Genomic DNA, 72,089 nt, shown 5'->3' with positions numbered 1-72,089 from the left:
AATGCGCCCAACCACCATACATGCTTTTCTGATTAGACACTGAAGTACTTTGAGCTAGACCTTGTGATCCATTGATCAAGTGCTCGATTCATCAAAGTGATAGAAACTCTCTCTATCTATTTTTCCTTGATGATTTCACACTCATCAAGCTTCACAAAAACTTCAAAACTCCTTTACATTCTTCAAATGTGATACTATAGAACTCAACCATAGTCTCTGCAATTGTTCAAGATCTACAAAAACATTATTCCAAGCATTATATGTAGTGCTTCCCTTTTCACTTTCATATACACTTTCGATATGAAAGTACTGTCCAATAAACTTATCAATTTCTTGGTTGAGATGACCTCGTTCCTTCCACACTTGTGCTGGTGTTGGTAACAACACACATTTTATCTGTTGATCTTTTAATGTTGATGACACAACTCTAAATATTGAAGCATATCCCTTTCTGCTCACTTTGCTCACATCAAGAGCCTCTTGAATTTTCATGACATCAGCTTTACTTTCCAATACAAAGTCTTCAAGCACTTCACGTTTTACCTTCTTAAACTTCTTTTCCTCCATCATGTTCTTTGCAACAATAGTGGAGACTAAACCCTTCATTTGTTTGATGGGAATTAAATTAGGATCAATGTTTTATTTCTCAGGTCCTAAAATTTTCCTGCAACAAGTAAAATTTGCAATATTATAGATTTTCTTGCAAGACAGACACACATATACAAATACAATGGCTAAACAAGATGTACTCTTACCTTGCTTTTCGTACTCTGTGCTTACATCCTCCAGTGCCAACTTTCAACTGTGCAATGTTTCAAATTATCTTGCTTCGTTGTCTCTCTCCAAGAATGATTCTCTTCATTCTTGCTCTCCTTAGCTCATTCTTTGTCTTTGAATGCTCTTCGATTTCCCTTTGGAGCTACTCTTTCAAGTCTAAATTTATCGACATTTCTTCGTCCTTCTCTGTTCTTTCTCGAACATACAATGTCTTGTACATTTTTGTAGTTGAATGTTGAGTCAAAATGCATCCATACATTCCATTGTTCCTATCACCCACAAACCTCAATAGCGTTGTTGGATTAGAAAATAGAGGGCTCGAATTTCTCAATGGACATTTTGGGTAAATCTGTCTGTCGCACCATAAGTGGATATGTTGGGAGCTTGCTCTTCTCATGTTTTCCTTTTGCTCAACATTCACAAGCGGAACGTTTCCTCTTTTCTGTAGCGGCGCATATTTTTCTTATAAATCAATATGTAAATTGTGTAGTTGCTTCTTTTGATGTTCTTCTTCAATAGCATGGTTGCACATAGCCATTTCGTGAGGGTTGGTTCTTCATCTTGTCTGCTTTTTATAAAACTCATCTTATCTTTCGCAGTAACCATTTAAATATTTGAAAAAAAAAAATAGTGATGGCATGATGGGTTCTTTATGAGAGGCCGCCGTCAAAAGAGATGCGGTATCTCTTTCGAGAGAGAATCTATATGGAGAGTTTAATGCAGCGTCTTCTCAATTATTTGAAAGAGATTTGAAAGGACTTTTTTTCCTCCCTGGACTGACACACCTGTGGTCCTAAACTGACAGATATCCATATTTTATTGCTTTTTTCACATTTCAAAAGAGAGATACAAGAGAAAATAGCGAATTTCTTACATGGCCCCAAAATGAGCTTCCTTTTTTCCTAATGCCTCAACCTTGAAGGGGAGGAAGAAAAACTGGTTTTCATTGGGGAACACCTTCGACAGGAAGATGAAACCAAACTCAAAGCACTCCTAATGGAATACCATGACTGCCTAGCATGGTCATACAAAGAGATGAAAGGAATTTCACCAGACATGGCAGTACACATGATACCTATAAGGGAGGGTGCCCACCCTAAGGTATGTGGACCTTATCACACAAATCCTAAGCATGGCACCATGGATTATGAGACGAGCTAGAAAAACTCCTAGATGCCAGATTCATCTATGAGATAGAGCACACTCATTGGGTTTCACCCATCGTCATTGTGCCTAAACCCAACAAGAAGCTCAGAATATGCATAAACTTAAAGAATGTGAATGCTGCCACAATTAGGGATCACTATCCCCTACCCTTAACAAAAACAGTGTTGGAAAAGGTGGCAGGTTCCAAAATATATAGCTTCTTGGATGGCTTTAGTGGCTATAACCAAGTGCAAATTGCTCCTAAAGACCAATCAAAATCATCATTTGCTACAGAATGGGGTATTTTTACATATAGAGTCATGCTATTCGGCCTTTGTAAATGATGCCCCAGCCACATTCTAGCGAGTCATGTTCATAGCTTTCAAGTCATTTTTGAATAAGTTTTTACAAGTGTACTTGGATGATTTGTGCATCCACTCGAACAAAAAAGACCACTTCAAATGTCTTGAAGTAGTACTAATCAAATGCAGAGAGTATGGCATCTCCCTAAATCCAACAAAATGTCAATTCATGGTCACCCGGAGTTGTTTTGGGACACATCGTTTCTCAACATGGGATTACAAAATTGACATGGACAAAAGCAAAATCACCATGGAATTGCCTCCTCCTACAAATTCCAAAGGTGTACAGGTCTTTATTGGACACGCTAACTATTAAAGAAGATTTATATTGCAGTATGCCATGATAGCTAGACCACTTTACAAATTATTAGTGGAATTCTTATGGACAGAAGAGTGTGACCAAGCCTTTGAGCTTTTAAAGTGGCACCTAATCACAGCACCCGTCCTTATATCTCCCAATTGGGATATTGATTTTCATGTTCATACTGATGGATCCAAGTATGCAATTGGGAGTGTGCTTTGTTAACCTAGTGAACATAAGAAATACTACCCATTCTACTTCGCCAGTCGACAACTCAATGATGTGGAGATCAACTATACAACCATAGAAAGGGAAGCCCTAGCAATGGTGTGTAGTGTTAAGAAATTTCGGCACTATCTACTAGCAAATGATTTTGTCTTCTACACTGACCACCATCAAGCATTGCTTTATCTTGTGAATTGTCTGTGTACAACAAGAAAAATAACCAAATGGCTCCTCTTGCTTCAATAATTCAACTTCAAAATAGTGGTTCGCAAAGGTGCCCAACACTACATTGCCGATCACATGTCTCATGTCAAGTCGGGAGAAGAAGCCATTGGAGTAGAAGACGACTTGCCATATGCCACACTATTTCAAATAGATGCTGTTCCAGAGTGGTGTGGAGATATCATTGGGTAGTTAATGGCAGGAAGACCACCCCCTGAAATGAAAGCAGTGGATGCCAGAAAACTAATTTTAAAAGATGAATCCTATCAACTCATTGTAGGACAATTGTACAAGATGGGCAAGGACCAGGTATTAAGAAGATGTGTAATGCCTCATGAGATCATGCCAATCCTGAGTAAAGTCCATGAAGGCATTGCATGAGGACACTTCCAAGGGGAATCCACAGCAAGAAAAGTCCTCCTCACAGGCTATTGGTGGCCAACACTTTGGGCAAATGCCTATGAATATGTAAAAGACTGTGATGTATGCCAATGGACTACTAAACAAGTAATAAAAACCTTAGAGTCCATTATGGTGGAGAAGTGTGACGGTGCGGATTGTGATGGCATGGACCAAAGAGTACGGGAGTAGTGCTGTCACAAAGCCAGCATAGACCGGTAGACTGAGCAGAGGAGAACGTAAAAGGGAGGTTGTAGAGTCATGGGAGCGCGGACAGTGAGGCAGGGTATTGCGAACGTAATTGGGAGGTTGCAAACGGGTATTACAGGGGCACGGATAGTGAGGGGGACTTTAGGGAGCAGGCAAGAGAGTAAGGTGTAGAGGCTCTGGGTTTGGAAGTGAGGCAAGGCACAACGAACATGGGCAGTGGGATCTAAGAGTAGTGGGTAGGTAGTGAGTGGAAGGAGAGGGTTTAATTTATAGGCAGAGCTAGGCTAGTTGGGGTAGGGGAAGTCGGGGAGGTGAGGAGCCCAAGGAAGCTGAAGAGAGAAGGATGGCAGGAGGCGCACGTGAGCACACAGGTAGTGAGTAGTATTAGGGGTTGCTTATGTGGGTAGAAAGGTTGTAGGTAGTCCTAGCGTAGGGGACATTAAGGACTTTAGCTAGCCTTGGGACTAATAGGGGAGAATTAGTTTAATAGTGAAATTGGGGGAGAAATTGGTGAAAAATCAATAAGGGGAAAAAGGAGACAGAGAGAATCATAGTACAAATTAGAGTAGGGTAAAGTAGTGAAAACTAGAGTAGGGTAATTGGTGAAAAAATCGAGAAGCAAAGTAAAATAAAAGAAGAAAAGAGAAAAAAATGTAAAACATAGTTAAGAAATAGGAGAAATTAGAGGGAGAAAGGGGAGAGGAGGGAGAAAATCAGGGGAAAATAGGGGGAATAGGGGATACTTAGCGAAGGTGCTTTTAGGCGAAAATTGGGGGGAATTAGGGAGAGTAGAGTAAAATAGGAAAAATTAGGGAGAGAAAAAAAGGGGAAAGAGGGGGGCAGAAATTAACATAAAGTCATGTGAAATAACAAAAGGGGGGTTTTTTTTCCCAAAACAGGATTATAGGGAGAATAGAAAATAGAGAATTAGAAGAAAAAAGGGGGGGAGGAAGGAAAAAATAACGTAAATGTAAAAGGGGGAATGAATATGTAGGGGAGAAAAAGGGAGTTTGAGGGAAAAGAAATTAGGGAAGTTAAGGGGGGTTGTCGAGGGGAGCTCTAATGAGCAAGTGGTGAAACCAAAGTAGGAAGGGATAGTAAGTGTGTGTGTGTGTGTGTGTGTGTGTGTGTGTGTGAGAGAGAGAGAGAGAGATAACCTTCCAAGTTCTGCCTCGACTTTCACATGCCCACGCATTCTATCATGGTCAACAACTCTTAGCACTATGCTACTACGCTGATTTTTAAGGTAGCACATATAAGGACAGCTTGAAACAGAGAATGAAGGTACACATGTCACTTACCTTATTGCTTGGCATGCTTTCACTCCACTTCACCCTTGTGCACGCACTTTTTTTCGCCACTTTTGAAGTGTCAGTGGTATTTATAGAGGTGCATCCCACATAAAATGAAGGGTCACTATATGGAACATGAAGAGTCCATTGGTCTTTTCGTTCCATCTTATTTTATGGAATTGAAGGGAGAGATGCTAATTCAACGTCATATGATAATATTTACGCTCACCATATATGGTTATTTACCAATTCTTTATGCAATAACCACGTGAGTACAAAATTCCCTTTTTTTTGCTTTTTTTTTGAAGCTAGGGGTTAATGTTAAGTAATTACCCCATTTTTTCCACTTAATAATATAGGTCCATAACTATTAAGGTTAATTTCATGCCATCACCAAGTTATGGACAACTAGCTCCCCTTTAGAGTAGTTAGACCTTTGAATAGCTATATATAGATCATGTGTCATTCGACCTATTGTACTAAATAAAAATCCTTTTATTACATGGGGAACAAACCCATCCCTTCCAAACCATGATTGTCAGGAGTATGTGTGTGTGTGTGTAAAATAAAAAACCTTTTAACATGGCACACAAAGCTCAGATAAGGGTGGATAAAAAATTATCTATTACATGGTTGTTCATAAAACCAGAAGTTGGTACAAAAGTGTAAAAAATAGTAACACCGGTGCAGTCTTAACAAGCATCTTATTTACTGAAGAGGAGAATATGCATACGTGCCACCATCTAACAAGAAAACATGATAAGAACCAAGCTAACTTAAGTTGGGAAGACAGGTGTCATAAACACCCCTCCCTTGTTATCGGGGTCACAATAAATTAGAAACTTAGCCATAAAATTAACCAGCACTAAGCATAAAAGTTACCAAATGTAAAAAAGATGGGTATAATCGAGTGTGGACTTGGTAGTGTATACAGTAAAAGGTTAGGTTGTGTGGTTAGGTAGAAGGTTAGGGGAGGAAATGTATAGGAAATATTTTGGTTGAAAGGAAAACAAAGGTTGTATGAACAAATACGTGGGGAGTTTTGTAAAGAAATGGGGATATACACACGGAAGAGCGAGGGAAGAATTAGGAGGGTACTTTACTTATGGTGTTAGAAAGAAGGGGCGGGGGAAGAGACTGGAAAAAATAGCTATAAGTAGTAGAGAAAAAACAAATGAGAGAAAGAAAGAGACCCTTATGGATAGAAGTATATGAATATTAGAACTGAAAGAATACAAAGTAACTAAAGGGTGATTATAAAGGGAAGTCATAATGAGAAAAATATAGGGAAAATTTGAAGTAATTTTTAAAGAGAGAAGGGGGAAACAACTCGGCGAGGAATTTAGAAGAAATTATGTTTTTAGTGCAGGGAGCAGGGGGAAAGAAAATGAGAAAATAGAGGGGGAGGGAAGATAAATATATTGAGAAGGGGGTAAAAGGTATATATATAGAGAAGGGGAAAGATATACGTATAGAGAAGGGATATATAAAAAAAAAGGGGAAGGGGGGCGGGGGGAAAACATTGAGAGGGGAAAGAGGGGAAATATAGAGAGACATAATATACATAGAGGGGGTTGTTATAAATACATAGATAAGGGACGAATTGTAGATAGAAAAGGGGAGGAAAATATAACTATAAGTACATAGGGAGGGACGAGAAGTAAATAGAGGAGAGTATAACATTCATAGAGAGGGGGGAACAAAAGGAAATTATAAAGAGGAGAGGGGGAAAACTTAGAAAACAAGGAAAGAGGAGAGGGGGGAATCTCTAAGTCCATTGTGCAAGACAACATGGAGCTTTAAAGATGCGAGGCAGGAGCGTCAAACTTGACTTGGAAGCATAAACTGTAGAAGCTTAGTCAGGGTTCAGAGGGCACCCGGAGAGCAGGTTGAGCACGAAGAACCACACAAGAGTTGAGTATGTCAAGCGATGTGATGGCTTGGGTAATGGGAAGCAAAAAAATGGGGACTAAAGGATGGGATACTATAGTCAACCAGAGGTGCATAGCAATAGGGGGATTGCAAGGTAGATACTAGATAGTAGATAGCACAGGAGGCGAGGTGAAAAGGGCCAGACAGTCGCCAGGGGAAATACAGAGGACATAGCATAGAGTAGGATATCTTTTATAGGCCAAGGGCCGGGGAGGGTTGGGAAAATAGAGGGTTGGGGGAATAGACAGCTAGGTTTTTTGGGTTAGTTAGCGGGAAATTTTGGTAGTAAATAGGTTTAGGGAGTTTAATTAAAGGGGGTTAGGAATAAAAAAAGGATTTAGGAGTAGTTTTAATCAAAGGGGGTTAGGAGTAGATTAAATAAAGGGGGTTAGGACTTAACCCAAAAAAATGGTTAAAATAGGGGAATAATTAGGAAAAGTTTTAGAAAAAATTAGGAAAATTTTAGGAAATAAAGAAATAAATAGGGAAAATTAGGGGGGGAAATAGAAATAATTATGAAATAATTAAGAGGAAAAAAGGAAATTTAAAGAAAATTCAAAGAAAAATTAAAGAGAAACTAAGGAAAAATTAATAAAAAACGAGAGAGAGAGAGAGAGAGAGAGAGAGAGAGAGAAGGGGGCAGGGTCTAACCAAAAGAGAGGAAATTCTAAGAAGAGTGTGCGTGCATGTGTGTGTGTGTGTGTGTGTGTGTGAGAGAGAGAGAGAGAGAGAGAGAGAGAGAGCTAGAAGGGGGCTAGAGTCTATACATAAAAGAGAGGAAGGTGTGTGTGTGTGTGTGTGTGTGTGAGAGAGAGAGAGAGAGAGAGAGAGAAGGGGGCAGGGTCTAACCAAAAGAGAGGAAATTCTAAGAAGAGTGTGCGTGCATGTGTGTGTGTGTGTGTGTGTGTGTGTGTGAGAGAGAGAGAGAGAGAGAGAGAGAGAGAGAGAGCTAGAAGGGGGCTAGAGTCTATATATAAAAGAGAGGAAGGTGTGTGTGTGTGTGTGTGTGTGTGTGTGAGAGAGAGAGAGAGAGAGAGTTCAAGACAATGAGAAATACTGGAGACAGCGAGAGGGATTGCAAAAAGAGAGAGCGCTCCTGGAGGAAAAGTGCGACATCAAGAATCCTCATTGTGTAAGAAAACATTTGATCAAAGATCATAGAATCCTTGATGTGTGGGGAGGATTTTGAATTTTATGCAATACTACTATATTATTTAGTCCTAAATGTCTTCTTAGAACTCCGCCTTTTTTTGCCAAAGGAAGTACATTTTACATGCACCGTAGCATGCTTAGACCCACATTAACTATCATTATTAATCCACCTTTGAATGGAGATATAGGTTTGCATATAATGAGCTTTGGATCCGAGAGACTCTTCCAAAGTAATCATTGATCCTCTAGTACTATGCTCTTGGGGTGATTTCCCTCATATACAATGCCTTTCAAAGTCGTATAACTTGTTGTCTACGATCCAAAATTTGGGTACCTACTTCACTTAGACATCCTTCATGAGATCTTTGTTCAACTTCCATCCATTTGAAAGATGTATGATGAGTTCCCATGAAAATCAAGGTTTGGATCAGCTCCATTCAAGCAATGGGAGAAAATGCCTCTTCATAATCGAAACGTACAATCTCTACAAACCTTTGTCCATCAGACATGCCTTTTACTTGTCACGTGTCCCATGAGACTTGTACTTGACCTTTTATATGAACTTCATCCCTATGACCTTGCAATATGCTGGTCTCAAAACCAAATCACAAGTTTGGTTCTTCTCAATGGTTTTCAGATTTCCAGTGTGGACATTTTCAATGTCCATTATGGACATTTCAATTTTGATTGCAAATTTCCAATCCAAATTTCCCTTCACTTCTTTGAAAAAGGAACTCCATTCTTTGATCATTTTGATTTGACGGACAAACTGTAGTTCAGTATTAGCAAATTTCAAAATCGCCTTGAGCTTTGTACCCCCTCAAAACTAATCTTTGGGATATTGGCATTCCCAAAGTCTTCCAATATTTTCTTACACCAAAGCAATCTGATCATGGGTGCTTCTCTTTTGCCAGGGTCTTGAGATGTGAATTTGGATCTAGGTCTAGTACTATAATTCAATTTGGTTATTTATTGAAGGTTGATCTCAAAGATACTGTACTTTCCTACAAATAGGTCTCTTGAAAGGCCATATCAATTGAAAGACCACATCTTGTGGGATGACCATGATCTTTCATGTTGTCAGATCATACAACCTCTAGGCCTTTCATCATACCATGATCTTTCATGTTATTAGATCATACAACTTTTAGGCCTTGCATCATACCACAAGCTTTCATGTTATCGGATCATGTTAGTGGATCTCTATGTACAATTATGATCTTTATTGTAGGTGATAAAGATGTACTTGGAATAGAAGCTCTTGACTAGAGAGAGGCATCAAGAGCTTGATTACCATAGCATTTCGGTTGTGTGCTTCCTCAGAGGGCTTTAATAGGATATTGTGTGCTCACTCACCTTCATAACTCCTAGAGTTACACCAACTCTATTGTGCATGCATTAAATCTAGCTTAATACCTTCGACTATGGACCTTACTTGTGGTTATGTTATGCCATGAAGCTTTGTCTTGCTTCTGGCATCTTGTAGCTACATTACAATGTTATAAATTATTCTTTTCTCAGTGACAAATTTGTGGCAACATTACAACACAAAGCTTCGTTTCCTACCAACAACTCCTAGAAACACCAAGGATTATGTTTCTCCAAGCAACATTGTCCATCAATGGCTTCTACAATAGCCTCACCATGCACCAGCATTCATTGTGCACTAGTCAATGGACTTTTATAGAGTCAATCTATCTTCATCATTGCCATCTCGCAAATGGTGGTGGTGTCAATCCATGACTAACGCCCCAAATCTTGGACAAAAATCACAAAGAGATTCCTCCTAATTTCTAGCCATTGGAGTCGACCCTCGAATCAGTGCAATGACATCTTGGTTTTGAGCAAGGTTACCTGTCTCCTGGGTCCAATGTGTGACTCTTGTATTTTGAATGCTAGTTGTTGAGATATCAGCACTCTCAGCAACGTATTTGTTAGCAGGTTCTTCACACGGCTTCTCATAAACCGGTGGGTCACTTCTTTAAGACTCTTGGCTGAAGGCAAGAGGTTTTGGAGCTCAAAAACAAGTGTAGAATAGTCCCTACATCTCTCTATCTATCCCGTGATGAAGATACGGGTGTCTACATATCCTTTCATCAATTTTTTTCCTCCAAATTTACTTCAAAGTTCAAGGATGGCTCTAGTGCTGAAATGTGGCATTTCAAATTTTTGCTCATAGCCCTCCCCAAAGGTTCCTTTCAGCAAGTCAACCTTGCAATTGACTAAACCTTTCTTTCACCTTTTTCAAGGCATTTGAGGAGCTATTTTTCGACGTACATATTGGTTGCTCTTGCCTTCATTTTTTGCACATATTTATCAAGTATTTGTTTATGTACAAAGGTTTGTAACCTTATGTGATTTAAGGCACAAAGCAAATCGACATCACTACGGATGAGGAGGATATTGAAGAGCAAGCATTGGCCATCATTGCACTTAACCTTCATCCAAAACTCATTCACTTGGTGGCGGGAGTCGTGTCATCGAAGACAGCTTGGAATGAGTTGGATTGACTTTATGAAGCAGGTGGCAAGCACTCTCGCATTGCACTCAAGGTCAAATTATTTGGTTTACTCTTTTCTGAAAATGGAAATTTGAGTGACTTTATAAGTGAGCTCCATAGTATCACAACGCAATTGGCCACTTTTGATGCTAAGGTGGAAGAGGAGGACATGATTGTTATGCTCTTGAAGAGCATGCCCGAGCCATATGAGCATCTTATCACAACTTTAAGGCATCTCCCTGACCCTAATTTGGAAAGCATTATTAGTGATTTACTTGATGAAGAGTGCAACATCAAGACAAAGAAAGGAGAGGGCGTATCCACATCAACTCAAGGGCAGGCCCTCTCCATGGGTCATGGCAAGAAGAAAAAGTTTTTCAATGGGTTCAAATGTAATTTTTGTAAGAAAAAGGGTCATGATGAGGCTTTTTTTTTTTAAAGACCCTTCACAAAGAAAGTGTCATCATTGTGGTGAAATTGGTCATCTTGTAAAAGATTGCAAGAAGCCACGTGAAGTGGGCAACTTTGTAAGCTCATTAAATGACACCTCTGATGGAATCCTCTAAGTGAACGAGGAACATGCATCTTATACATTGGCATTTTCCTACTGCATGCTATGTAATCTTATATACAATGCTCAACATGTAAGTTTCACATGTTGGCATTGAGAGGGGATGTTAAAATCTCTTCCTAGTAGAAGCAAGAGAGTGGGGTGAGTGGGTGATTAGCAAGCCAATGGGATGTAGGATTGGGGATTGGGGATGAGGACCCTAATCCTAATCTTTGTATAAGTACACACACAAGTTGAAGTGTGTGGTGTGGTGTGGAATGAAAATCTAAATGTAGGAGTTGGATAGCTCTTGTGTCTTGCTCTCTCTCTTCTACCATCTTTGTTTCATTGAGCACTCTTTCTCCTCTTGAGCATTTCGATCAATGTTTTCTAACAGAACCAGCTCTTGTCTCTTGCTCTCTCTCTTCCACCATCTTTGTTTCATTGAGCACTCCTTCTCCTCTTGAGCATTTTGATCCATGTTTTCTAACAAAACCATCACTTGCCTCTTCGCCATCCTCATTTGGAGGGTTAGATGTGAGGAAGTGGTCTCTAATAGCAACTACTCGTCCCCATAGCATCAACAACCTCCACCATAGAGCTCATCTATATATACAACAATAGGGGGCTTCTCCCACCCTTCCCACTTTCTAGACGGTAGTTGACAATGCCCACTAACGTTCACCAGAGTCACCCATGAATCTTCTTTTATTTTCATATAAAATAAGGTTTTTTTTCCTTTCTTCATTGCATTGTGGTGCAATAATCTTTATATAAGCAAACACTCTTGTCCCTCTTCCTAATTGCATTGTACTGCTAGATCAAGTATTTTTATGACAATTTCAACTATCAACATTTAAAATCAATGTGTGCATCTCCCTTAACATCATCACATCATGTAGCCTCGATTAAATTGCAGTGATCTTTTAGTAACTCCATTCCATTCTAATAGATTGCATTGAGACTCCCCTATCTATTGATATCGATTAAATTGCACGGATCTTTTAGTAACTCCATTCCATCCTAGCAGATTGCATTGAGACTCCCCTGTCTATTGATATTGGCTTTTATTGCATATCATTGATTTCATTCCTTGATGGCACCAAACCTCACCAGATCCAGAGCCATTGTTGGCTAAGATCATCTCATCTATCCTAGGCCGACCAGTGGAGTTGGTTCCATAAGTAGCATACACAAGTCCCACCACTCAAATGGTTAGCTAGTCAAGTAGTCTCCCCGTTATCATTTGCATTTGGGTACTTTCTTACAGAAGCAACAAAAGCGCAATACATGTCTCAGAGCCCCACCCTTAGCTTTCATTGTATATGGTTTTTCTAGTCTTTTAGACCCTTTGTCTTTCGAATATTTTAATAATCTCTCTCTCTCTCTCTCTCTCTCTCTCTCTCTATGTGAGTGTGTGTGTGTTTGTCTCTCTCTTTGAGTCCCCTTCCCCTTGTGTCCCAAACATTGCCCCCCCCCCCCCCCTCTCTCTCTCTCTCTCTCTCTCTCTCTCTCTCTCTCTCTAAGTTTCTCTCCTCCCCCCCCTCTCTCTATCTCTTTTGTGCTTTGGTTGCTCTTCACTGTTTTTTTAACTATTTCAACTCTTTCAGCTTTCCATCTGCCACGAAATTTTAGGACTCAGCCAACCTAATACAGGACTTTAGAGAGAGAGGTTTGACCTAAATTTGGTTTATTCCAACCCACCATGGGGCTTGCCATTTGCATGCCTGGTGATTTTGAGCCAGGCACGCCCGGTTTGGCGGTGCATGGGAACGTGGCTCTAATGTGAGATCGAATATGTCGCCCTATTGAACTTTTGTGTGAGATCCAATTCCATGGGGCGCAAGTCCGTGCACCCCTGTGCTGGAAGCGCCTCCCCTTCAGGTCACACATAGAATTTTGAATCGATGGTGGTAGCACTCAGGTGGCACAAACGACCGGTGGATCATTTCCAGCACCACCCAGGTGCTTCAGCTTGGCGAGCACGTCAAAAAAGACAAGAGGGAGTTCGAGACAACGCTGCTCTGTCCTTTGCAACTATCCAAGTTTCTGCATGGCAGTGCGCAGTGCGTGTGGACTGAATGCATCTGTCCAGATCCTTCAACATGCATCTGTCCAGATCCTTCAACAGTTGCGCAAACCGGCATGGAACGGAGCGTGGTGGGAACAGGCGCTATGCAAGAGGGGATCATCCAAGAAGGCGAGTTGTGTATAGATGATTGATCTGGACACTTGTCAAGGTGGATAATGAACGCGTGGCAAATTGATTAGCGTTTAAGACGTTCTCGCTAAACAAGATTATACGAGTCTTTGGCATTCCTTTCGAAACTCAAGACAAGACGCTGGCTATGGCGGATCTCGTGAACAATGCTTGACTATGGAGCAGCTTCATTCTCGTGAATCGTTGCCGCTTTCCACCTTCCATTTGCCTTTGATTGCCCTTTCATCCTTGTATGATCGCCCTTCTCTCGCGTAACGCGGTGGCATTTTCCTTGCAGCTCGGTTTGGCAAGGCCAATTTGGTTCCTGCTCATGCGGTTGAAGCTTGTGACTGAGAATGCGTCAGAGAATCCGTCTTTTTGTGGGAGATCGGGAAGAGAATTGGATGAAGAAAGCGTTGGCTGATTGAAATCGAAAAGGCGAGAGAGAGGGTGAGAGAGAGAGAGATCGATTACTACTACAGAGGAAGGGAGGGGGGAACAGGACAGAGGTACAGAGGAAGGGAGGGAGGGCGGAGTATATTTGATCGAATAGATCGACTCTCAGTCATCTCAGTTTCACGTAATTAGCAACAATCAACCAAAACGTTCGTCGCTGCACTCTAGCAGAATGAATTCTCAATTCTCCAGCTCTCGCCAACACCTCCGATCAAGCTTCATACATCCACAGGGGCTTTGCATCACTCTTTCGCCTGCACATTTACGCATTCTTCAGTCGGGTTCCTGGCCTCTCTCCTCGCCAGAGAAGCTCTGCTATAAACAAAAAGGTGCAGCTCCCAATTATTCTCACTTCTCCTCTGGAATCGGATGCCAGCATGCTAATTCAAAGCAGGCCTACACGAACAATGGCCGGCCAGAACTGCCGGGTGATTCTGCCAACCGCAAATTTTTGCTCGTGGAGGAAGAAAGATACATCAATTCACAGTTCTCGGAAACGAGGCATTCAAGTCGAAAACATCCGATTGAAAAGGAAGCCTGGCAACTCTTGCGAGATGCCATAGTTAACTATTGCGGTAATCCTGTGGGCACAATTGCCGCTAATGATCCGACGGAGTCCAACACCCTTAATTATGATCAAGTTTTCATTCGAGACTTTATTCCCTCTGCCATGGCCTTCCTTCTTGGCGGGGAGCATGACATAGTGCGGAATTTTCTACTTCACACCCTCCAATTGCAGGTATCCAATACATTGTATCAACGTTAGGGCCTTAGTATAAAATTCTGAAATGGAATGCCCTTGTTATAATTATGTGCATTCAAAAACATGAAAATGCATTTTTGTATCACGTGAAAGCTTTCCTATATATATCTGAAGTTATAAAGGAGACCATTTTATTCCACCCTTGCCGTGTGCATAGTGAACATTCTATTGGGGCGCGCTTTAGGTGCTTGCATTAAAAAAGGGACGTGCTCCTTATTTCCAGAAGCATCTTGCAGCAGGAAGTAGATGTAAAAAACCTTCAAAAGTTAACTTTTACGTGAGCAGAAATTTTGGCAACCCAATCAATTATGCCGATATGCTGTTACGCTTAATCGGAAAGCGTTGTTGGCAACTTCAGATCCCTCGCCACAGAATACGTGTTTTCACTCATCGTCTGAAGACCGTTTCGATCACATGTAAAACTAAACAAGAGTAGTGTGGTATATGGCCTCAACACCTATTTCTGGTCGGTCCATGAAATAAAGAATTGTCGGTTATAGGAGGGAATGCTAGAATGTTGTCAACTTGTCACATACGTATACATTTGAACTTATAAGAATAAAGAGACCAAAAGGAGGGCAAACTTAATGAAGACAAGAAAAGAATTCAGCTATAAGATTTGACTTAAAGACTCATGACACATGTTGCTTGTTAAGACAAGTATTACTCCTGCTCAGAGTAAGTGTGAGGTAGGTGCTGTCTACATCAACGAATCATGACACATCCTTCAAATCGACACTGCAAATGGACTTGATATCTTGGAGAGAAACCAAAATTTGGGAAGATCTAACGGAAATATAGCCTTCAATATTGAGGAGTTTATGGGTAATTTTCAATGGGAAACGAAGCTATTTCCATCAACCTAAATATTATTATATGCAGGATACAGATCAATTGCATGACTTAGGTAGGGAAGCAGAAAAATGGAGCAATACAAATGTAATTGTGCCTTATTTCCAGTCTGCTCCATCAGTTCATGCCTTTTTCCAGGACGAGCATCCTTGTCAGGTGTGAGAATTCTAGCAAATTGATCTTGAAGAACATCCTGTCGCCTCCATCTATGCTCTAATCTCACATTTTCTCCCTCACATATGCTGTTGAGGCATGTGAAAACTTCCAATGATCCAGGAATTTGGTTAATGAAACACAAAGAACGATTGATACGCAACTTGAAGAAAATATTGCAAGCCAATACATGTGCTCATGCTTTTCTTTGAACCCTCAGGTTACCAACATGGAAGGAGTAATATGACTGGTACTCCTGTAGAACCTGTGCTATTGCAACAACAATGCACAAGAAGAGAAGAAGAAGCAATGTAGGAATGCTTGAGTCTCTTTTATAAAGTCTTGAAATAGATGTGAAAATAGTGTACAACCCAAGCGAAACAAAGGTTCACATAACTTAGCTTTAATACCAATGGAGGGGAATTGAGATCCCTGTAAAAGAAAAAAGGACTTGATAGAGCAATATGGCAACTAAACAACTAGAAACACCTAACACAGTATTGCACACACAAAATACTACTTGAGGACTCTCATGAAGGTGGAAAGGGATTTACCAAATCAGAGAAGTAACACTATCACACACTCACACACATTTACGTAGCCTTTACATAGTCTATTCACATAACATTTTATTTGTTTCTTCATGCTGCATGGACTGCTGCCACTTTTCCCATCGTAACTATTAACTTGATGTGATGATTTTCTCATTTCGTACGTCAATTTACTAGCGACTTGTGATCATGATCATTAGTTACCCTAAAAGAAGCAGCTGATAGACTTAAGCCAAATGATCTGACCTCCTGATGCAAGCCAGGAGCTAATATATTTACTCAAGACTTGGAGCTAAACTACATTCCAACATCCTTGATACTGTTCCAAATTAAAAAGCATAGCTTTGTGTACCGAAGGTTTGATGATTTGGAGCTTGAGGCTTGAGGTTTGCACTTTATTTAGAGACTAGACTCTAGATTCTAGGGAACTGGATTCTAGTCCATTTACTGCATTTCTAGATTCACTCTTGATGGTGTTTCGGCACCTATACTGTGGATGATACATCATGTATTGATCACAATTGTAGATGGTAACATATATCACCTTTTGTTCATTGATACTTGAGAATCGGGTCTAGTCACAGTATGTATATCGTTTTTACTTCATGACAGTATCTGAATAACAAATATGGATTAGAGTTTCATACATGAGTTTCATAGCTATCCATACGAGTGTTGGAACTTTCTGGGTGTTTGAATGCTTCCTCCCCCCATCGTCCTCATTTTTTCTGGCCCTCCCTCACTTTTAACCCTATGAACACCTCTACAGGCATATAGCGCCTCTGCAAAATATGAGGGTTCTGAGGCTTTCACCTAAGAGGCCTCTAACTTCTTGTATAACTCTGGTGGTGTCTTTGGTTATCAAAGGACTACTGGTTTCAAAAGGTGGTGTCTTCTTTGGTTATCAAATGACTACTGGTATAACTCTGGTAGTGTCTTTGGTTATCAGCCATCAACAATCAACCCGTTAAGGCAGACAGGTTGACCACTTTTCTCTGTCCCCCCGTTCGACTTTTACAGGGTGTATATAAGGCCAAGAGTATGGGCAGTATGGAGCATCAGGTGGGCAGTTACTTGGAGCTCACCTTGAGAATTCAGTTGGGCATTCAGCCTGCTCGTCTGCACCAGGAATTCCATGCAAGTAACAGCCACTCGACACAAACAAGCAGCTAGTCTGCAAACAAGCAGTCAGCCCTTTGGGCAGAAGTACCTTCATTCTCTATAAGCTTATGGGGATCCACCGCGGCAAAAACCAGTATGGAAGTCGGTAGCATACCTCTTGGAATATCTGAAAGCTGCAATGCATGCATGTTTTGGGAGGTCACACAACAGTAACAAGATTCTTGTGTGGCTATTCAAACGAGCCTTGGGACCATTTGGAGGGTGATCCTGAGATCAGCTGCCTAGGACAGATGCCATACCTTTATTCTGCTATTAAGTCAGGATTTCGTATTTAGCATTGGTGCTTGAGGCATGATTTGGCATTACCTCCCATGTCTTTGGTTAGGTTACAAAGGAACAAGATTCTTGTGTGACTATTCAAACGAGCCTTGGGACCATTTGGAGGGTGATCCTGAGATGAGCTGCCTAGGACAGATGACATACCTTTATTCTGACAATAAGTCAGGATTTCGTATTTAGCATTGGTGCTTGAGGCATGATTTGGCATTACCTCCCATGTCTTTGGTTAGGTTAGGGGATTTGGTCTTCCTTCACTTGGATGTTGGCCTCCAAAGGTTTTTCTGGCCTTTATGGTCAATATTTGTGCAACCTAGGTTGCCTCATGCAGGCTAGGATTTGTGCAACCAAGAAGTTTTTAATTCAATTGATAGAAGGATATTTTTGCAAAAAGGCATACAATGAATCAAGACAATTTGCACATTACATCTATGGGGACTAATTGTAAGTAAAGTTTCTGTTTTATTTCTATGCATCCTTTGTGGGGGGCTTCTAGCTGTCAAATTGAAGTTTTTTGGAGTGCAACATTCCCACGTCTGTGAATATCCCATTTTCTAAATATGGTAGTGAAAAAGCGGCACACAGTTTAGAATTTTCCTATAGAGAACAATGATGACACCATTTTAATGCAGAGCTGGGAGAAAACTGTAGATTGTTACGACCCTGGTCAGGGTTTAATGCCAGCAAGCTTCAAAGTACGTGTGGTACCTATTGAGGGGAGTGAATCTAACAGTAGTGAAGAAATATTGGACCCTGATTTTGGAGAAGCAGCAATTGGTCGTGTTGCCCCAGTTGATTCCGGTGAGTGGAGTCATTTACGATGGGGAAGTTGTGTAATCTGATTAATGTATGCTCTGATTGTAGCCGAAATTGGACTGTCTTGGATGTTCCAAGCCTATGCAGTTATAGTGGAATTCATAACCAAAAGGTTCATCTGGTTGCAGCAGTCATTTCTTTGAAGTATCTTGCCCTTCTGGTTCTTGTGGCAGGCTTATGGTGGATAATCCTTTTAAGAGCATATGGTTTGAGTACTGGCGACTTTACCTTGCAAGAAAGGGTAGATGTACAAACTGGAGTAAGAATGATTCTTAAGCTTTGCCTCACAGATGAGTTTGATATGTTTCCCACCTTATTAGTTACGGATGGATCTTGTATGATTGATCGCAGAATGGGCATTCATGGTCATCCTTTAGAGATACAGGTACAGAATAGTTCCTTTTTTTAAGATTTCTATGCTACAGTAAATTAGTTCTTTCCTTATATGGAAAATTAGGATCAAATGCTTAATTTAAAGGTCAAGATCTCCCTTTGTACTAGGGTAGCTTCTTCAAATAGTGAGTTATAACTGGTTTTTGCTTTTATTGGTCTAACACAAAAGATTTAACTTTGTGAAACACTCTTTTTAATAACAAGAGGAGAAAAAGTAACGAAATCTTCTAGATGTTATCACTCCTTTCACACTTAACTGAAGCTCCAACTGATCTAATATCTTCTAGTGAAATTTGGTTAAAAGAACATCTTGAAAAATGGGAATGTTTTTGTCCATCATTGGATCAATCCTATATTGCATGTTTTGCTGTTCTACTATATAATGCATTGTTCAAGATCTTTGTCATATCTACCTCTGTATGCATTTGTGTGCATAGCGGAAAGGAGTGGGATTTGATTTAGCATCGTGTGATTCCTAGGATACTACCTCTACTTTCCTCTGATGTCCTGATGGTGATGATGACGATGATGATGATGATGATGAGATAGTCGACTATCTAAATGACTATGTTGTACTTAGGATTTAGTACTGACATTCTGCATTTTCTGCATTTGCATTGGTGTGGATGCTCGTTTAGTAGCTCCACCACCACAGCTCGTTTGTACCAGGTCTTTCACAGTCTAATAGACCCATTGGTCTTCTAAAGACTTTGATAAATTTTCTTTGTTTCTTTCTTTCTGCTGCAAGGAGTGTTGACTACAGCAAGCAACCTCCCTCTCTGTCTTCTAACAGCTTGCTCCCAAGGTGAGTGCATTGGTGTAAACAATGTCCAACCAAAGGTGCCCACAAGCTATGATGCTTGTCAGACACCATCCTCCAGCATGCTAGAACCTTGTTATGTGGGTATTCGAGCAACTAGTGCATCATTGAGCCCAGGCGAATACTTGGGGTTCTTTAAACAACTGAGTAATAACGCAGAGCGTGATCAATTCTGCATATGCATGTGAAGAGAGTGGGAGAGAAGGAAGGAGTCTCATTTGCAGCTTTCTCACATACACAATGGGGGAATATACACAAAGGTGGAGGCTGAAAACAGTTTTCCTCTTCTTAGTTGTGTAAGCCAAAAGAACTCTAAAGTACAAAAGAACAGGTGAACCCTATATGTGGGTCTCAAACCAAACTCAACTAACTAAGGTGGCATACTAACTGAGCCACTAACTAGAGTACATAAAGATAGCTGTCATCTAGCTATTATTCATGGGTGGTGTACCAACCGCATCTGCAGCTAACAAGTCGGTGACATAAATGCACAACGGTCACCCTGGCATATCACGAGTGGAGCTCGATATCTCAATACTCCCCCTCGAGCTCAATCCCAATTCCTGCACACCAAGCAGGTCTCTGAACTTGCGTAGCTTCTCTGCACCCAATGCCTTCGTGAATATGTCAAGTACCTGATCCTCTGTGTTGACATAAACTAGATCAATAAAACCTACTAGAACCTTCTCCCGCACATAGTGATAATGCACCTTAATGTGCTTTGTGCTAGCATGATAGACTGGGTTATTTTTCAAGTGTATACTGCTCATGTTGTCACAATAAATGACAACTGGCCCATCTGTAGACTAATGCATATCATAAAGTAGCTTATGCAACCAAGCTGTCTCACATGCAGCCATTGCTGCACCCTTGTACTCAACCTCTGTGCTCGACAAGGCAATTGTAGGCTGTTTCTTGCTACTCCAAGTGACTACAGCACTCCCAAAAGAGAACACATATCCACTGGTAGATCGTCTATCAGAAATACTACCAGCCCAATCAGCATCAGTGTATCCATGCAACTGTATCTGAACCCCAGTCTCATAAAATAGTCCATACTGCAATGTGGACTTCACATACCTCAATATGCATCTAGCCGCATCCAAATGCGGTTTCCTTGGAGCCTGCATGAACTGACTTACCAAACCAACAGCATAGCTCAAATCTCGCCTGGTAATAGTTATATAAATCAAACATCCTACTATGCGTCTGTACATAGTAGGGTCTTCTAGAAGCTCACCTGCATCTGCGCTCAGCTTCACATTCTACTCCAAAGGAACTGAAATAGTGTCACCACAATGTAAATATCCTAAGTCGAAGTACAGTTGACCATTTATTTGATTATAATTAAACAGTTTTATATGTGTTAATTATGGTCAAAGAGTTCTTTTAATGGTCAAAGGATTGACTACGGTCAAAGATACTTGACTTTAGTCAAGTAAACCTGACTTCGGTCGGGGAGACTTGGTTTATTACCAAGAGGGTTAACTGCGGTTAACCAGAGAACTACAGAGCTGACTATGGTCAGAGAGTGTTGACTTAGGTCAACAAGACTTGGCATGCACCAAGAGGGTTAACCACAGTTAACCAAGATGTGCCAACTTCGGTTGGAGAGTTGTGCCAACTTTGGTTGGAGAGACTTCACTATAATTAAGGCGCCTCGACCCTTGGTCAAAGCTCCTTAATTATGATCAAGAGTATTGACTCCGGTCAACCAGAGAATAAATATATTTTTTTATATTTGTTATGTGTGCACATGTATTTAGTGGGGATGCCCAATGTGACTAGAACTAGTCTACAATGTGTTGTTTGCATGCAAAGCGCTAACAATTACTGGGTGCCATGGTGGTGCGCTTTAATTAATTGTTGTAGGTACTAGGAAGAGTCATTTTCCTAAGCGCTACAGGAGCCTAAGAAGCATCTAGGAGGTGGTTCGCGTGACCAAGTGCTTCGAAGAGTCCAGAGTTGCCCTTAGTGGCATGTAATAGGACTTAGTCTAGATTTTAGACAAGTGGCATGTTGCCAATTTGAAATGAGCTTGAAGCTCTTGTAATATGGATTCACGTTGGATTTTGTATCAGGCAGCTCTACGCTGAACTCTTGTAACGGATTATCTCTTCAAGAAATAAAATACCTTCGGGGGGGTCCAGCCCGACATGTTGTCCTGGGCCCTAGCTGTGTGTAGAGAGAGATAGAGGGAGAGCTCTTATGAGAGTGTTTCTACAGTAAATTATAAGCGTGAGGTTCCACGAGAGAGCTAGCGATTACATTTGTATCAGAGATTGGCTCGCCTTCTTTTTGAAGGGGGTGACGATCTAAAGCTTGAAGGTTGTAAGAACCGCACGTCGGTAAAACTAAGGCCTGAATTACAAGAGTGGGTGTGAGCGTAGCGTGTAGCACAGGCGGCACTTCTCCTTCTTGGATGATTCGCCTACTTGCACACCTTACCCCAAGCGATGACGAAGATTGAAGGCATCAACGTTTTTGTTCGTGGGCTGAATCTCTACCGATGAGTATTCGACTGATAATCCCTGCTAGAGGAGTCACTCGAAACAAGGAGTCTCCACGGGTGTTTGTACGGTGAACTACACGTAGGGTAGTCCGTGAGGTGACGCACCTATTATCATACGAATTACGTATGCTTGGCGCCATCATTGAAATTACCTCTGTAAATCTTTTGTGAAGCAAGGCATATCTGACGGAATTAATTGGTAGGCCTGGGATCTCCTACGCAATAACGAACGAAATGCTTTTGTCCTATCAGGAGGCACGATTGCCCAAAGCTTCAACCTTTGGCTTTTGATGACGTGGCGCAAGAGTCGACGTGGCCAAGGAGCTACCAAGAGTACACGTGGCAGATACGTGGATGCTGACTCAGCATATGACGTGGCGGTGCATATTTGTGACACGTGGTAGGTGTTGACGTGGCATCCACACATGCGGTGGTGACGTGGCAGCACATGCAGGTGGCTGACGTGGCCCTGACCTGGTCACCTGACACATGGCAGTGACGTGTCATATGCTGATGTGGCAAAAAGACACGTGGCATATAGCTAGAGCTTGCTGATGTGGCAGACAATTGCAGGCCTGAGTGGATGCTGACATGGCACACATGTGACCTGGTGCTGGCCTGACAGCTAACCCTAGTACAGTTAAATCTTGGTTGGTTGTTTCGTGGTTAGTGAAACCTTGGTCAAGTTAACTACAGCTAGTTAACTCTGGTTAGTTGAACCAGTACCCAGTTAGTTCAACCTTGGTCCAGTTAATCTAGCCTAGCTAGACTAATCTGGTTGGTGTAACTAGACTGTGACCAGTCCAGTTAGTCTAGTTGCAGACTAACCAGACCAGAACTAGTCAGTATGGTTAGAGTAACCAGTCGGTTATCCATCTGGTTAGTTCTCAAAAAAAAAAAAAGACAGTTACAGAGACTGTATGCTTGTGTGTTCAGAAAAAGGGAATCACATGCATTCTAAGTGCTTTTTCCAGCAGCCAAAAAAAGGGCAATATAGTTGTTGATGCCTTGGCAACTTTTTGGGTATATGCCTTGAGTTGACAGCCCAGTACTGGCATAGATTGTGAATGCAAGACACCTCTTGTTGAGGTAAATTTTCTCTTTGAAAAGCAAAGGCAACGTGCATCAGTTGCATACACAGTGTGTGTGTGAGAAACTTGGAGATCTCAGACGAGTTGTAAGAAAATGGCTCAATCACCTATCCAGTGGGATTCACAAGATAGGGATGTACATCCAAGACAGAGAAGTGCAACAAACTCAGCAAGAATTTGAGCAGATGGTACGCACTCGTATACAAGAGATGGAAAATCTCAGAAAGGATCCAAGAGCTCAGCATTTGTTTCAAGCAGAAGCTATGCCTAATGCAGCATATGACGTGCCAATGCCAGAGGCACACTCTCATGTACAGCCAGAGTAAGAGAGATCTCATAGGGGACGGTCTCACAGATCGAGGCATCATCATCGATCTCCTAGTCCATCACCGTCTACCTCGAGTTCGACTTATGTATCTTCTTCTTTATTAGATAAACCATCAAGGAAAAGAAGGAAACACAAGAAGTCCAGGAAGAGTAAGTCTTCCAGAGAGACCAAGGAATTCAAAGAGGGAGGTAAATCTGTCAAGTTTATGACCTACAATGGATAGTATGGTCATACAGACAAAGCATTGCAGTTTATCAAGTAGTTTGATGCTGCATTCAGTATAGAAAAGTTTTCAGAATCCTCCAAGTTAAGAATGGTCAGTTTGCACTTGACAGCGACAGCTAGTGCACGGTAGAGTGCACAGACCACAGATGGGTCAGCCCCAAAGAAGTGGAAGGACTTCAAGAAAGCCTTCTACCAGCAGTTTATGCCTAAACAGTTTAGAGATCATGTTCTTCAAGATTGGGACAATTTGCATATGGATGCAAGAGATACAGTGGATGTGTACAACCAAAAGTTTTGGGATGCTTATTTGCAGGTTGCACCTTTCAAAAAGATCTCCAAAGGAACCCAAATGAGAAAGTACAGAGCGAGTCTCAGTCCAAGAATCCAGGCAGTAGTGAATGCTTTGAGGGCAAAGAACATTCAAGACCTTATGCATTCAGCTTCAGTAGCTAGTCTTGTGCCGTTACAAGATCCATCCACGGTACTATCCTTGCATGCAGGACGTGCCGAAAGAAAGAAAACTGATTTTTCAAAATCAGAAATGAAAGAGTATCCCAAGGTTGAAAAGAAAGGGTTTCAGCCTTAGAAGCCGAGGGGTACTCAGTTTTCGAAGTCATATAAAGGCAAATCTCCATTCACCCCTGAACAGATAGCTGAATTCCGTAGAGATGGGAAATGCTTCAAGTGCGGCAAAGAGGGGCATGTGGCTGCCCAGTGCCCAGAAAAGCCTTCAACTTCGAAGGGAAAAGAGGCAGAGAAGCCACGGGGACCGCAAAAGCCAATGGCAGGAGGAATTCCTGACATACTGGGTCATGTTTCAAACCCAAAAGAACGAGAATTGCTGCTATCATGGGGCAAAGTCAGGGACCAGCAAGTGCTAATTTTATTTGATCCAGGGGCTACTGATAATTTGATGGTCATTTTGTTCAGGGCGCGGTAATCGACGAACATACGGAATGAGCCATCTTTCTTCTGTACTCGCAGTACAAGGGAACAAAAAGGAGAAGAACTGAGCTGAATCAACCCCTTGGACAACAAGTCCTGCACCTGAGTCATAATCTCTTCTCGCTGAGTTGCACTAACTCTGTATGGGGGCCTATTGGGTGGCTCGTTTCTAGGAATGAGTTCTATGCCATGATCCTCAGGTCTCTCAGGGGGTAACTCCCCTGGCAAAGCGTCTGAAAAGCAATCTTTAAAATTTTCAATAAACTCAAATTTATTCTGATCTACGTCACTTGTTTCAGCATACATTTCCACATCTCTCTCTTTTACAAAAATCATGTAAGCTGAAACTGCAGACGTTATTTCTTTTCCAACACAACTATTTGATACAATGAGAATAGTTTCCCCTCTATTCCTAGCAACCGCACGATATTCTTTGCCCCTATGTACAAATTCCAGCACTCTTTCAGGAAGAGTCAACTTCACTGCCTTGCAATGAAACCAAGGCATACCCAAGACTACATCATGATGTTTCAGTGGAGAAATGAAGAAGTCTTCCTGATCCACATAACTCTGTATATGAGGACGGAGCTTCCCTATCAAGGGAGTGACTGGCACAGGGTTTCCACAGAACATGTGATCGGCATCCAAAGCCCTGCCCAACTCCTCCGTCTTTATTCCTAGCCTCAGAGCTAGGATCCAGCAAAGATCCGTGCCATTCAAGAATGGCCAGAGCTGAAAATTGTGCATGAAGTTCGAAGTTTCCTAGGCCTGTGTTCTTACTATAGAAGGTTTATCAAGCATTTTGCGGATATAGCCGCTCCACTCCACGATCTTACTAAGAAAAATGCAACTTTCAGATGGGGAATTCCTCAAAAGACAGCCTTCACCACACTCAAGGAGAGACTGACTACAGAGCCAATCTTAATCGTTCCAGATTTGTATGAACCATTTGATGTCGATTGTGATGCTTGTGGGGAATGTGTTGGAGCTGCATTGCATCAGAATGGTCATGTAGTGGCTTATGAGAGTAGGAGACTCCGGGATGCAGAAAATTTGAGAATCTATGAGAAAGAGTTATTGGCTGTAATTCATGCCATCCATACATGGAAGCACTATCTTTTGGGTGCAGATTTTACTGTTAAAACAGATCACCAAAGTTTGAGATACTTTTTGACTCAGACCAAGCTTTCCGAGAAGCATATGAAATGGGCAAACATGCTGTCAATGTATCATTTTCAGATTGTCCATACCCCACGAATTCGGAACAGAGTGGCAGATGCCTTGTCCTGAAGACCCCAGGTCAATAATGTGACTATTGCTTATCATCAGGACCTAGAAGGCATGAGGGAGCAATATGCTAGTGATGCAGATTTTGGTGAGATTTTACAACAAATGCAAGAGGGGCAATCCACCAGTCACTATTCCTTGAAAGATGGGTATCTAATGAAAGATGACTGCCTATGCATCACCCAGGAGATGAGGAAAAAGATTTTGGAGGAATGCCATGCACCTCCCTATGCTGGACATAGAGGAATTACAGCAACAACTCTAGCACTAGAGAGGTATTTCTTTTGGCCAGGGATGCGGAAAGATATATATCAGTTTGTTACTGAATGCCTTACGTGTCAGAAAGTGAAGTATGATAGACGGAAGGCACCTGGCCTACTTATGCCTCTTCCTGTGCCTCAGGCACCATGGGAAAGTATTACAATGGACTTTAATTTTGATTTGCCAAGATCAAAGTCAGGGAATGATGGGATTTGGACAATCATTGATAGATTCAGCAAGCAAGCTCATTTCATTCTGGTTCGCAAAACCATAAAGGCAGATCATATGGCTAAGCTTTTCATGGCACAGATCTTTAAGCATCATGGTATGCCGAAGTCCATTGTCAGTGATCAAGATCCCAGAATGACCAATCTATTCTGGAGAGCTTTATTTGATAACATGGAGACAAATTTGAATTTTTCTTCTTCTTTCCATCCCCAGACAGATGGTCAAAGTGAAGTAGCAAATTCTACAGCATTGGATATGCTGAAATGCTACGTGGGTGACCAAGGTTCAGACTGGGAAAAGTACCTACCATTGGTAGAGTTTGCTTACAATAATACAATACACAGCTCTACAGGGAAAGCCCCCTTTGAGGTCATTTATGGGAAGGTGATTTTGCCACCTATCCTGAGAATCAAGGATAAAATATTTGCAGCTGATCAGTTTGTGAGAGACCTCTAGACAGCTTACAGCCAAGTCCGGACAGCAATCGAAAGGTCTCAAGAGAAACATAAAAGAGCTGCAGATAAGCATAGGAGACAGTTAGATCTCAAGGAAGGGGATTGGGTACTTTTGAAGTTTAAAAAAGCTAGGCTCCGCAAGTTTAAAGGCAAACAGAAAGTGTATGTAAAGTTATCTCCCAGATACTATGGCCCTTTCAGGGTTACAGAAAGAATAAATGAGGTTGCATACAGGTTATCATTGCCAGAGCATTGGAGGATTCACAATGCATTCCATGTGAGTCTTCTAAAGAAATTCCAGGGGCCAGAGCCTACAAAACCAGTATCAGAGGATCCACCAGAAGTGGATGAGCTGGAGGAGGTCCTTCAGCCAGAGCAGATTGTGTACCATACTGTATGCAAAGGCCCTCAGGGCAAGGAGTTTTACAGGTATCTTGTAAAATTTAAGAATTATACGGCATTAGATGCCAAGTGGATGGACGAAGACGTGTTATCCGATCATCCATACCTTTTGGATGTTTACAAGGAAGCTTTTCAGTTGAGGTCAACTGAATAGAAGCCGAGGGGGTGTCACCACAATGTAAATATCCTAAGTCAAAGTACAGTTGACCATTTATTTGATCATAATTAAAGAGTTTTATATGTGTTAATTATGGTCAAAGAGTTCTTTTAATGGTCAAAGGATTGACTACGGTCAAGATACTTGACTCCAGTCAAGTAAACCTGACTTCGGTCGGGGAGACTTGGTTTATTACCATGAGGGTTAACTGCGATTAACCAGAGATCACTACAGTTAGAGAGTGTTGACTTCGATCAACGAAACTTGGCATGCGCCAAGAGGGTTAACCATGAGAGGGTTAACCAAGATGTGCCAACTTCACTTGGAGAGACTTGGCTATAATTAAGGCGCCTCGACCCTTGGTCAAAGCTCCTTAATTATGATCAAGAGTGTTGACTCCGATCAACCAGAGAATAAATATATATTTTTATATTTGTTATGTGTGCACATGTGTTCAGTGGGGACGCCCACCGTGACTAGAACTAGTCTACAATGTGTTGTTTGCATGCAAAGCGCTAACAATTAATGGGTGCCATGGTGGTGCGCTTTAATTAATTGTTGCAGGTACTAGTAAGACATTTTTTCCTAAGCGCTACGGGAGCCTAACAAGCATCTAGGAGGCGGTTCGCATGACCAAGTGCTTCAAAGACTCCAGAGTTGCCCTTAGTGGCATGTAATAGGACTTAGTCTAGATTTTAGACAAGTGGCATGTTGCCAATTTGAAATGAGCTTGAAGCTCTTGTAATATGGATTCACGTTGGATTTTGTATCAGGCAGCTCTACGCTGAACTCTTGTAACGGATTCACTCTTCAAGAAATGAAATACCTTCGGGGGTGTCCAGCCCGACATGTTGTCCTAGGCCCTAGCTGTGTGTAGAGAGAGAGAGAGAGAGAGCTCTTATAAGAGTGTTTCTACAGTAAATTATGAGCATGAGGTTCCACGAGAGAGCTAGCGATTACAAATAGGCTTACAACCTGTCATCCCATGTTTAGGCAGCATGTCCAATCCATATTGCCTCTGTAAGAGCCATATCCCACTTGTGGATCTAATCACCTCAATGCCCAAGAAGTAACGCAGCTCTCCCAAATCCTTCATCTCAAACTTCTGCTTCGATAGCATTTTCACATGAAGGATATTTTCATCACTATCACCTGTGATGATCAAATCATCAACATAAATGACAAGCAGCATAATATCTTTCTCTGTTTTTCTCACATAAAGTGAGAAATCTGCCTTGGAAATCTGAAAGCCAATAGTGACAAGATACTGTCCTATCTTGTCAGACCTTGCTCTGGGTGCTTGCTTCAAGCCATACAAGGCTTTCTTCAACCTGCAAATAAACTCAGGATGAACAGCATGGACATAACCTGGTGGCTGCTCCATATAGACCTCTTCTTGCAAATCACCATGCAAGAAGGCATTCTTTACATCCATCTGATGTAAAGACCATCCCTTTGATGCAGCCATAGCAATGACTGCTCTTACGGTTGCCATCCTTGCAACCGGACTGAATATTTCTTCATAATCAATGCCATATGTCTGTGCATACCCCTTGACAACTAATCTTGCCTTGTATTTGTTCACAGAACCATCTAGATTGTGCTTCACCTTATAAACCCACTTGCAGCCAATTGCATTCTTGTCTTTAGGCAAAGGCACCAATTCCCATGTAGCATTTGCTTCCAAGGCATCCATTTCTTCATCCATGGCTTTCTCCCATTTTTCTTTTCCCATGGCTTGCTCAAAAGAAGTGGGTTCTGGTTCATGTATCACTTTGACCATATAGGCATCCCTTGTCTTCCTTACTCTAGGTGTAACAACAGAAGGAATACCCAACTCATCATCGAGGCTCTGTTCTGAGCCACTGGATTCACCATCCACATAAGAGTGACCTGCATTCACATCAACCATGGGCTGATCTACTTTCTCTTTTCTTTTTCGTGATACTTGCATACCACCATCTGCATTGCTTTGAGGAGATCCTCCTGATCTCAATCTGCCTGTCCATGGCGAAGTATGTGAACCACTGCTAGAGGACACTACAGGTCCACTAATATTTTGTGATTGCTACTGTGAATTCTGTACAGCATTACCATTTTGTGCATCTACATCATCAATCACATTTACTGGTTTATACCAACTGCTCATCTCATCAAAAACAACATCTCTGCTCACTGTAAACTTACAGCTGCAGAGAATAACCAATAAAGATGCACTTCTTAGCTTTTGGATCCAACTTGGATCTCAACTCATCTGGCATATGAACATAGGCAATGCAACCAAAAACTTTCAAATGAGAAATATCTGGTTTCCTACCAGTATATCTCTCCTCTGGCATGATGCCATGTATTGCTGCAGTGGGAGTCCTGTTCATTATGTAGACTGCTATAGCAACTGCTTCAGCCCAATAATAATATGGCAAGTCTTTTTCGTTAAGCATGGCACGAGATACCTTTTCAATATGCCTGTTTTTTCTTTCCGCAAGTCCATTTTGTTGTGGGGTATGACTGCATGAATATTGCTGCTTTATGCCATGCTCCTGCAGGAAACTTGCAAACTCATTTAAGAGGTACTCTCCCCCTCCATCTGACCTTAGGCATTTTATTTGCAAGCCTGTTTCTTTTTCAACCATAGCTTTAAAAGCTTTGAAATGCCCAGACACTTCACTTTTCTTTTTCATAAAATACACCCAAACTTTTCTGCTGTAGTCATCAATAAAAGTGACAAAATAATGACAGCCTCCAATAGATGCAGCTTTAGTAGTCCACACATCAGAGTGGATTAACTCCAATGGCCTCTTACGCTCTTGAACATGTCTAGGAAATGGTTTCCTTGCCTGTTTTTCAAATTGACAGGCTTCACATACCTTATGCATTTCTGCAACCTTGAACTTAGGCAATCCTGCAACAATATTTTGGGCCTGCATTAATTTAAGTCGTTGTACATTAACATGACCAATGTGTTTATGCCAGATATCAATATCTGCAACTACACCGGTCCCATGCACAAACATTGCTGCACTCAATTCAGGCAAGTCTGCATCCAACGTAAACATCCTGCCCTTCTTCTTCCCTTTTGCTATCAAGCCGCCTTTATTTTTCATATCCTCAACAAAGCATCCATGAGGATTAAATCTGACCTGCAAGCCCTGCTCAACCATTTGACCAACAGAAACCAGGTTCTTGGTGATATTCGAGACATGAAATACATCAGACAGATATTTCTTTTTTCCATCCTGCATAAACAAAGGAATTTTACTGATCTGCACAATAGAATGTGCAGTATCATCACCAGTCTCCACAAATCCTGGTCTTTCCATTTTTCTTGCATCCTGCATCCATTCTGCATGACCTGTCATGTGGTTTGATGCACCTGAGTCAACATACCACACATCATTGCTTTCTTTTGTACTTGTTACAGAATTGGTCATGTGCTGCACCATAAACACATGCTCATTTCTATCATCACCCTGTCTACTAGAGGATGCATAATTGCCTTGCTGCAATTTTTCAATCATGATGTCATTCTGCTTTTTATAGCAGCCTTTAACCATATGACCCATTTTACCACAGTAGTAGCATTCAACATTGCTGTTTGCATTTTGGCCTCTCTGCCATCCACCACGACCTCTTTGGCTCCCCCTGCCTATAAAGTTACCACATCCTCCTCCATAGGACTGGTTTTCTTGAATTTGTTACATATTTTGATTTCTACCACGGCCTCCAAATCGGCATGCTCTACCTCTGCCTCTACCTCTTCCAGCATTTGAGTAGAAGACAACTTCTTTTGAAGTTCCTCTTGAAGAAGATGCACCACCATTTCTCTGCTCTTCAGAAATTAGAAGAGCAATCAACTCCTCAAAATCAGGAAAATTCTCACAGACGGTAATGGATGTCCGGAATTGTGCATAATCCTTTCCTAGACCATTCAAGGTCTTTCACTGGCGACCCAATAGAAGCAAGTGCATCTGCAATCTTCTTCACCTTCATGTGGTAGTCATTGATGCTCATATTTTCTCTCTGCACATTATGCAACTCCTGCTTGAGCTGCATTTTCCTAGCTTGCGTATTTGTGCTATACATGTTTGTCAAAGTATCCCACGCCTCCTTCGACGTGCTTGTATCCTGAATATGCACAATCATAGAATCTGAAATACTGATAGACCTAGTACATAACTTTTCTGGCTCTCTCATGCGAGCCTTTAAATACCTGCAACACCTATTGATTGGGAACATTAGGAATAATTGGTTCTTGTTAAGCTCCAGTAATGAACTCCCAATAGCCTTTTCCCTTAAGGAAATTCGTCATTCTAAACTTCCATGCTTGGAAGTTGTTCTTGTCAAGCTTTTTAGTGACAATCTGTGAAAGAGCATCAGACGCCATTACAGAACACTGCAAAATGTCATGTCACTGCAAAAAAATACAACTTCTGCCTCACAAGGGCAAATCTCCAAAACTGACGAAAGTGGTATTTGACCACACAGTCACTTCCTAGTGACGATTATGCATCAACAGGCAATAAGAATGATTCTGTCACTCCCAATATCTCTGCGCACAGGCATACGATGTATTTTCTGCGATAACTTTTCACCGACCTGCAGAACAGTGGTCGCACAACAAAAACAGGGCAGTTTCCTGAGTGCTTGCGTAGAACTTCCGTCACCAAAACGGGCCCCGAAATGGCCTCGAATCAAAAAAATAATTTCACCAAGGGCTTCGCTATGCCGGTAGCATATATTGCCCTCTCGACACACCGCGAAGGGCATCCTAACTCTACTAAGGGCCTATGGGGAGCCCTCCTTGTGTTCTTAGCTACAAAAACGTAGATTTTCCTTAATCCATTGCTATACACAAGTAGATCCAGAACTTGGAGACAACTTGATTTAGAACCTACTCCTGCATCTAGTGTCTCTCTTAGCATGGTCTCCATGCAACTATAGAGAGGTGCAATCTTTTGCCGGTCCAAGTGTGGCATGAGATGGATCTCGCTATGCCTGTGGACTTTGTGATACTAAAACTACACCGTAGGATCAATTGCACCTCAGATAATGGGAGGACCTCCCAAAATTAGAGGCGTTATTGTGGTGGTCTCAAATGTGGTAGGATCTAGGTGATCATCTAGTGCTCCTTACCTATCAATCACCTGCACAAGGGATCTACTTGATGATTTCATATGATCTGCAGAGGAATTATGGTCTTTAAGAGCTGACCCTACAATCTCATAAAGAAATCAACCTTTGCCACCACCACTACTCACTACTCAGTTGAGATAATTCCATCAAACTTAATTGTCCATCGGCCATGGTTCCTCAATCTTGTTGGGAGAGTCTCAACCACCTCCTTGTAGGATATACATGTATGAGCTTTGCAACATCACCCAGACAAGATAGGCAATAGACAACTAGGCGGATAGTTCTCCACCTAGCCTTGGTAGGTCATACTAAGATTCACTACTAGAATGTCTTGGATGCACAATCTATTACCAATAAGCCTAGTGGCCACTTGCTAAATGTGTACTAGTCCAATTAAGATTCTTAGCACACGTAGGACCTATTGCTAACTTTCCTAACTAATCCTAACTAGGCACTACTAGGCCTTAGGGCCAATCTAAACTCACTAATTTGCGATGACTATCTTTATAGTAACCCAAGACACCCCTCCCCAAGGGTAAGGCTACACCGCACTATTAATAATGTAACATTTCCTTCCCATGAAGAAGAGTTGATGTCTCAGGCATCAATATTAGAAAATCTTTTCTCAGTTTCTTGCACTTTCCCAAGTAGCATTTTCTTCCGAATAATATTTCCACTTTGACTAAATAATCTTGAATTTCTTTAAAATCAAGATTTCTTTTGGGATCATATGGGAGCCCTGAGGGTTCAATTAAGTCTATGAGGGACTCCTCTTCTACAATACTATCGCCCTCAAGTCATCGCTTCTTTTCTTTTTTTTTTTCAAAAAGAGACTTCTGTTAAGTATTAAAGAAAACCGTTAGAGCAAGCTCCATACGGGATACACCATGCAATGCATGAAAAGCTCAAGAGCTAAAAAGAAAGAATTGGGGCTGATAGTGCCATCTCAATCCAGTAGAGACCTCCGAGAAAAAGGGAGAACCCTTCCAAACTCGAAGAAAAACAGTCCTTCTAGAAGAGGCTGCCCGTGAAGGGCCCTGCATGCTAGCCCAAATGGCTATCAAAGTGTGAACCGTGTCAGTCCAAATACCCGTGAACACTTGTGAAGGGTGTATCTAGGTGCCATCCAAGGCCTCTGTACATCTAGCTCTCCAAATGTGCCAAGAGGAAATGCTAGCCAAGATCTCCCAAGAGGTGTCCACTGAAGCATGAGAAGCCCTAAAGGGAGTAAGTGGTACATCCTGAAGAGAGCAGGGCTCTATCACCTGCCGACGGACCGAGAGTGCCCAAGAAGAAGGCTCACCCTCATAAAACACCTGGGGCCCAGTAAGGGATAACCAAGCGACCGAGCCCCAAGTCATGAAGAAAGGGGAGGTATGAAAAATGTTGAGTATCCTCGCAACCCCTTTCCAAATAGTCCTCGCCTGACTGCAGTCCCAAAGGCAATGTTGCACCGACTCCTCTGCAGAATGACAGCAAGGGCAAGTGGGATCAGCCCCAAAACGTGATCTCCACAGGTTCACCGCAATCCCTCCATGAATAGAAAGCCAAAAGAAAAGAGTGATCTTTCTATTTCTAAGGGATTTCCAGAGCCTCCTCCAGAAAATCCTATGCAAATCTGCAGTGATGAAGAAGCTATCCCAATGGGGGGCTCTGGAGGGAACCCAACCCCTATTGTTCCCTGTTGTTCAGCTAAAATCTCTTGGCATTACCAACCGTGAGACGAAAAAAGGAAATTCCCCTCTCTCGGTGCCCATGATCTATCCACTCCCACTCTCCTGGGTCCCACTGCAAGCACCTGATAGATGCACCTCCATACAACCACAACCTCCAAGATCCCAAGGCCAAAAGCAGAGGGTCGGGGTCTAAGTACCACTCCAAGGCCGCTCCATGGTCCACAAAGCCAGCAATCCTGACAGGCTGAAAGGCAACCTCTAGAAGAATATCATCCGTGGATCTAGAGAGTATACCTCCATCCCCAACGTCAAAGACCAGTGCATCTTCTCCGAGACCTCGAAGAGCGATCACCTGTAGAGGAACTGCTGTCCTCGAAAAAGCTCCCATCCAAGTGGTGGAAGTAATAGGCAACTCAACTACCCATTCCACCGGGATGGCTGCATCTATCTGTTGAACCCTGCGTGCTACCCCTTTGAGGTGACTCACGGACTGCAGTCTGTGATCCTCAAGTAGCCTGATAAATGCCTTCCAAGTACCTACTCTGTAGGCAGGGTCTCTCTCCCATCTAGACCACTGCATGTAATGGGAAGTGCCCAGTGGTCTACCATGCTCATCAAGTATACTGAGAGGGGCTGAAGTAAAGATCCACCTTGGGCTGTCCACCCAATCATCTCCCAAGGTTGGTGTGCAAGCCTGAATGCGTCCAAAAAAGAAATCCTTCCAAGGTTCCTGCCCAGGCATGAGTCCCCTCACCACCACCTTACAAAGCAATGCCCTGCACTGCAAGTCCGGGTCAATGATGTTAAGGCCCCCTTCAGATGTAGGGAGAATAATGGTCTCCCAGGCCACCCTCGCTGCAACATCTGATGTGCCATCAAGTCCACTCCATAAAAAATTCCTGACTGGTCTAATGAGCTGAGTGATGCAATCCCTAGACTGGCACCAGCAAGAACACACAAACCAGGCGGTGGCCAAAAGAACCTGGTTCACTACCACAACTCTAGAGGCAAGGTCGAGTTGGGCTGAGCTCCAAAAAAGTAGCTTTTTCCTTATACTTTCTAGTGCTGGAGCAAACTGCTGTGCTGGAGAGATGCCCAACCCTACTTGGCATCCCAGATACCTGACAGGAACACCCCTCTGAATCCAGGAAAAGCCAAGGTCAACTCCCTAGTTGGGAGTTTCCTCATTACTGATCCAAAAGCCGAAGGATTGATGCTAGTTAATGTGTGCCCCTACAGCTGAGCAAAAAATATTCAAGGCTGTCCAGAATGAATCAAGTGACTGCGAAGAGGCCTCAATAAAAATAGCAGTGTCATCAGCCAACTCACAGTCAAGAAGCTCCTACTCTTGTCTCAAGGGCAATCTCAACCCAAAAAGCTCAGCCTGAGATCTAAGGAAGATACTCATAGCTTCTGCCACAAAAAGAAAGAGGAAGGGGGCTAAAGGGCATCCCTGACGAACTGATCTGGAAATCTGAAATTTGTGTCACCCCTTACCCCTCCAATCAAAACCTGGCTGTGATCTGATCTATAAAGGGAGGCCACCCCTCTAATCCAAGCATCTGAAAAACCAAAACGTAGAAGAGTGCCTTCAAGAAAGCTCCAATCTACTCTGTCATAGGCTTTCTCAAAGTCCAGGAGTAGAACTGCCAGCCTCTGCCCGCTCTGCATAGCCCACTCAGTGGCTTCCCAAAAGGAAAAGATATTGTCAAATATGGTCCTGCCATGCACAAAGCCTGTCTGAGTATCATGGATGAGATCTGGAAGAAGGGGCTGCAATCGGATGCTGATCGCCTTGGCAAGGATTTTGTATAAAGTGCCCAACAGAGTGATGGGTCTCCAAAGGGATACAAAATTCCTGTTGCCACCTTTCGGGATAAGGTGTATGAGTCCCTCGGTCAATGAGTCAGGCATCTCACTCGAGTCCCAAATGCCCTGCAGGCCATGTCTGATTCTTCTCAAGAGATTGCATCTCTGAAACCATGGCTTTCTGCCAATTCTTTGCGTCCTCCCTCTTCATGGCTTCTTTAAAGCACGAGGGTTCACCACAATTTGTCACCATGATGTAATCATCATTCACCCCTGGAACAAACCTGTCAGGCATCCGGGACACCCTGGTGCTCCGCCTAACCCAACCATCTTGATTAGGTGGCTGATTTGCTTGCTGTTCCTGCATATTTTGGGGCTGTACAGCCTGCTCTGGAAGCACATCTTGCTGAATCTCAAGCTGCATTTGTGGCTCTTCCTGTGGAGGATAATATGGAGCATTAAAAGCCGGAGGTGGCTGCTGATTTTGACCATTTTGGACAGCATTTTGATTGGCATTTTGTGGTTGTCCTGGAGGTCCTTCCTCCTCAAAAATGACTCTTCTCACTCCAATGGTATTGATAGGCTGTTTTTGCATCCTATCTTCTCGAAAAATCACATCATTTCTCCTCACAATCTTGTGAGATTCAGGGTCCCACAACCAGTAACCCATCTCTCCATTGTCACCATACCCAAGAAAGATACACTTACGTGACTTTGCGTCTAATGTGCTGCGTATTTCCCTTCTGACATGCATAAAGTCCTGGCAGCCAAGCACCCTGAGATGTTTGTAAGAGGGTGGCTTTCCTGACCACACCTCCTCAGGTACCTTCAAATCCAAGGCCCTGTTGGGTGACCTATTGTTGATGAGATGTACTGCTGTCTTAACAGCTTCTGCCCAAAAACCATGGGTCAATCCTGCTTGTGAGAGCATGCTAAGAGTCCTCTCTTGAATGGTCCTATTTGGCCTTTCAGCCATGCCATTTTGTGGAGGATTGTAGGGAGCGGGCAACTCCCTCTTTATCCCCTTCTCATCACAAAATGTAGTAAATTCCCTTGAGAGGTATTCCCCTCCATTATCAGACCTGAGGCATTTAAGCTTCTTTCCTGTCTGATTCTCAACAAGTACCAACCAAGTCTTGAAGACTTTGAACACATCACTCTTATGCTTAATGGGATAGACCCATATCTTCCTAGATGCATCATCAATAAAAGTGACAAAATACTTGGCACTGCCCAAAGAAAGGTTGGGCATTTCACATACATCTGTATGTACCAAAGTTAGGACTTCTTGCTTAACATTTCCAGCCTTTTTATGGGCTGATTGCTTATGTTTGCCATAAATACAATGATCACATGCTGAAAAATCAGAAAAATTAAGTCTCGGCAAGTAACCCAAAGAAGACAATACTTTCATTCCTTTTTGGCTTATATGGCCCAACCGGCTATGCCACAATGAAGTGTGTGGCTGCTCGGTCACATGGATTACATTAGCATCAACACCCTCAACATACAATGGATACAAGGTGCCTGATTTGCAGCCCTTGGCCACAACCATATTTCCCTTAAGCACCTTCCACATAGAATGACCAAATTGGGTGAGATACCCTGCATCATCAAGCTGCCCAGTGGATATCAAGCTCTTCATGAGCTGTGGCACATGTCTCACATTGTGCAATACAAATTCAGAACCATTTGGAAATTTTAGATGCACATCCCCAATGCCAACAACGTCATAGGCATAATCATTCCCAAGTTTCACGCATCCTTTCTTCCCTACATCATACGAAGCAAACCACTGCTCATGAGGAGTAACATGATAGGATGCACCTGAGTCTAATAGCCAATCCTGTGCATACGAGCCATCATTGGCCACAAGAAAAGAACTATCACCAGAGGAGGCAACAAGTATGACATCGTCATTATCTTCATCACTGCTAATCACTGCATTGAGCTCCTCAAGTTTAGCCTTGCCCTTGGTGTCTTTGGCATCTCTTTTCGCATCTTTGTCCTCTTCTTTTCTTTCCTTATCCTTGCCTTTGTTTTTCATCTGAAAACAGTCCCTTTTAATATGCCCCTTCTTATGGCAGTAGTGGCATTCAAGGTCCTTCCTAGGACGGGACTGACTGCGAGATTTCCCTTTATTTTGGTTTTCCCCTCTATTTTGCTGCCTACCTCTGCCCACAGCCAATGCACTTGCATTCTTATTTTCACTGCTATTCTTACGCCTCACCTCTTCCTGCAGAAGAGCGCTTTCCACATCTTGGCATGACAATCTTGTGAAGGTAGGGGCTGAATTCCTTATGGCTGTAGCAAAAGTATCCCAACTGTCAAGGAGGGTACTCAAGAGAAAAATGGCCTTCACCTCATCATCAAAATTCATTTTCTGATTTGTCAGTTGGCTGAATATAGAGTGAAACTCATTGAGGTGAAGTGAGAGGGCTGTCCCCTCTTTCATGCTTAGTTTCATGAGCCTCTTCAACCAAAACACTTTACTAGCTGCACTCTAACTCTCGAAAAGGGACTCAAGTTTTTTCCATATGCTGTAAGCGGTGGCTTCATTCTCTACATTGAAGTAGATCTTCTTAGAGATGGTCAAAAGAATGGTACTCTTGGCCTTCTCATTCATGGTTTCCCACTGAAGGTCACTAACTTCATCGGGCTTGATCCCTTTATACTTGATAGGCATATTTTGATCTTTCTGGACCAACACATTGTATATTTGCTTCTTCCAATAAGAGAAATTTTCATTCCCCTCCAACTTCTCGATGTTCGAATAGTTGCCTTCGTTGCTTGAAGACATGATGATAAGCCCAAATAGAAGCAAATAAATACACCTAAGGCACAGAGAGCCTCAAAGTCACGTGCTGTGACTAAATGCAATGTTGTCCACTCTCCAAAACTGTAAAAAAAACAGTAAAAGAAAAAACTCTAAAAGTCCCCAAATCTCTTCCAAAATTGACCTGCACTTGTACAAAACTGTCACAAAGGTCCCCGAGCCTTGACAAGTGACCAAATGTCACTGTAGAATGAATGATCAAGTGACACAAATATCCTAGATTGTTTAGCAGGTGTTTGGGCAAACTCTCCCACCTCAAATAGGCATATGAACACTGTCACAAGGCTAAACTCAGAACTGAACTGAGTTTTCACACTCTCCAAGAGTGTACAAATGCGCTGTCCACAACAAGAAGCATTTACCCAAAACTGACCTGATTGCAAAATCTCCTCTTTTGTCAATGCATTTGACACATAGACATGTGAATCCCCTTCCAAAACTGTCTACAACAGCCAATGACACCAATTTGAGCAAAAGCCCCTTGTTTTGGCGTCTATTGAAGAGAAATTTCGTCGAATAGGCATCCACAAGTGCGTACAAGCACTCTAGCGTCAAAAGCCCCAAATTTCTTGCATGCAATTTCTGCAATTTCCGAGAATGCACCACGATGTGCACCAAATCCTCAAATTTCTGCCCAATGTGACCAAATGTCACACAATCCAACTGCCCACTTGACAAATGTCAAGTATACCTGCGAACCACGTCTTAAATACCTCGAAGAAGGATGTTCCCACGCACGAGATTAGCGAGGTCACGACCCACGAAAGGCGTAGAATAGCAGCGGAACGCGACCCAACGAAAAAAAAGAACGCGTAGGGCAGTCAGAATAAAACGCGTCCGTATCAGAACTTCCTCGTCGTGCACGCTGTATGGAACGTACGGACCTTGACGCTGTAGCGTCCGTATCAGAACTTCCTCGTCGTGCACTTGTATGGAATGTACGGACCTTGACGCTGTACAAACGAAGCCACCAGTCAGATACGGGAAGCAGACGGGGAACTTCTGGGCTGACGGTGAGGACGCAGGATAGAGATGATGAGCCAAAGCTCTGATACCAGTTGAAGCGGAAGCGAGTGGAGGAGAGCAAGACCAAGACCACAAGAGTGGTGGGTGTGAATCGAGAAGCAAGGGCACACCACAACCCTCAAGAATATATTAGGATAGACACTTGGGTGGAACCGGTTCGGAGTGAATCGTGTTCACACTGTAACCTGTAACAAAAAAGTGTACATGAGGTGGCACAGGGCCTTAACCCCAACATCTGTGAGAGTCTCATCCGTGTATAAGGCATCGGGGATCCTGATACTGTGAGACCGTCCTCTCAAATGGGCCTCTGAGATGGACAGAACTACTGGAAAATGGTCGGAAGTGGAAACACAGGTGCAATGCAAACTGTCCCCCCTCTATCAAGAGCCCAATCATCCACATAGAATCTGTCAATTCGAGCATGGATAGGCATATGCACCCTATGGTTCGACCATGAAAACAAAAGTGACTGAGACTGAATATGAAATGCATCATCTGACCAAACATCTCTGCCACTGAACCTGAATAAGAAGGCATCCCAAGCTGCTCTCTCGAGGGAATGAATTCCACCTTCTCTGCCCCCTTGCTTATCTGAAGGTGCCTCAACCATGTTGAAGTCACCACCAATAATCCATGAATCTGCAATGTCAGCCCACGACAGCAACTCTTTCCAGAATAGGACACAGTCTCCTCTGTTGTTCGGAGCATAGAGGTTCAGGAAACCAACCTTACGTCTGTCAATCAGAAGTAAAACCCACTGGGCCCTAGAGGGGGTTATGGTGTCGTGTCCAATGATCAGAGGGAGAATAGAATCTGAAACTGATATGCATGTACCTCCTCTGGTTCCCAAGGCAGGAAGCCAAAAAGTCCGGCCTGAAAGCAGCTTACCTGACTTGGAGCAATCTCTGACATCCAATTTGTGTTCCTGAAGAAAAGGATGTCTAGGGAACCATCTGAAACACCTAGATGGAGTTGATTCCTGATCAGTTGTCTGCGACGGCAATGAGGGATGCCGCCCAATCCCTGTGTATTCCAACTGGCTATCCTCATCGGCGGGAGGAAGCGGGTTGGAATACCTTACCCGACCTGGTGGCAGAAAAAGAACCCTCCGTCGGAGCTGACCTCCTACCATACACACGAGGTCCAAGGGAAGGATCTCTCACAAGGGAGACCGATAACTGGCTCTCCGAAAGTAGAAGGTACAAAATCATCATCTGGGAGTTCAGAGAGGTCCTCCAAAGCGGAAAAGGAGTTCCGCTGAGCCAGTCCTGGGGAGGGTGTACGAAGGATTCCTACCGAAGCAGGGATAGAATGTAAGACCCCCTTCCCTCTATCCAAAGAAGGAGGCACCTGTATTGGATCCTGATCAAGAAGTGCTGCGGACCAGGTGCCAACAACCTGGGCTGCTGAGGAAGGTACAGCCTGATCCAGGGATGGGGTCGAACAAGGCTCCTGAACACTACTCTCCTCCCGAGGCTCCAAGGGGGTAGCCTCCGGAGCGGTGGATGTGTGATCTGAAGTAGAGGGCCTAACCGCGGCCGGAACCCACCGTGGGCCAGAGGAGGTGCGAGGTGCAAGAGGGACTCGGGTAGTCCTAGGAGGGGGGGGAGGCCGTGTTTGAGGCGGTGCCTATGGAGCGGTAGGTCCTGCTCCAGCTCTCTGTCGTAAGCTAGTACGAGCTGGTTGCTTTCTGGGCCTCTTTTTCTTCTTTGGGCAATCTCTGGCGAAGTGCCCCGAGGATCTGCTAATCCTGCACTGGTCCTGCCGACCTACAACCTCAAATCTCTTGTGGAAGAAGGACCCATGGGGTCGCTGAAGCATGATGTGGTCATCTGAAATATTGGGGTCCTAGACAATGACCCTAACCCTAGGTACCACATCCATCCTGACCGCCTCAGCAGCCGCAGAGGGTTCGCCAGGAAGAGGGGGGATCTTTGCTACCACACCAAACCTCTCGCCAATAACTGAAAGTAGCTGGTGATAAACTGAGGGAAGACCAGGGAATCTGATGAAAATAGAAACTCCCTGCTTGTCCTCTTCAGCTAGGTCAAAGCCCAGTTGAAAGGGAAACAAAAAAATCCTCCTGAAGCCTAGAAAAAGAAAACCGGTCTGTAGCAGGTCTCTCGTGACATTCAAGGAATCTAGGCACACCTGAAAGAAACCTCGTCCCAACAAACGATCATCCTTAAAGTGGGGGGCGAGCTCCTGGGGAAGTGCCGCAAGCATCCAATGTCTAGCTTGTGACCTGGAGGGTGGGGAGCCATGGATGCGTGCGAAGAGAGTCGTGGAACACTCATGCTCCAAATCCTTTTGCAGCTGCTGTAGCTCGTCTTTTGAGAAAATGACGGTTCTCGCAGCCGGTGTGGGCGGTAACGGATTGACTGAATGGGAACCCATTCGTCAATCGAGGTGGGAAAGGCCGATTCAAAACCAAAAAAAGAACTCCGTCGGCTTTCCTGAAGCCCAGGAGACCCCTAACAAAAATAGGGGTACTCCAGATGAGGGGAGAGGGTGAAAGGAAGAAGAGAGAGAGAGGAAGGAGCAAGGACAGAAGGAGGAGTCAGCAAGTAGAGGAGAGGAAGAAGAGGGGGAAGCAAAGGGAGAGGAAGAAGGAAGAGGAGGGGAGGAAAGAGGAGAGGAGGAGTGGAGGAGAGGGAGGGGGAGGGGCTGGCAGCAGCGAGGGGGGGCTGGCAGCAGCGCAGGGGGGAGCAGCAGCGCAGGGGGGAGGGGAGGGAAGAGGCAGCACGCAGAGGGGAGGAGGTAGCGCGCAAGGGGGAGGCAGCGGGGGGGGTGCTGCAGCAGCGCAGGGGGGAGCTGCAGGCAAGGGGGAGGGGAGGGAGTAGGCAGCGCATAGGGGGCAGGCAGCGCGGAGAGGGGAGGCAGTAGCGCGCAAGGGGGAGGCAGCGCGCAGGGGGGGCTGCAGCAGCGGAAGAGGAGGGGAGACGAGGGTAGGGGGGAGGGAGGAAGCAGCAAGGAGGGGAGGGAGGGAGCAGCGAGGAGGGCAGCAGGAGGGAGTGGGGAGCAGCAGCAGCCAAGTCATCGCTTCTTCAAACGAAGATGCACTCTACATCCTTCTAATAAGGCTAACTTGCAAGGAAGCTTGGAGACAACTTAGGGCACTCGCCAATCTTTAGGGTTTAGGCAACACAAGTGCTCTTAACTAAACTCTCTCTCTTTCTTGATTTTGAACTTTTCTTCCATGTGGATTCACATAAAGTTTAGCTCTATCTTGAGGTTTTCTAATATTATCCTAGGCATGCGTCAACGTTCGATGCATGTCCTAGAGGAGGCCTTTAAGCTGAAATCTATGCATCAATATGTGTGAACTCTAGCATGTAGGTGAATGCTTTGGCAAGCATCGTAATATATCTTCTAAAGTTTGATCGACATGTTTTGTTTGACCATACAATTGCCAATGATCAAGCATGCTTATATCCAACTTGGTTTACAATTTATGAACATAGCCCTCCAAAAGTGGCTATCAAAGTTACTATCCTAGTCACTATCGATGCCAGTTGGTAGACCATACAAGTTAAAAACTTCTTTGGCAAACAAACTTGTTAACATGGGGGTTTCATAGTTTTCCTAGTTGGAATAAAATGATCCATCTTAGTTGATCTAGTGTTCTAGCTAACTCAATTATAACATTCACTGAGAGACTTTTCCAATTGCCAGATGGAATCTCTAGTGGATCTCTTAGTCAATCTATAAACTATTATCACACAAATGACTTTGTGTGTTTTAGGTAAACCAGCAATAGAATCCATAGAGATCCCTCCCAAATTGCATGGAAATCCGTACATCAATCTCTTTCCAAAAGCTAAGTGACAAAACTTCTTTCTTTTCAAAATCGGTACTTTTCCCCAGTTCGAATCTGCTTTCTCAATTTGGAATCTCTTTTTCGAAAATAGATCCCCAAAACTTGATTTGGAAAGGAACCTATTTGAAATATCTTTAAAAATGAATCACCTTCGAAGACCCATATCTCCCAAATGGTGAATCTGAACATAAACAATAAGGCGAATTTTGACAGTCTTATACTGCAATATAATTCCTGTCTTCATGTCAACCTGTCAAAATCCAATGTTTTAGGCCTCAAACCTGCATGTTAAAACTCAACACGGAAATCCATATAGGAAAACTACTCTAAAATGCTTTTCCACTATCTTTTCACCACTGTTTCACCTTCTAAGCAATTGAATCATGTGAATTATTGTGTATTAAAACTGTGGCCTACAAAAAACCCTGGAACTCTCTCAAATAGACTTTCGACGTCTTCCCATAATATTTGCCTTCCAAAAAGGACTGACATAAACATTTCGATAACAAAATACCCAAAAATGATAAATAACATAACATAGAAAGGAGGTAGAGTGCAGGCTAGGGTCTTATTATTTGAATACGAATTCTGCCCTTATAACAGAGTAGTTAAGCATCTACTATGATATACTTTCCCTATTTCTATCCTTGTTTTTCACAATTACAGGTTCTTTACCACCCATAGGCACACTAACTTCACCATGGAGAGTGTACTACTTCCACCAACTTTGATCTTGTTTTTCAGCGCCAACTATCGGTGTTGAACCTTCATAGATGTAACCTCCGTAGAGCCCCTTTCATGAATGACCTTTTAAATTTCTAACTAAAGGTGATCATGTTCTTTAGGACTCGACAAACTCATTATGAAACTGAGTAAAACTCAGCTCATTTACCATAAGCACCCGTCTCAATGCATTGGTTACCACTTGCTAAATGTGTAGTAGTCCGCTTAGGACTCTTACCGCACGTAGAACCTAGAGCTAGTACTAAATTCCCCAATAATTAGTGATTACTGTCTTTACTTAATAATTCCCAATCCAAGATACCCCCAGAGGTGACGCTACATTACACTTTTACATCACAATTTTATTGATGTAACAATCTTCGTATGTTGTCCCACTGTACCCATCAAATATACCTGCGGCCTTCAAGCATCTCTGTGTCTACATGAAAGACCATGGAGAACCACACTACAAGATGCTGCTGAATTAGATAATGATTGATAGCTTGGTAGAGCTTTTGGATAGCAGCTTGCAATCACTTCTTTACAGTATGGGAGTGACCTACTACGGCGCTGAAGTATTGATCGCTAAAGTACCTCACGGTCGATAGAGTTCCTTATATATGACGCCATTGACTTAGGCTAGTTCATACATGCTCCAGGGGACACACTAACGATTCAAAAGCCCATAGACCCAATCACAGCACAAGGCCTTCCCCTCGCAATATAACGTTCATCTGGAAGCTTAGATCCACAAAGAACCTTGCTCCTAGCTAATCAAAAGCCTTAAACTCGCTAGGCTAGAATAATGCATTCATATAAGTATATCAAGGCATCATACATGAAGAAAACAAAAGAGGCGCTAGAGGGTAAGCTTGCTGGATTGAGAGAGAGGCCTCTCTATTATGAGCTAGTTTAAGATGCTTGCATACAAAGCATGGACGATGCAGACCTAGTCTCAAGAGAACTCATGGTATCTGTAAGAAGACCCACTCTCAACTTGTTGTAAGCCCTCTTGCAAGAGAGACCCTCTCAACTTGTTGTAAGCCCTCTCGAGGAAGCCCATCTTGCTCATGGTACTCGCAAGAGAGACCCTCTCAACTTGTTGTAAGCCCTCTCGAGGAAGCCCATCTTGCTCATGGTACTTGCAAGAGAGACTCTCTCAACTTGTTGTAAGCCTTCTGAAGTGTAAAATGAGGACTATGAAGAGCTTGGACTGATGTTTCTCCCAATCTATGGCCTAACAAAAAAAGCAGCATAGACCTTGATAGGGCACCGCTTTGCCAATTTCCTTGGACCTCCGATAGCTCCAACAATGGGGTAAGGAATGGAGACATTGTCTCTGCATTAAAAAACTATGGAAGCTTTAAAATTCCCAACAAAAGGCTGCAGTAAGGCCATGCTCCCTCAGGCTCGTTGCTCTGCATAATGCCCTCAAGGCCTTCTCATTTGTGAAGCAAGCCTCCAGTTTTCTCATTGTGTTTGGCGCGTGACCGCTGTAAGAACGTATGACAAAACCTCCTCTTAAAGTCCTGTGCTTGAAAGACCATGTAAAAGAAAGGGTCACCTCCTGCTTTCCGTATATTAACGTTTGCTTACCTAGGCCCCGTGATTTGGAAGAAACTTTTCATAATCTTGCCTCCCCGCTCCATACACATGGCTTGGCTCCAATAAAAGGAATATTGTGGTATAGTGGGCTCTAATGCATGAAACTACTCCTTGAGCTACCTCCACCAAGTCTCGATTGTCAGTCTTTTGAAAGATGAAGAATCCACACCTGGAAGAGGGTTCATCAGTTACCTCTATGTTGCCAACAAAGTGGTGCATACATGTTCAAAATGCCATCATGCAATCACCAATCTTAAGGCCTGCCCAAACTGCTCTTCCCACTAGCAACTATATGTCACAGGCTAGGATGGAGACCGCACTTCTCAGAGACCAAATGGAGTCTTCATGGCTGGAGAGAAGATTGTTGCAGTTGTGTATGATTGTGGTGGAAAGCATGAGCCCTTGAAGCAGTACCCATTAGATCTCTGTGAAGCTTTTAGCAAAGAGCGTGGTCATTGCCTTGCACGTCCTGGAAGCTGTGGACATTCCAACTATCAATAGTCCAACTCATGAAGGGTGCAAACGAGACGTAGAATCATTCATTGTGGTGGATTTCAAAGAAATTTGGAAGGGGTGAAACCTTTTTTAGTAGGACGGCATGCCAACGCAGGTAGCACTTGTACTTGCATGCCAAAGTGTGCCAAATCATTGGGTAGCCTGTTAGTCGAGCCTTAGCGTGATTAGAGCTTTATTGCGATGGTGATAAAGCTCAACTCATATTGGGCATCTAGACCATGATCACTCATATTGTGCATCTAGGAAATGAGAGACCATGATCACTCCTGGCCTCCCTTAGACACATCCATTGTTGAAAGTGGAAAGTGGAAAGTGCAAAGTGGTCGTTGCACATCTCCGACTATGCCCATTAGTCCTTCCCTAAGAAAAGAATGAGAGGAGATAGTTGCATAACGTGGGGGTAGGTTCAAGGGACTAGGATCTAGGCATTGGATCTATTCGAGGAGCAACTATCTTGGTCGATTGATGAGGCTTCCGCATGCCAATGAAGTTTGATGAAGGGGCTTGCGAAAGAGGGGGAGAGGGGGGAGGAAAGGGGGGGGGGGGGGAGGGTGTCACGAGGGCAAAGTTTTCGCCAAATTTTTTTTATCTTTTCTCTTTTCCTTTGCTCCCCGGTTTGGTCCCCTACCGGGATCCCAAAGTACATGCTTGACCTCTGGATTTGCAACTGCCTTGCTGATGAGAACTTCCACCTGACTGACTATCCTTCACCTTCACAAAGGTGCCCTGGTCCTTCAGACGCTCAGAGGAATCGGCTAGAACTCCTTCCGAGAGCTACAGCTTTGGAGAGCCGCTCCTTCGCATAAAGCTTGCCGAAGTGCCGTGTAGCAAAAGTAATGCCCTCTACTTGCTCCGGCAACTCACGACAAGAGGGGAAAAACACCTGTGAAGTCTGTTAAGCCCCTTGTCTGGCTAGTTGAGACTAACTAAAGTTAGTCGGGGCTAAACTGTCCAAACCGCCAAAACTCCCTAGCTGTACCGCCAAAGTTAGCGGTCTTTGCAAAAGGATTGGCCAACCGCCAGAACTCGAACTCAGGACCTCCAAGGAACTACGCGCAGAACCTCTCGTCGAAGTAGCCAAGTGGGCTGGTCTTAGTTAGTGTAACTAAAACCATCCACTTGTATATATAATATACTTTCTGCCACGCGCGTGTCCCAAATCTCTGCACAGTCGCACGGGCTATTCGAACCCTCGACCTTCCACTTCATACTCGAAGCGCCAACCGCCAAGCCAACTCTTGGTTGGTGTAACTAGGCGGGGCCACTTGCTTTTATTTTGTCCTCGCCCGAACGCGGGCGCTCCCAAAACGTTAGCGCACCACCGCGCTCGGGATCGAACTCAGAACCGCCGGGGTAGCAACCGCAACGCCTATCGTTGGGCTAACCACGGAGCCAAGTCTTGGTTGGTGTAACCAAGCGAGGCCTCCTGGCTATATTGTGTACTCTGGAGACTAGCAAAAGGGGGTCGGCCCCCTCGTCGGCTCGCGCTCTGCCTCCTCCTGCCCAAACTCGAACCCGCGACCTCTGTGAAGATGCTCGAAATACATCACGGCCCGGCTAACCACCGGGGCCGTGGCCTTGCTTGTGACCCAATCCTATCCATATGGTTTTATAGTAGCCTTGGGTCGTCGGAGCTATTGCGACCTCCCTGCCACCATGCACACGTCGACGGGCCGACCTCTGGCGTCGCACGGGTTCTTCAGGTCTATGGGAGTTCGTATGAACGAGGGTGCTGGCAATGGTGCACTGAAACAGTCAGGAGGAAGCTTCTCGTCAATCCCGTCGTCTTCCGTCCGGTTCCGTCGACGGGTTTCTGTCGATGGTCTAAAAGTCCGTCGGGTTCGTTTGTGCAATCCGATGCACTGCTATGATCATGGGCCCGGCCCTATGATCTCGTTGATGGGGCGGTGCTCTATACCAGTGAGCTCGATCAATGGAGCTGTGGTGTGCCTGTGTGAAGCCTCCAAAGCTTTGGCGCGACGGAACTGCAGTTCCGTCCGTCGATGGCGGGGTCTCAGACGAGCCGTTCGCTGTGGTCCGAGCTTCGCGCGTCCTGCAATTTCGTAGGTGAGATATCTAGGAGGGTCCTCCAGGTCCTCACGAAGTCTTGGATCAAACGGATCACTACAGAGGCCACACTGCTCTCTGCATCGGCCGAAAAGACCATCTGAGCGAACACCTCGATGAAGACTGCGCCTTCCACGAGCTACCGATCGCGCTGCCCACTTGTAGGCTTCTTCCTTAGGCCAAGGGGAAGCCCTGGCTCGAAGGCGAGCTGCTGAAACGCCCTGCACACTCAGAACTTAACGAAGGGGAGGGGAACGATGCTTGCCATCTATCTACCTCAACGCTTGGAGCAAAACACTCAGAGCAGAGACAACGAATGCTTTGTATTCAAAAAGAAGAGGCCCTGTGGTCAAAACGCCAGAAGGTAAAGATTACATGGAAGCATCTCTCAGATGCAGAAGAAAAATCCTCACACTCTCTCAGGATTACAGCAGGAGCTCGCAGCTCACGTATTCTCCAAGCTCTCCCCTGGATCTCTAATTCCTGTGGGTGTAAGTTGTTTGATTTTTGGAGGGAGTATCCCCCTTGGTTCCAACGTTCAGCCGCCTTCATTAAGGCTTCATTCCTCCTTTGGTACCTTTTCCCCAACAGATACTTTGAAGGGCCAATCAATTCAAATATTCCCGTTTGAATTGAGCCCTTTAGAGCCATAGTTGGGAGTCCAACCTTACCATGGGCTGCTCCCCTTGGTTAGGTCCTAGGGATGTCAAAGGGTTGCTCCCCCTTGACCCAAAAGAGGGCAAGGACTTCCTCCTTGCTGCCAATGTCGAATCCGAAGGTGATGATGAAGGTGGGGCGGACTGAGACTCAGTCCCTTGTCAACGGGCCACCCGTTACATTCCCCCCCTTTTACTCTTGCTCCCCCGCTTCTTTGGAAAGGGGTGTGAATCATTGTAGCTGCGCACGATGTCCACGAACCGCCATAGAGAAGGTTCCGTCCTCCACGAGTCTTCACTTGAAGGCTGCTCCCTCCAGTGACAATGGTACAGCCTGTTAGGCCCGAACTGATTCGGTCTATCACGGTGTGCCATGATACTCTCGAGGTCTTCACCCTCTCCTCGATCCATCACGAGCGCCGGACCTCTATTCCTCTGCTCACGGGCTGGATCATCATCTTGTTGAGCACCCTTCAACATGGAAACGTGAAAGGTGGGATGAATATGTAGATGGGGAGGAAGTTGCAGACGATAGGCCAGCTTACCTACCCTCTCAAGGATCTCGTATGGCCCATCGTACCTGCACGCAAGATGATCCGTGAGCTCCTTTGGCATGCTGAACTGCTCAGGGTTCAGTTTGAGGTAGACCTTCTCGCCAACCTCGTACTCCACATGCCTCCTCTTCCGATCTGCGAATTTTTTCATCCTGTCTTGAGCTTTACCCAGGGCAGTTTTAAGCCTTGTTACCCACTCCTCGTGGAAGGCTCCTCCTTCTGGAGCTACTCCCCTTGCAGTAGATAGTACGGATGCTTCCCCTAGAGCCAAAGGCTGATACCCATAGGCTAATTCGAAGGGGGAAAATCCTGTAGATGAATGCTGCCAACTGTTGTAGCAGAATTCTGCTGCATCCAGATGCACGTACCAGTCAGCCTGGTCTCCCTAGACGTAGTGTCTGAGAAAGTCCTCCACATATTGGTTGGTCCTCTCAGTTTGTCTGTCAGACTGAGGGTGATACGAGCTGCTAAATGCAAGCTTCGTCCCACACATCGCAAACAGTGTGCTCCAGAAACTGCCAGTAAACCTCCCGTCTCTGTTAGACACTATCTCCTTCAGTAGACCATGGTGTTTGACCATGAACTTGAAGAAGAGTTTTGCTGCTGCTGCTGGGGCATCCAAGGTACCCATGTATGGAATGAAATGGGCAAGCTTGGTGAGTCTACACACCACCACAAGTATGCCCGTATGTCCTCCGCTATTCGGTAGACATGTGATGAAGTCCATGGAGGCGCTCTCCCATGGCTTTAACGGAATGTCTAGGGGTTGAAGAAGCCCCGCTGGTTTCATTCTTTCAGCTTTGTCTTGCCCACAAATGTGGCAAGTTCTCACGTATGCATCCGCATCTCTCTCCATCAGAGGCCACCAAAAATTTCTTGAGAGTAACTCAAGGGTCTTTTCGTGTCCCGGATGGCCTGCCCACTGTGGCTCGTGATGCTCCTGGATCATCCTCTTCCTCAAGCCTCCTACGCATGGAACATACACTCTCCGTTGCTTGAAGTAGATGATCCCATCGCGCACCTCGATGTGTACCCTTTTTGCATCAGTCCTGAGTAGCTTCTTGGCGAACTCATCCTCTCCATACCCTGTTTTGATTTCCTCTAGAACTGTGGATCCATGCAGAATCTGAACTGCAGCTAGGTAGGGAACTCGCGAGAGGGCATCCGCCACTACGTTCTCTTTACCAGGCTTATACTTGATGTCGAAGTCAAAATTCGCCAGAAAATCTTGCCATCTTGCTTGCTTGGGAGAAAGCTTGGGCTGCGTCACAAAGTATGATGTTGTGACATTATCTGTGAAAACAATGAATTTACTGCCCAGTAGGTAGTGCTTCCATGCCCTCAAGCAATGGATTACTGCGGTCATTTCCTTGTCGTGAGTGGGGTAGCGGGTCTCTCTATCGATCAACTTCCGACTCTCGAAAGCTATGGGGTGCCCATCTTGTAGGAGGACGACTCCTATAGCAAAATCAGAGGCATGCGTCTGTACTTCAAAGGGCCTCTCAAAGTTTGGAAGGGCTAGGACGGGCTGGCTGCTGATGGCTTCCTTCAGTTTCCGAAAAGCATTCTCATGCTTGGGACCCCACTTCCACGGTGTATCCTTGCGGGTGAGATTAGTGAGGGGGGCTGTAATCTCACTATACATATCAATGAAGGACCGGTAGAATGAGGCTAACCCGTTGAAGGCCCGCACATCATGCACGCCCCTTGGGGTAGGCCGCTCTACTATTGCCTTCACTTTGCTCTCATCCATCATGAGTTTACCTTGGGTCACCTTGAAACCCAGAAAGTGGATGGTCTCCTTGGCAAAGTCGCACTTGCTCTCTTTCAGAAACAGCCTGTTTGCTCTCAGCCTGTCAAATACTTCCTTTAAATGCTTTACATGCTCCTTGAGAGTCTTGGAATAGATAAGGATGTCGTCCAAGTAAACGACTATGCACTCATCTAAAAGATCTCTGAAAATACCATTCATGAGTGTCATGAAGGTCGCCGGGGCATTGGTTAACCCGAAGGTCAGAACCTTCCAATCGTATGATCCATATTTGGTTCTCATGGTGGTCTTTTCCACATCAGCTTCTGCGATTCTAATTTGATGGTACCCTGATCTGAGATCTATCTTTGTAAAATACCGTGCATGCACTAGAGAGTCGAATAGCTCCCTCATGTTGGGCAGGGGATACCGGTTCTTGATGGTAACTTTGTTAAGGGCCCAGTAGTCCACACATAGACGTAGGTCCCCTTCCTTCTTCTTCACAAATAGAACGGGTGCTCCGTATGGGAATTTGGAGGGCTGGATAAATCCGGCCTCTAGCAACTCTTGCAACTGCACCTTCAGCTCTTTGTTCTCTTCTTGTGACAACCGGTAAGGTGCATTGGCTGGAGGGTCTGCTGATCCTGGATACACCTCTATTTTATGGTCGATCTCCCGTTTAGGAGGAAGCTCCCTCGGGAGCTTCTCGGGTAGGATATCAGCATACTCCGTCAATAAACCCTGCACCTCATGTGGTACATGTCCCTTAGATGAAATTGAGTTCTCCTCATGCTCTTTGATGACCACTAGGTAGGCTTGACTACCTTTTCTTACTGGTTTTTTCAACTGCATAGCTGAGAGAAGTTGGGGCAAAGGGCCCCCCTTTTGCCTTGGCAGTTCCACCATTTTCTCCCACTTCTTCTCATCTCTCTCTCTCTCTCTCTCTCTCTCTCTCTCTCTCGCTCTCAATTCTCCCCCCCACTCTCGATCTCCAAGCCCACATTATCGTGATGTAGCCTAGAAGCTGCACCCTTGCTCCACCAACTCCTTTTGGGCAGTCCTTATGAATGACAAAAGTCATTCAACTTGTTTATTTTTTATGCACCTATTCTCAATCACCCTTTTAGGGTAGTGTAAGCACTCTAATGCCTCTTGAGTAGGAAAGGGTGTATGCCCATCTTGTAGTAGTAGACATCCTCGGGCTTCACTCTATGAGGGAGCAGATCTTTCACTAGTTGTCCAATAGGCAAATTTCCTTGCACCTAAGACACCAGCTAGGTGAGATTTTTCAGCTAGTGGAACTTAGATCAGCTCAGGGTTTCCAGTATGGTCTCTTAGGCGAGGTTGGTAGGATTACCCACCACCATCTTTCCCTTAATCAATATTGAAGTGTAGTCACGGGCATCCAAGGACCAACCAAAGTGTACTATTACGAAGCTGATGATCGAAATGGAAGAGCCACTATAAAATGTGGAATGTGATGCTTGGGCTTGCCACATGCATCATATGGATGCAGTGGCATTCTAGCACAAGCTCCATCCCCATCTATGAGCCTCTATTTATGAGCTCTTTAGAGGGTAGAAACCATAAGTTAGTTGCATTTAGTAGGAATACATTAATTTGCTATTGTGAAATTGGAATGATTTATTCCTTAGGTGTGGGATGGCAAAGCGGTTGAAACATACAAGGACAAGAAACAAGTAGTATTTCTAAAGCGAGCTGACTCAAAAGGTCGAAAACCACAAACCCTATCACCGATAGCAAGGATTAACTACTATGACATCCCAACAGAAGTCATCAACAAATGCATGCAAGATCGTAATAACAACTAAAAAAGGCAGTCAGAGGCAGCTCTAAGAACTGGCCTTCTTTCTTCATAGCAAGGTTGTTCTTTGGCCCCATGTCTGTTCCATTTTGTTGCAAATCATATTTTTTCTTTGTTCACAAAAGAAGCTGGTGGGTTTTGCCTTCCGACTTTATAGGAGGAGCTGTTGGACTCAAACTCTAGGACCAAGATTGATTGAAACAAGTCAGTTAGATTCGTCATAGGTATAGAGGGCTCCATCATGTTGGGAGAGACTGATTTAGGTGAGACTCAGAGATGCTAGGTTGGGATTGACATCTCCGCGGAGCAGTAAGTGACTCTGGTCTTGAGAGTGTGCGTTAAAAGGTTTTGCAATGAAGCTCCAAAAATTCTCCCTTATGGATAGTGTTGGAAGACACACCAATGCATATATCTCTTCCTCAATAATAAAGCTTAGACATTATGTAGTGACACGACCCCGCAAGATCTAACCCTACCATTGACCTAGAATCTCGTCCTCAATCCAACCAGAATCATAGCGCACGCGCCTCGATCCTCCCGAGCACGTGGGCTACAGCTCAACTCATCCATAGGCCCGTATCTAACCCAGGCGTCCCATACCACCTGAGCCAGTCCAGAGGACCTTCGATACACCACCTATGATCCGCCATGTAGATGGCCAGAGTCCCAGCCTGGGTCCAAGCCCCATCCATCAGTTGAGGAGCGCTCAACTGATCTACATAATAGCACTGGCCCTCCCTCTTTATAGAAGGAGACCTGCTATAGTTAGCACAATGCTATGAATAGCTCCCTCCATATAAAGCAAGCACTATATATGAATCAATCTCTATATGTAGCAATCTCGGCTAAAAATAGCCATCCAGCCCTATGCTATCCCGTAACCCACGTTCACCTGCTATCCAACCCTAGGTACACCATGCACATGACATACTCCCCTTCCTCTAAGAACTCACTCCTGAGTTCACCAGAAAGCCCGAAAACTCTTTGTGAAGATGAGTCAATGCCAATAACTATACTCTGACTATCAGTTTGAGTGTGCTATACTTTCCATGAGATTCAAATCAAAGAGAATCTAAGGCCAAAGCCACAATCTTTGATAACCAACCCAAGAAAAGTAAATCTCTCAATCTAAACAAGGTTACGTATCATCGAGTATTCTCCTCGAGAAATCAAGTAACACCTGAATCCACAGAGTTAGTTCCATTGACATATCCGTACGCAAGCATTGTAACATCCGTACCTGAAGGTAAATGATTCTATCAACCTTATCTATTGAGTTCTAACTGGGAATTCGCGAAAAAATATTCATCATGCTGAATACCCTTGAACTCAAAAATCTTAGGTTGAGATAGAGGAATCATTGTTCAAACAATCCCATCAATTGAGCCCCTTGAGGTCAATTTTTGGGTTGCAATTTCTATCAACCCTAATGTCTTGAATTACTTAGTATTCAAAAAATCCCTCAACAGAATACCCTTGTATTTCAAATTCTTGGGTTGAAATACATGACAGACTTTCCATCGCAGATCAATTAGGTATCCGTTCATAACTCATGATGGAAGAATCTTCATGGAAGTATCAATGGGCAAAATTCTGACCAAAGATATGTTCCCCTGATCTATCCTCAAAATGCCCTTACATGAGGATAATCAGTAAAAATTCAGTTGGCTATATCCAGTGAATGGTACTGTTCTAGACATGTGTATAGTCAACCATCATAGGAATAACATCCTATGTGATCCAAAGACTACGGAAATATACAATCCGAAATCTCTTAAAACAAGATCCACTATCAGATATCCTATATAAACTTGTGCACAGTACACCACTCCTATCACAAGATCATCTAGTTCTTAGGATCTCTTATCTAGGAACACCAAGTTCCAAACAAGGCACTGACAAACCATCCTCAAAAGAGATGTAGACCCTCCCTGAGATTGAGTCTAGACTATGGAGCTCTAGGGTTGAACCCAAAAATTACATGGCTTCTCTCAGGGTAAAGAATCTTAGTCAGCCCTCGTAAAAAATGTAATCAGGTTGCCCCCAATTCAATTCAGCCTACTTGTACTTCACCCTAGAGGTCCTTGGGTATTATGTCACGTTGGATTATACCACCACATCAGAGAATCTTAAATGTAACATACCTTAGTGTCCCATACCACTAAAGTATACTGCAAATAGAAAACTCAGTGGACAATATGAGTGAATCAAGGTAGCCAATCCCTCTTCACTCACACCATCCCAGATTGAGTCAGGGTGGAAAATCCGTTCTCAATCCTTTTCTTAATGTGATTATATCACCCCCTTGTGTTACAATACCCCAACCAATAGGTCAAAGAAAAAAACCAGTATATAGCATCCCTAACAACTCTTGAATCCTAACTATCCATGACCTCGGGCTAAAAGAGTGAGAATCAGAATGACCCCGCCTTTGGACATGATTCAAAGAAGGTATCCAACAAGACTCATCCTGGTCTAATCACAAGTCATCTATTGCGGAAACTTTCCGAGGATACCACAACCACAATCTCACTTCAATGCATGTCCATACAAGCAATATAGAGAACTCTTTAGATGTGGGAAGATGACACACAATAGTACAGTCAAAACCCATGTGATATCAAGTAGAAAACCAATCATAGTAGGCCGCTATGGTACATCCAAGTATGGAACTCCTTTGTACACTGTTTGCTGCTCCTACTGTAGTAGATATTTCTCCAAAAAATGACATGTCTCTTACGTGGTGAAAACTTCTCCAACATAAGCTCAAAATTTGTTGTAAAATGTAGGCCATTCTATGGGCTATCCATAGGTGGGCTAGGCTGAGAGGAGGGAGGGGCAGCTCGTGCGGGGAGGAGCAGCAGCTTGATGCCTTGATTCGATCAACATTTCCCCATTTGGGAAGAGACTATTGTTGTGACTTTAGTAGAAAATTGAAGTGGATCAATGTAGAGCCATACTCTTCTCAGAGACTTAGTAGAAGGTAGATCTTGAAGTGGAGGACTACAATGGAAGAGTTGGTGCACCATGCTCCTTCTCAAAAGTACAGGTCTTTGGTAAGTTTCAAACAATCTTGCAATCTGCCATATGATAGTAGTGGCTACAATCTGCAATCTTGCAATCTTCCATATGAAACTTCTTTAGGAGACTGTCCACATACTTTTGATGGCTCATGAAGGTGTTGTTTGAGTCTTTTGAGAACTCAATTCCAAGACAATAGTGCATAATTCCAAGATCTTTCATGTCGAACTCTACATATAAATTTTGTTTCAGTTTTTTAAAAAATATAAATAAAAAGAGAAAAGGAACTTCTTTTAATGCTTAATATCCAACCATACAAATTGGCAAAACTGGAAAGGCGCCAAACGTGGCCAAAAACAAAAACGGGATGAAAGAAAACCCGCCTGTTGCCAGAGATCCTAGCTCACTGCCTAGGGATTCTCTGTAACAGGGGCTAACAACCACGGTAGTAGACTATACAGCCAGCAAATCCCTCGCAGTGTGAGATCATAAAATACACCTGCAGGCCACAAGCCTTGCAGAAACGTGCCCACCTATCGTCGGTAGCTTGAGAACCTGGAATGCCGCGATCCCAAATGGATCGCAGCGTATGAATGATATCTTGCCAAATGGCAACCAGCGTAGCCATCGGAGGAACATGGTGCTGGCCCATGACCCAGCTACAACGGGCCACCCAAATGTTCCAGGTCATGATGCTGGTCACCGTCTCCCAAACACTATCCTCTCGCGACTGAGGGGGATGGTGAGAAGGGGGGGGAGTAGCCAAGTGAAGTTCAATGCTGTGAATGCTCCGACCTTGTATCCGGTAAGCTGGCAAGACCGTGTCTATCAAGAAGGCGTGGCCCCCCTCTGTAAGCCAAGCTGCCATACCCCACATGAAATCTCTCTGCGTGCTCTGAAACTGTGTCACAATCCGAAGCACTCCGAGCCAGATCCTCTAAGCTGCTAGGCAGCTCCATAACCAGTGAGGAATAGTCTCCATAGCTCCGACTGTACATATGTGGCAGCTGCCATCCACCCGCATCTGCTCAAGCCACGGGCCCACTGGGAGACCACCGTGTGCGACCATCCAAAAGAAATAGGATATCTTCCATGGGCGTAGGCTAGACCACAGGCGGGCCCAAAATCTGGATCTAACCTCCTCGGGCACCTGCTGCGCACTCCAGTGTCTCTCCCGCGAAGGGGTCCAGGCCATTGCATTGGATGTGACGTCCACAAGAAGAAAGGCACCTCCTCCACTCTCTCTGAGAGACCTACTCTGACCGGCCATAACCACTCTCCAGGGTCCCAGTGTATCTCGCTGAGAGAGTGTCCCTCCCATAACCATAGTCTCCAGCGAGGGGCATCTAGGTCTGTGATGCAAGAAGGGTCGATCGACCACTCCTTGCCCAAACGTCCCACTACTCTGACCCTCTACCAACGCACCTGGCCTAACACCCCTTCCACCTCCTAATCTTCTGTGATCCAGGGCTACAGTAGTTTGCCCGGTCATACATCATAGAACCGCGCGCTCGTGGGGGCTGGCAGTTGCGGGCACAACTGAATCCTCAGAGGTACACCCGTCCTAGAGAATTGTCCTAGCCAGTGTGCCAAAGTGAAAACCTATAGTCCCTCCCTCCAAGAGTTTGGAATAGCTGCCTCTATCTCCACCATTCTCTGGCCGGCCCCTCTCAGATGAGAAAGGACATCCAATCGTGCCTCTGCCTTTGTTGGGAGTCTAGACCATGTCCGCAGGGAGCTAGCCGGGCCGCTGTCCCACCGTGCCCAGCCAATGTGTAGCGGCTGCCCTAGCATCAAACCATCCTGTCTGACCTCCGGGTGCCAGATAAGCGGCTAGCGTGTAAACTCCTCCACGTACTAGGGGCTGACTCGGATGAGACCTCCTGAGATCCGCTGCCAGACCCTCAAGAGACTCCTCATCAGGGGTGAGCCCTTCCCCGTTGGAGGGGCCTCTGAAAAGATCCACCTGTGGGATGGCTGCCATTGACCACCTGTGCGGGGGGTGTTCGTTAAGAGACTACGCTGCACGAGAAGTTTCCAGAGCTCCATGCCTAGAGTGAGACCCCTGACTATCAACTTGCCCAACAGGGCTCTGCTTTGCATCTCTGAATCTGTAATACCCAGCCCTCCCTGTGCCTGTGGTAGTAGCACTGTCTGCCATGCAACTCTAGCTCTGGTGTTGCGAGTGCCATTTGATCCTGCCCAAAGGAAGTTACGCACCAAGCGTCCCAACTGTCACATGCAACCCCTGTGAAAACACCAACAAGAGGCTATATACCAGGCTATGGCCAACAAGACCTGGTTAGCCACCAAGGTTCTGCCTGCCAAAGAGAGTTTGGCTAAGCTCCAGTAAAGAAGCTTGTGCCTCACGCTCTCAAGGACCGGGGCTATCTACTGCTCTGCGGAGATGTCAATGCCCACATGGCATCCTCTCAATCCAACGCTTCCCAAAAGGTGAAGATGTTGTTGAGGATGCTACGCTCCTGGACAAAGCATGTCTGCATGTCGTGGATGATGTCGACTAGATGGGGTCATAGCCGCAAACTCAAGACCTTGGCTAAGATCTTGTATGCGGTGTCTAGCAGAGTGATCAGTCTCCACTGTCGAATGTCCGAGTGGTCCCCTTGTGGGGGCTAAAGGTCACTGTGCCTTTATGTACAATACTCAAACACATATATAAATGAATGAAAAAGAAGATTAGGGGGTTTTGCACCCACCAAAACTTGTGTGGTTCTCTGTCTCTCTCGCTCCCTCTTCCGTTGAGAGCACTTTCAACTGGTATCACAGCCCGAGTGATCTAGCTGAGCGTGCGTGAATGCTTGAAGCTCAGCAGCTCTGTGAGAGGAAGGAGAAGCTCTGTGGGAAGCTTTGTGGGTGACTTTACTTGCATCCGAGTGTGTAGAGACCTTGGAGGAACCTTTGGAAAAGTCACTTTGGTTTTGCAAAGTAGTTTTGACAGCCTGTTAAGTGTTTTCAAAGAAAAAGTCGTTTTTTGAGCTTTTCCCTATTCCGTTCGATGACAGAGACTCCGTATTGACTTGTAGAGGCAACTATTGCTTGCTTTTGGTGTCCACTTCACTTCAGGAGCTTGGAAACACTTTTATTCTTGAATCTGGGATCATTTCATTGGATTTCTGACTCACTGTGTTAGTTTCTGCGTTTTTCTGCCCGGGTGTTGGAACTCAAGTTTGGAGCAACCATTTGTATATCTGTCAATTCCGGTGGACTCAGGAGGTCCAAAAACTTCTATGTTGCTCATCATTCGGACTCCAGTGGAGTTTACAAACAGCTCTGTTTCCAAAAACGTTTTTCAGCCCGTGTGTTGGACCCAGTGATTGAGACCACGGTTTCCAAAACCGTTTGTCCCATTGCGTTCCGAACGCCCAAAAACCCCTACCTGTCAATTCTTACGCGATTCGGTGGAGGATTTTCAGAGTTATAGATCTCTGTGTATTCGATTTCGTCTCTCTGTTATGCATTTTTCATTCTAAGGTTTTGAAACCTTAGATTTATGCCACATGGCAGTGGATAAGTGTTGACTCCCATTTCTCACTCATCGGTTGAGATTTTGGAGTTCCGGTAGAAGAGAGATATTTGCAGATTTTCTTGCTAAGTCCGATTATGCAATGGCACCTATGTTTTGAGGCATCTCAGGTTCTATTTTCAGTAGCGGTCATTACCGTGGGACCATGATTTCTTGAGCATACCTTATGCAGATCACTCTGGTTGCAGTTTGAGCAGTGTGCGCTCATTCGTGGTGTGCATTGGGTTGCAGTGGATGATTTATAGGCCATTTAGATGCATTGCGGTCCTTATTGGATGCGCTGATAGGCCCAAATTGCCTTGTAGGATGCTATTTTTATGGACGCTTTGCACATGGATGCTATTTTATGCTGAGGGACAGCTTTGACACATTGCAAGTGATGCACTGATAGTGCTATGCTCTCTTGGATGAGATATTATTGATGCATATGCCAGTGGACGGTGTTTATGCTTGAGTCATTTGGCACTTATTAGCATTTTGGATTGCCATTGCAGTTGGCATTTTCTTTTGGGCCAGATTTGCTCATATGGATGCATAGTATATGCACATGAGTCAGATGCATCTTTTGATGCTTTGAGCTTTGAGCTTTGGTGATATTTCACTCTATTGTGGCATATACATTTGGGTGCACCTGGTATTTGGTGTGATTCTCTCTTGTAGGCACTAGCATTTGGGATTTTTGCTTCATTTGCATCATGGTATCCTCTTCCATGTCTGAAAAAGAGTTTTTTAGCATTAAAAAGTTTGATGGGACAAACTTTTCTTTGTGGAAAGAACAAATAAGGGATGTGCTTATTCAAAAGAAGCAGATTAAACCCTTGGCAGGGATTGAAGCTAAGCCTGCAAATATGTCTGAGGATAATTGGAATGAGTTGGATGCATTAGCAAAATCTACTATTAGACTTCATCTTGCAGAGTCAGTTTATTTCACAGTAGTAAATGAGCAGACTACGAAAGATTTGTGGAAGAAACTGTGTGCCACTTACGAAAAGGAAACTGCCTCTAATAAAGTTTACCTCATGAAGAGGTTGTTTGAGCTGCAGATGAAGAAAGGGGTCTCCATTGCTTCTCACTTGAATGAATTCAATATTATTTTCAGCCAGCTTCAGGCTCAGAAGATGAATTTTGATGCGGAGACTAAGGCAATATTTCTCTTATGTTCATTGCCATCCTCATGGGATACCTTCCGTATAGCTGTCAGTAACTCTGCACCTAATGGAGTACTGAAATTTGATGATGTTGTAGGTAGCTTGTTGGCCGAGGAGATTAGACGCAAGTCTATGGACGGCAACAAGCAGGATGCAGCCTTAAATGTGCAAAGGGGCAGATCACAGTTCAGGGGGAAGTCCCAAGAAAGAGGGAAGTCTCGTAGTAAATCTAGGGCACGGAACATTGAGTGTTACCACTGTGGCAAGAAGGGCCATATGAAAAAGGATTGCTACAAGCTGGAAAGAGAGCAAAAGGATAAGAAAAAGAATGCAAATTGGGGTGCAAATCAGAAGGAAGAGAGTCCAAGGGAGGACAAAGGAAAAGTGAAGATTGAGGAGATCAATGCAGTCACACATGATAGTGACAATGACATTCTCTTCATGTCTAGTTTATCTGCAAAGTTGTTTACCACTTCAGATGATGCATATTCCCAGGATTGGATTTTGGATTCTGGTGCTTCATTCCATGTTACTCCCCATAGGGAATGGTTCTCCACTTATGACAGTGGAAAGACAGCTTGTGTGCATCTTGGAAATGACTATGCATATGACATAGTGGGAGTAGATGACATAAAGTTTTTTTTTGCAAATGGTTCTGCATTTATTTTGAAACATGTGAGACATGTGCCTAAGTCTTATTTCAGTGGGTCAGCTAGATGATGCTGATTTTCACACCACTTTTGGCTTTCAGAGTTGGAAAATTCAGAAGGGCTCTATGCTTTTGGCCAGGGGTGCCAAGTGTAGGACTTTGTATCCCTTAATGTATCAGGGGTATTTGATCATGTTGTTGCAATAATCGAGCAGCCAAGCACTTATTTGTGGCATTGCAGGTTGGGGCACATGAGCCAGAATGGAATGAAACTCTTATGCCGTTTGGGTTATGTACCGTATTTGAGTTTCTCTGATTTTGAATTTTGTGAGCACTGTCTCTATGGAAAGTAGACTAAATCAGCCCATAAAAGAAGGGGAAAGAAAGAGTTTGAAAAGCTTGATTTGGTGCATTAAGACATATGTGGTCCCATGCCTACACGGTCATTAGGTGGGGCTGAATACTATGTGACATTCATTGATGGTGCAACTAGGAAAGTGTGGGCTTATGCTATAGCTCGGAAGAGTGATGTGTTCCAGGTATTTCAGAAATGGCTGGCCTTGGTTGAGAATCAGTCAGGTAGAACGCTTAAATGCCTACGGACTGACAATGGTGGAGAGTATCTCTCTCATGACTTTCAGCATTTCTGTGATACACGTGGGATTAAGAGGGAGCTCACATCCCCTCATACTCCAGAGCAAAATCCAGTTGCAGAAAAGATGAACCGTACCATTCAAGAAAGGTTGCAATGCATGCTTTCCAATACAAGTCTTTCTGGTGGTTTTTGGGCTGAGGCAATGAAGACTGCAGTGCATGTGATCAATAGATCACCTAGTAAGAGTTTGGATGGTGGTATTCCTGAAGAGGCATGGAGTGGCAAGAAGCCCTCTTCCTCTCATTTGCGTATATTTGGGTATGAGGCATATGCACATGTGCCAAAAGAGCTTCGAAAGAAGCTAGATCCTAAGTCTAAGAAATGCATCTTTCTGGGTTATGGTGAAAGTGGAGAGATGGGCTATCGTCTCTGGGATCCAGAAGCAAAGAAGATCATACGCAGCCATGATGTAGTCTTCAATGAGAAGAAGATGCATAAGGCACCCATGAGGGATGTGGAAATGAGGAGAATCACTTTCCAGGATGTGAATCTGTCTACATATGTTGATAGACAGCAAACTGTCCATGCACCAAATGTGCAAGAAATTGTACCACCAAGTACTCCCATAGGCATACAATCAAGGGTAGATGATGGATCATCTATTGGTGGAAATGATGAGCCAAATGTGGCTGATATATGCAGGTGGGACAGCAAGCTGAAATGCCCTTGAGAAGATCATCTAGAGTGTCTAGACCGCCTGATAGGTTTGTTCCAAGGGTAGACTATGTGATGCTTACTGATTGCGGGGACCCTTCTTGCTACAGAGAGGCTATGATGCGCGAGGATCAACGCAAGTGGGAGTATGCTATGCAATCAGAGATGAGTTCACTTATGAAGAATAAGACTTGGGACTTGGTTTCTTTGCCACATGGAAAGAAAGCGTTGCCATGTAAATGGGTCTACAAAATGAAGGTCACAGGTGATGATGTGCCTAGGTACAAGGCCCGTTTGGTCGCTAAAGGGTTCAAGCAAGAGAAAGGTGTAGACTTTGATGAGATATTCTCTCCGGTTGTGAAGATGACCACACTTAGATGCATGCTTGGACTAGTGGCATCAGAGAATATGGAGCTTATGCAGATGGATGTCAAGACAGCTTTCTTGCATGGGGATTTGCATGAGGAAATTTACATGGTGCAGCCGGAAGGCTTTGAAGAAAAGGGCAAAGAGCATTTAGTTTGCAAGCTGAAGAAGAGTCTCTATGGTCTTAAGCAAGCGCCTAGAGAATCATCGTTGCAAGAGCCAAGATATCCGTTGCTGAGAGTCGTTTTTACTGGTATCAGAAGTTTGATGCTTTCATTTGGTCCCAGGGTTTTAAAAGGAGTGAAATTGATCACTGCCTCTACACTAAAAGGGCTAAGGATAGTAGCTTGATTATCCTGGCACTATATGTGGATGATATGCTATTGGCTAGCAAGCATAGTGATTCCATGAGTGCTATTCAGCTAGCACGGAATCCGGTCTTTCATGCAAAGACCAAACACATTGAGGTCAGGTACCATTTCATCAGGGAGGTACTTGAGGACAAGCACATAGAGCTTGTCAAGGTTCATACAGATGATAACCCTGCAGATATGCTGACGAAGAGTCTACCTAGTCAGCAGTTTGAGTATTGTCGTGTATTGATGGGCATTGGATAGTATGCTCACTAGTTGTTCTCCCTTAAAGGCACATTGTCCTTTAAGTGGGAGGTTGTGGGGGTTAAAGGTCACTGTGCCTTTACCCCGGTTATGTACAATACTCAAACACATATATAAATGAATGAAAAAGAAGATTAGGGGGTTCTGCACCCACCAAAACTTGTGTGACTCTCTGTCTCTCTCGCTCCCTCTTCCGTTCTTGCTTCCGTTGAGGGCACTCTCACCCCTCCCTTTGCGATCAAACAAATCCAGCCTCTGCTCAGGGACGGGAGTGCTCTTGAGTCAAAGATCTCCTAAAAGGCAAGCCGAAGGGGGGTGTGCACAAAGGGCCAAAAGCTCCTGAAGAAGACCGGGGACAGCCCGGGCACTTCTGAGTTGAAAGTGCCCTGAGAGCTTCCCAAAGCTCGTCATCTGTGAAGGGAGAATCCAACTGGTTGCTCACGCCCTGAGAGACCACAGCTGGGAGATGCTCCCATACTGCCTCGTGAGCCTCCCACACCTGGGGGGATGACTCCTCAGCTTGAAAAAGGTGTTGATAGAAATCTGAAGCCAACTCCATAATCTTATGAGGGTGTGAAACCATCCTGCCACTAGCGTCTCTCAGTCTCTACAATTAGGCACCTGCCGACCTAGGCCCCGTGGCTTGAAAGAATTGGCGGTTCATCCTATGCCCCTACTGTACCCAACAAGCACGAGCTAAATGGTAAGAATACTCAGCCCTCCTCAACTCCGTGTCCTGAAGCTCCAGACGTGCACACTCATATCTGTCAGCAAGCCACTGGGACTCCGTGTCCTACTCCTTGAGACGCTCAATGGAGGCTTGTGAAAACACTGTCTTAATCAACTACAAAACACTGTCTATGAAGAAGAACTGCAATATATATCAATCTGTTACAAGGCTTGTGGAAATGATATCCGGAATAGCGAAGAGGCTTGGCTTGAATGATGTGTACAATGCCCGAAAAATAGCCGATAGGCTTTACAATGCTGACATGTGAGTGTAAAATCAAATCATGTGCAATTTGTCCTCTAATCAATGTGCCAACGCCTCTGAAATAACTCTGAAGTTGATTGGTTGCTTTGGAGTTCTCTCCTCTAAGGATGATCTAATCTACTCTGATCTAGATCTAGACCAACTGTCGAGCAATGAAATAGCAGTAAATAATTCATTTTCTTGTGTTCATTTTAGGTTTTGAGTCAGATGCATTGATGTAGAGGCTTCTGTGCGTGCAAGAAGTAGATTTGATGCTGAGGCTAAAAAGTGTGTAATACTTGTGCCAAAATGTGTGCGTGATGCAACGAGCGCATAAAGCACAAAAAATCACGTGTTTTTTCTTTTTGGAGTGTCCTCAAATTCTTCTTGGATCAAGAGATACGGCTTGATCTAGGTGGAGGAGGGAAAAATGAGAAAATAATGATATGGCACATGGAAGATACACGGTGTGCCTAGGAAAAGATTACTGTTCCTGTGGAGCACTGCTTAGGTGGCACTGTCTGAGTGCACATGCAAGGTGCACATTGTGCCTAGCAAGGGACTGTGCCTAGCAGGGGATGTGCCATGTGGCAGTTGACGTCAGTGCTAATTGTACTGATGAGGTGGCATTGTGGATAGGCCCGCGTGGCAGGTGACATGTCTTGGATGATGTGTCAGCAGGGCCGGCCCTGTTGACGTGGTAGATAAACCTATGTGGTAGGATGAGTGCCACGTGGCACTGTGTGGTAGTGTCACGTGTCAAAAGTATGAGCACCCCGTGGGGATAAGGTCAGCAATGGAATATCTAAAGATTCCATGTCCATCGCAGCCCCTTCTTCGTCATCTCCATCATGTGGACCTTCAACATTAGGTCTGGAGTCCCATGCTCGTGTCCTATGCCTGCAAAGTTGGAACTCCAGGGTGGATGGGTGGTGCTATACCACTACTCAAATGGTACCCATCTTCAGGGGCTGCAAGATCAGTAGTGTGATCTCTAGGGTAATAGGGGATATCTTAGTGTAGTTCAAGAGTCCCAAGCACTAAAACGTAAGTGAGAGTGGCTCGCATGGGCGAGTCTTTTGCCTTGGAAGATGAAACAACAGGGCCGAGTCTAGGGAAGAAACTAGGCTAAGACCTAGAGGAGGAACCCAAACAGGCTTGGGCAAGGCTCTGTGCGGGAGGTGTGAAGAACCTGAGCCTGCGGGCTTGGCTCAAGAGTTGTGGGGGCAGGTGGCTGGCGAGGCTTAGGAGGATGGGTGACAAGGGTGATCACAGCTGGAAGAGGAGAGCTGAGGGTGACGGAGAGGGCTGAGATGATGGAGAGGCACATGGTCTGTTAGTGGAGGGGAGGGCACTCAACAAAAGGGGAGCAAGGGGAGGCGGAAGGTCAGGCAAGGGGGGGGGGGAAGTATTTGTTGAAGAAAGAAGCAGGAGCAAATCTAATCCACCATACAAGGCCAGCTAATGATTGGAAAACTTATCATGCCATGTATATGACCCTATGTAAGCATGAAGCAATCCAATTTTTTGGTCGTATTCTAGATGGTAATGATCATCACTATTACAAAGTTCACATTTATTGTACATGAGCTACTGACAGTAGTAACTGGTGAAATTGTGTAAGAGGACAAAGAAGCCCATATCATGCTTTGGCAGTGCTTAAGAAGGTGTGTGGCTAGGAGCAAAGTGATTTTTGTTCACTTATGGCTGATGAGGTAGAAGCAAACTATGGCTTATTGCCGTGCAGTGTAGAATGCTGGACCTAAAAGTTGAATTATGGGATGCGAACACCCCCACAAGATCTTTCCTTCTTCTCTTGGATCTCCTTGCTCTAAGGTACATTTTCCATTCCTCACCAAGAACACTACGCTTGTTCCATTGGGAGTGGAGTCTACAAATGTCTAATCCTAATAACAAGGAGAGCACAAGGCCATGTGCCAGCAGTCAAGAACTACTTCTGCAAAGGTCATCAGGCATTGATGGCCAACAGGGTATAGTAGATATGTCACGAGGGCTTGAATTTTTGGGCTTGCATGTGGGGGCCAGTTTCAAGATATGTGGAGAAAAAGTAATGAAATCTGTTGATGATGAAGTGTTGAGGTGGAGACAGAGTATTCATTGGAAGAAAGTCTCTACTATGATGTGCATATTACTGAAACACCCTCATGCACGTGCCATATTTCCTTACATGGCCTGTAAGCACCTGTCTTTGCCTTCGTGCCTTGGGTCTGCAGAGGACGTGCCCACATGGACAGCATTTCTAAAATACACGGCAGGGTAGCAGCAAGCAGAAAGAAGATTTGATGATTGGCCAAATTTCTTGCACTATTAGTACATTTGCAACTATTGTTAGTACTTTGTTTGCCTCAGGATCTCGTACACCCTTGAGGTCTTCCGCAAAATCTAAAGCCCTCTATCTCTCGGCATTACATGGCAATAATGCCTTTATTGGCTGTTTGGAAGATAGTTCAATTTTGCCTAGGCTTAGGTTCTTTTTTACTTCTTGCTTTTTTATGCTTGAATCATATTTATATGAGCTACTGCTGATTGGGACTTGCTCTTGCTTGCTTCTTAACTATTGTACGTTGTTTTTTTTAGATTGACGTATTCCACAATGTACGAGATGGGATCAAACATAAATGGATTTGATGCGTTGCTGTCACATGCACAAGTTATAGCTTCTATCGATCAGCTTTGAAAACGCACACATGCTCTATATTTTCATACTTGTTTGTTTGTCTGGCTGTCTAATCTAATGGGAGGTCAAAGACAAATAATCTAGCTTTGGTCACCCAGCTGTTGATTTAGTAATCTTTGTCTTATGATAGTTGATACTGCCAGACTAAGAAGGCTGCTCTATCATTGTAAGACTCTTGGATATGGCTTAGCAAAGCAGTTGCTACTTAAAAAGACACATTATATATTTTTGGAACCCAGGTTATAGAGTAATGCTTCTCAAAATGACATCAGTAAAACAATATGCAATGATAGGGGTTTTTCATGAACATTATGGTAATATATCTGGTTGTAAGACATATGTTTATATGAACATTCTGGTAACAAAACTGGTTTTAAGACATGTTTATATAATTAAACTTCAACTGGAAGTAGTGAACTCTAACCTCATATTTAGGTGCAATGGCCAACTAGGCTGATATTTTCTGTGCTGTACTTTTAAGGCGCTATTTTATTCTGCCCTTCTTTGCGGTCGAGAAATCTTTCAGCGAGAGGATTCAAGTTCAGATCTCATAAGGGAGATAGATCTTCGGTTGAATGCTTTATCATTTCACATCAGGGAGTATTACTGGGTTGACTTGAGAAAACTGAACGAAATCTATCGATACAAAACTGAAGAGTATTCATTTGATGCCATCAATAAGTTCAACATATATCCTGACCAGATATCTTCATGGCTTGTTGACTGGATGCCGGATCAAGGGGGCTACTTAATAGGGAATCTGCAACCAGCACACATGGATTTCCGGTTTTTCTCGTTGGGAAATATGTGGTCCATTGTCAGTTCTTTAGCTACTCAAGAGCAGGCAGAGGCTATACTAGATCTCATCGAGGCACGATGGGATGATTTAGTTGGAACTATGCCTCTTAAGATTTGTTTCCCAGCCCTTGAAAATGAAGATTGGTCTATCATCACAGGCAGAGACCCAAAAAACACGTATATTCTCTCTCTCTCTCTCTCTCTCAAAACACACACACACACACATACTCTTCTAGAAGAGAGAGAGAGAGAGAGAGAGAGAGAGAGGGAGTTTTTCACACACACACACACACACGTTTGAGAGAGTTTTTTTCCCTTTTACTTCCGGGGGGCAGGGTGGGGATTTTAATTGCAGAAATATTCTGGGAGAGTTTGAAAATGGACCCTATTTCACATAAGTCGTCTATTTTAAAACGAGGGAGAATTTAGTAGATCTGCTGTTAGTTAGAATGTGTGTTTGGTGTGTGTTGTGTCAATTCAATTGCTCTCTCCATTTCCATGGGTTTTATACAGACCTTGGTCGTATCATAATGGAGGATCTTGGCCCACTCTTCTTTGGCAGGTCAGATATTTATTGCTTGCATTACCCTATTTTTTATTTCAAAGTAGGGCTTCTGTAAAATGGATTTGTTAGTCGTTGGTGGCCGTGGCCTTTAAAATGTTGTTACGATGTTCTTTTTGATGTAGTTTACTGTTGCATGCATCAAAATGGGAAGACCAGAGCTTGCTGAGAGGGCAGTGAAGGTTGCAGAAAAAAGAATTTCAAAAGATCGATGGCCTGAATATTATGATACGCGGACAGCACGATTTATTGGAAAACAAGCTCGACTCTACCAAACTTGGTCTATAGCAGGCTATCTTGTTTCCAAAATGTTACTGGAGAATCCTGCGGGGACTAACATTGTTACTTGTGTAGATAGTCCCACAACCAATTCTTGTTTGCTGGAAGCAAATCCTCACAGAAAACGTCCTCGGAAAGCTACCATATCTCACATGATTGTATGAGTTTTCATTCATGCTGTATCATGTCTTTTGAAGTTGATCAATAACTTAACATACAATACACTACAGAATTTTGTAAATAGCTTATGTGGTTAATAATCCTCATTAGTGTTGAAGCAAGCAAGAGCCATATGTAGCTCTTCATTGTTCAATGGATTGTTCGAATTTGCAGTCATACTTTGTTTTGCTGAGCCATGAAGTTTCCCAGGGAGTTTCCATTGTTATGCTAATCTTCTTGTTCTCCATGCCACTTTCCTGGTGGCGAGAACTATGGCTTGGTTTCTTTGTGACCAAGACTATTCCCCATTTTTGGTGATCTTCTTGTTCTCCATGCCGCTTTCCTCGTGGCGAACTATGGCTTGGTTTCTGTGTGACCAAGACTATTCCCCATTTCAATAGAAAGTCTATTTTCCAAAACAGGAAAGGCAAGCATGTGTAAAGCTGCCCCAAGCAAGACAATTGGGAATTTCATTAAAGGCTCTAAGAAGGATTGAACAAAATTGAGTCTGTTTTTTCGACGCAATTGCAGTAAGATATTCCCCCATGTTGATGTCTTAAAATGTCAACTACTACAAAGGGTTTTAAGGGCCTTTTCGACCTACCATTATGTTATATTAGTACTTTAGGTCCTATTCCCTGTACCAGTTAAGAAGTAGTCAAGGATTTTAATGGAAGTGTACATTCCCATTGGGATTCAAGGGGTTTCAGTTATGCTAGATCTCTTATTGGCATGTTAAAGATGCTTGGAAGTTTAATCCCTAAAAGAAGGTACACCTTTTGTGAAGGCACACAAGTTGAAATAAGGGTTTAACTCAAAGGGGGACACTGTGAATGCTACTTTAATCAAGGTTTGTTATGTAACAAGATAAATTGTATTCACTAGGCCTGCTGGAGGAGCGGCCAAGTCTTGAAAACGAAGTCAAATTTATCGGTGTTTGGAACGCTCTTGTTGAGTCTTCTCTTCAAATAAAAATGGATTGATTGGAAGGAACTAATGCAATTTAGATGCATTTGAGTGCCTAGTGGGACATTGCATTTCCAATAGGCCAATGCCCCATATTTTCAAAGCATATGCATGGTGAAAGTAATGCTTCAGAAACATTATTACATTGCTTGTGTATCTTAATCCAATATAAGACGGTCTTTTTTGCAGGTTACTTTTTTACTCTTAGCCTTCCATTTTTTGGGGGTTTTTTACATCCTTTAGTCTTTAGAGTTCGAACACTAAAACAAGGTGAATTACATTCAATGGGCCTGCCCATTAAATATAATTGATGGTTCTGATAAGATATTCGGGATGCTGAAAGAAATCGAAATGCTGAGAGTAGGAATGCTGTCGATGGAGGAAGAGACCAAGCTACTTCAAGAGGCACTGGCAAAGAGGAATGGGAAACTGTAAGCAGCCAGGCAACTTTGTGAACCAAGCTACCAATAGCAGAGGATCAAATTGCTTTGGCATCTCTACGTGCAGCTCCTCCAGCTCGTAAAAACATACAGATCCCTTTTGTGACCGACTTCCTCAACTTCCCACGTCATCGCGCTATTGCAGCCGTGCACCATCTGCCGTGTAGCGCAAGTAAGGACATGACTTGCTATCTGCTGCATTTGGGGCTCCCGTCTTGAAAAGACAATCGGCAGGTCTTTCTCAACCACAGACGCAGTCAACTGGTGTTAGCAACAGGTCGTCTTCGGTCAGCGACGCAAACTCTCTCCAGTCAAGAGGGACCTCTTCACGAGGGAGTTCCCCTACCACGCCCAGAGCCCTCTTTCTGCCTTGTAGGAAGGTTTTACTGGACTCCCAACTCAAGAAGCAAACCATGTCGAGTTAGAGATCGACAATTCCGGTGTTGTTCTTCTGAGATTTGGAGGAGGTTCTAATGAGTACCCCGGCAGTGCTGACGGCTCCCAAGTTCGAGACCTCACTTTTGAACGCCTGCAAACATTTGATCAGCATTTCTTTAACAACGGCGGACTTGAGATTCGTACTGGGAGAGCACGATGGTCTTCGCGATCTACAGCTGATCGAAAGCCTCAATCTGGGCTCTAGTTGAGGTTGCTCCTCCTGCATTTTATCCCACTGATGAACCTCCATCATCTCCTCTTCTCCTGACTCTTTACCATAAGCAAAGCTGAGATGAGGGAGGGACGGAAATGACTACAGCAAAGCAAGATACCCTCCTTGAGTAAATCGATGTACGCGCAGCAGGTGAAGGGTGAGCTTCCTCAAACTGAAAGCTTCGGCATCAATCTCCTAGGCTTGTAGGTTTGGAAAGCTCTGACCAAAAATCTTTGCGCTTGCCTTCGTGAAACGAGCCTCTACTGATCAGATTTCATAAACAAGATTCCGAAACAAAGCCACAAAAACGGAGTTCTTGCAATTCATTGAGCACATTCACAATATTCACATTCATTGAGCGCAGGACCCCAAAACGAGAATTCAATACCGCAGAGAAGAGCATTCGAAAAGGGGAGAAATTGTTCAACGTCTGTGAGTCGTACACTCGATTCCAAGCAAGAAAATGTGGGTTCCATTCGGCAGGCTTAGGG

At 44.0% G+C, this 72,089-nt stretch overlaps 1 protein-coding gene across 1 annotated transcript; it reads left to right on the top strand.

Annotated features, from left to right (window-relative positions):
- The first annotated feature begins 13,415 nt into the window (after positions 1-13,415).
- On the top strand, positions 13,416-70,074 carry LOC147881270 (alkaline/neutral invertase E, chloroplastic-like). The gene is made up of 6 exons (XM_087370064.1): positions 13,416-14,463; positions 18,134-18,302; positions 18,491-18,702; positions 68,224-68,717; positions 69,054-69,102; positions 69,228-70,074. Exons 1-6 carry the CDS (start codon positions 13,897-13,899, stop codon positions 69,543-69,545), a joined length of 1,809 nt encoding a protein of 602 aa, XP_087226190.1. The 5' UTR covers positions 13,416-13,896; the 3' UTR covers positions 69,546-70,074.
- The last annotated feature ends 2,015 nt before the right edge of the window (positions 70,075-72,089 follow it).

This window comes from Dipteris shenzhenensis, chromosome 31, assembly GCF_047967505.1.
Source record: "Dipteris shenzhenensis isolate YYH24624 ecotype China chromosome 31, Dip_SZ_1.0, whole genome shotgun sequence".
Lineage (NCBI taxonomy): Eukaryota > Viridiplantae > Streptophyta > Polypodiopsida > Gleicheniales > Dipteridaceae > Dipteris > Dipteris shenzhenensis.
The sequence above is the reverse complement of the archived record's forward strand: the minus strand, read 5'-3'. Positions and strand labels throughout refer to the sequence as shown.

What these genes read in the sequence shown, in the direction of transcription:
- LOC147881270 (XM_087370064.1), top strand. Translation starts at nt 13,897, where the DNA reads ATGAATTCTCAATTCTCCAGCTCTCGCCAACACCTCCGATCAAGCTTC. An exon ending in TGTTGCCCCAGTTGATTCCG is followed by an intron (nt 18,303 to 18,490) that starts GTGAGTGGAGTC and finishes TTCTTGTGGCAG; the next exon opens with GCTTATGGTGGATAATCCTT. An exon ending in GTCATCCTTTAGAGATACAG is followed by an intron (nt 18,703 to 68,223) that starts GTACAGAATAGT and finishes TGTACTTTTAAG; the next exon opens with GCGCTATTTTATTCTGCCCT.